The sequence below is a fragment of the Carcharhinus amblyrhynchos genome, chromosome 10, assembly GCF_965287045.1.
Source record: "Carcharhinus amblyrhynchos chromosome 10, sCarAmb.v2.hapA, whole genome shotgun sequence".
Classification (NCBI taxonomy): domain Eukaryota; kingdom Metazoa; phylum Chordata; class Chondrichthyes; order Carcharhiniformes; family Carcharhinidae; genus Carcharhinus; species Carcharhinus amblyrhynchos.
The window spans coordinates 102,846,695-102,918,783 of record NC_137333.1 but is presented as its reverse complement, the minus strand read 5'-3'; the positions used below and the strand labels follow the sequence as shown (position 1 = coordinate 102,918,783).

The window sequence follows — 72,089 nt, the reverse complement described above, 5'->3', positions numbered from 1 at the left end:
AGAGTAGACGATCAGTGATTGGTGGAGCTGCTGGAGTAGATGATCAGTGATTGGTGGAACTGCTGGAGTAGCAGATCAGTGATTGGTGGGACGGCTGGAGTAGCAGATCAGTGATTGGTGGAACTGCTGGAGTAGACGATCAGTGATTGGTGGGAGTTGGGAGAGATTGCAACAAAGATGTGGCAAAACTGAAGAACAAGTGACAGATGGCCCAGTGGGAGAGGGGGTTTCTACATTGAAACAAAAAATGTTCAAGATATCAAAAGAAAGGCGATAAGAGGGAGGCAAAAGGTCACAGTGCAAAGTTGTAGAACTCAATGTTGACTCCTCATTTCACACTTCACTGCTAAAGGAACGGATTAAGATCTTAACGCCTGCATTTAAAAAGCAGATGGGGAATGTCATCGGAAAACATCTCGGAATTTTGGCAGCACTGATCTCTGGAATTTCTGGAAGACTGACTGTTGTTTTAATGAACACTATCTCATCGCAGTCAGATCCCACATCAATGGTGTCCTTGTCTGATTGATTGGTGTCGAATGAGGGAAGAACATCTTCAAATAATGTCTTTAACTTCCACCCGAATCTTTTAGATCTCAGTTTAACATCTCAGCAACATCCACAGCTGATAGGATTTCCTAGAATGGAAAAATATCAACAGAAAATGCTGACAGCGCTCAACAAAATGGCAAAAAAATTGGCAGCTGGGGTATAATGTGGGAAAATTTGAGCCTGTTCACTTTGTTTAGAAGAATAGCAAATTAGAAAATTATTTGAACGCTGAGAGATTACACGGCGCAGAGGGATCTGGATGTCCTTGTACGTGAATCACAGAGGACAGCAACAGAAAATGAACAGGAAGGCAAGTGAAATGTTACACTCCACTTACCTTGGAGTGTAAAAGTAAGGAGGTCTCTTTCTGGAGCAAATCACCCTCCTATCCGTTGACTCTGTCTAGACTTCCCACTGCCTCAGAAAAGCAGCCAGCATAATCAAGGATCCCACGCACCCCGGACATTCTCTCTTCCACCTTTGGAGAAAAGAATACAGAAGTCTGAGGTTCATGGTGGGAGATATAGGAGGGATGTCCGAGGTAGATTCTTTACTCCGAGAGTGGTTGGGGTGTGGAATGCACTGCCTGCTGTGATAGTGGAGTCGGACATTTTAGGAAGTTTTAAGCGGTTATTGGATGGGCAGATGGAGCACACCAGAATGATAGGGAGTGGGATACCTTGAGCTTGGGTTCGGACATAGCTCGGCACAACATCGAGGGCCGAAGGGCCTGTACTATTCTATGTTCTATGTCACGTACCAATGACTCAAGAACAGCTTCTTCCCTGCTGCTGTCAGACTTTTGAATGGACCTACCTCGCACTAAGTTGATCTTTCTCTACAGCCTAGCTATGATTGTAACACTACATTCTGCACCCTCTCCTTTCCTTCTCTATGAACGGTATGCTTTGTCTGAATAGCATGCAAGAAACAATGCTTTTCATTGTATACTAATACATCTGACAGTAATAAATCAAATCAAATCAAATCAATTCCTTAATCAGTAATCCTGTGTATGTTCCCATTTGATCATGCCTTAATCTTTATATTCAAAGGATTACAAGCCTTGTCTACACAACCTGTCCTCAGCCCCAGTACCATTCTGCTGATTCTGCACTGTGCCCCTTCCAAGACAAATATTCTCCTTCTGAGGTGCAGTACCCATGACTAAAGATCCTTACTCCAGATGTGGTCTAATCAGAACGTTATGGAATATCATCATCTTTTTTAATTCTGTTTTTAGTATTTTTTTAATCCATTCATGGGACATGGGCATCGCTGGCTGGCCAGCATTTATTGCCCATCCCTAGTTGCCCTTGAGAAGGTGGTGGTGAGCTGCCTTCTTGAATCGCTGCAATCCATGAGCTGTGGGTTGACCCACAGTTAAGGAGGGAATTCCAGGATGTTGGCCCAACGACTGTGAAGCTGGGGGCCAAGTGTAGTATGTCAAAGTTCACGGATGACCCCAGTATGGAAGGACTGAGCTATGAGGAGAGATTGGGCAAATTGGGGCTGTTCTCTTTAGAAAGACGGAGATGGGGGAAGATCTAATAGAGGTGTATAAGATTATGAAGGGTATAGATAGAGTGAACAGTGGGAAGCTTATTCCCAGTTTGGATACGAAAATTACGAGGGGCCACGGGCTTAGGGTGAGAGGGGCGAGGTATAATTCGGATTTTAGAGGGAGGTTTTTCACACAGAGGGTTGTGGGGGCCTGGAATGCACTGCCAAGTAGGGTGGTGGAGGCAGGCACGCTGGAGTTGTTTAAGGCTTACTTAGATAGGCACATGAGCGGAATAGAGATGGCAGGATACAAAAGATTGTTCTAAATAAGGATCAAGAGCCTTAGGACATTGCTGGGAATCAATTGATTCCTATGGACCGTCCAACATATTTTATGGCTCACTTGTCTGACGTTTGAGCTTCTGGGGATTCCGCGAAGGTCTGTTTAAGTTGAGCATGTTGATTTATGTCTTTTTTTCCTTACATCCACAGGTGATTCGGTTCGCCTTGTTGTCCAACAAGGGGCATACACGTGGTGGGTTGTGCGAGGGCTGCTCTTGGATGTTGCTTTGAGAGTTGTCTAGTGCTTCATGTCGTTAGTGTACGCTTAAATTGGACCATCTGACAGGCAACACGACAGCTCAGTGACTATCACTGTTTGCTGTGCAGACACATGGATTTGGGTCGGTGCCTGTGGGAGTTTGCACATTCTCCCCGTGCTTGCGTGGGTTTTCTCCGGGTGCTCCGGTTTCCTCCCACACCCCAAAAACATGTTTTAGGCTGATTGGCGTTAACAAATTGTCCCTAAATTAGTCTTCCCTCAATCTGGTTATAATTCCTTTATTGTAGAGTCCAATAGGTGGAGACAAAGGTCATGGGTAGAAGAGGGCACTGACAATGTTAAAATGGCGGCACGGGCTCGTTGGGCCGAAGGGCCTGTTTCCCGTGCTGTGTTGTTCTTTGTTCTTTGAGTGGCAGAGCAAAGTGTCCAGAGAATAGTGAAAGTCTGCAAAGGGATATAGATAGTCTAAGTGAGTGGATGAGGGTCTGGCAGATGGCGTACAGATTGGTAAATGTGAGGTCATCCATTTTGGCAGGAATAACAGCAAAATGGACAATTATTTAAATAGTAAAAAATTGCAGCATGCTGCTGTGCAGAGGGACCTGGGTGTCCTTGTGCAGGAATCACAAACAGTTGATTTGCAGGTTCAGCAGGTAATCAGGGAGGCAAATGGAATTTTGTCTTTCATTGCTACAGGGATGAAGTTTACAAATAGGGAGGTTATGTTGCAACCGTATAAAGTGCTGGTGAGGCCGCACCTGGAGTACTGTGTACAGTTTTGGTCTCCTTACTTAAGAAAGGATATACTGGCACTGGAGGGGGTGCAGAGGAGATTCACTAGGTTGATTCGGGAGTTGAGAGGGTTGGCTTATGAGGAGAGTCTAAGTAGACTGGGGCTATACTCATTGGCATTCAGAAGAATGAGGAGAGATCTTTTAGAAACATATAAGATTATAAAGGGAGTAGATAAGATAGAAGCAGGGAAGATGTTTCCACTGGCAGGTGAAACTGGAACTAGGGGCATGGCCTCAAAATAAGAGGGAGCAGATTTAGGACTGAGCTAAGGAGGAACATAGAATATAGAACATTACAGCACAGTACAGGCCCTTCGGCCCTCGATGTTGCGCCAACCAGTGGAACCAATCTAATGACCCTCTAACCTAAACTAATCCAATGTTATCCATATGCCTATCCACTGACCATTTGAATGCCCTTAAAGTTGGCGAGTCCACAACTGCTGCAGGCAGGGCATTCCACACCCTTACTACCCTCTGAGTAAAGAACCTACCTCTGACATCCGTCCTATAATTATCACCCCTCAATTTAAAGCTATGTCCCCTTGTGTTAGCCATCACCATCCAAGGAAAAAGGCTCTCACTGTCCACCCTATCTAACCCCCTGATCATCTTGTATGCCTCAATGAGGTCACCTCTTAACTTCTTCTCTCTAACGAAAACAACCTCAAGTCCCTCAGCCTTTCCTGATAAGACCTTCCCACCATACCAGGCAACATCCTGGTAAACCTCCTCTGCACCCTTTCCAATGCCTCCACATCTTTCTTATAATGCGGCAACCAGAACTGTACACAATACTCCAAGTGCGACCGCACCAGAGTTTTGTACTTCTTCACCTAAAGAGTTGTGAATCTGTGGAATTCCCTGCCCGGTAAAGCTGTTGAGACCAACTCACTGAACGTTTTTAAGGCAAGGTTAGATCAATTTTTGAACAGTAGAGGAATTAAGGGTCACGGTGAGCGGGTGGGTAAGCGGAGCTGAGTCCATGAAAAGATCAGCCGTGATCTTATTGAACGGCGGAGCAGGCTCGAGGGGCCAGTTGGCCGACTCCTGCTCCAAGTTCTTATGTACGCTATCTTTTACTGATTTACTGATTCTTTGCTCTCACTGAGGTCCCAGAGTGAGTTCCAAAGTTACAGCTTTCTGACTCAAGAAACAAGAATGTGGCTAAGTGAGCCAACCCCACTCCAGCAGTGGTTTTAAAAACCCCCGGCACTCATTACACGCATCTAAACATGGGACAGTTTCTTCCTAAAGACAGATCTTGTTGGGCCCCTTGTGTGTTGTGCGTGTGTGAACTGGCAAAGCCTGAAAGTATTTAGCCTGTCATTAAAGTATTATTATTTCACTAAGGGCTCCACATCCACACTATCAGAAACAATAAAACTATCATCAGTTCTTTGAAATGAGACGGGAACGAGAGGGCGAGACGCTATTCAGCACCTTGTCCAGCACAGCTTCCTATTTCTCTGCTGAAGGAACCTCATACGTGGGAAAGCCATTTGCTGAAAAACACACTTTCATCTCGGCAAGCTGTGAAGGATTGCTTTTAATAACATGGAAACTCGAAACCGGTGCTAAGGGGATAATTAATAAAATAAATTGGCCGGCTTAGTGCGGGCTCTGGGAAAGAGCAGTGTGTAGTGTGCGTGCCAGCATCACCAAGTGGGGCCTTGACGTTAGGAAGCGACCCTTTCAGAGGAAGGTGACAGATCCGTGGCAGGCAGGGTGGGGGTCCTGGTCAGGGCATGGGGAAGGGGAGGGGGTGGGGTAGACGTGACCGTCAGAAAATTTGAGAAACCCAGATGGAATGAGATAAAAATATAACACAACTGGCCTCGTGCATTTTCATAGCAAATCACTGGATGATGCACATGAGATGTGGCCATTGCTGGAACCTAAGGACAAAGAAAAGTACAGCGCAGGAACAGGGTGGCACAGTGATACAGCGGTTAGCACTGCTGCCTCACAGCCCCAGGAGCCTGGGTTCGATTCCTGGCCTTGGCTCTCTGTCTGTGCGGAGTCTGCACATTCTCCCCGTGTCTGTGTGGGTTTCCTCCAGCTGCTCTGGTTTTCTCCCACTCTCCAAAAAGATGTGCGAGTTAGGTTGATTGGCCATGCTAAATTGCCCCTTAATGTCTGAGGGCCTAGTTAGGGTAAGTGCATGGGGGTGGGGAACTAGGTGGGATTGTGGTCAGTGCAGACTTAGTGGGCCGAATGGCCTCCAGTACTGCAGGACTGGATGATTCTAGGAACAGGCCCTCCAAGCTCATGCCAATCATGATGCCCAAACTAAACTGAAAAAAAGCCTTCTGCCTTTACTCAGTCCGTATCCCTCCATTCCCTCCCTATTCATGCACCCATCCAGATGCCCCTTAAATATTGCTAATGTGTCTGCTTCCACCACCTCCTCTGTCAGGGTGCTCCAGGCACCCCTCGCTCTCTGCGTGAAAAACCTTCCCCACACATCTTCCACAAGGCCAGCGTCTGTTGCCCATCCTTGATAAGCTTTGAACCAAGTGGTTTGCTAGGCCATTTCAGAGTCAATCACATTGCTATGGGTCTGGAATCATCAAGGCAAGAGGGAAGTATTCCATCACACTCCTGACTTCTGCCTTGTAGGTAGCGGACAAGCTTTGGGGTGTCAGGAGGAGAGTCAGCAGGACTCCCAGCCTCTGACCTGCTCTGGTAGCCACAGCATTTATATGGCTGGTCCAGTTCAGTTTCAGGTCAATGGCAGCCCCTGGGATGTTGATAGTTTGGGATTTGGTGATGGAAATGCCATTGAATGTCAATGGTTAGATTCCCTCTTGTTGGAGACTGTCATTCCCTGGCACTTGTGCGATATGAATGTCCATTGTCAGCCCAAGCCCGGATGTTGTCCTGATCTTGTTGAATTCAGATATGGACTGTTCAGTATCTGAGGAATCGCGAATGGTGCTGAACATTGTGTAATCATCGGTGAACACCCCCATTTCCGACCTTATGATGGAGGGAAGGTCATTGATGAAGGAGGTGAAGACGGTAGGGTTTAGGACACTACCCTGAGGAAGTCCTGCAGTGATGTGCCGGAGCTGAGATAACCGACCTCCAAACACCACAACCCTCACCTTCCTTTGTGCCAGATCGGACTCCAACCAGCAGAGAGTTTTCTCCCCCCCATTTCACATTGATTCTAGTTTTTGCTCGGATTCCTAGGTGCTATACTCGGTCAAATGCTGCCCTGATGAGACGGACAGTGTGAAGTGACATCACGTGCATTATTAGGTGCCATTTCAGTAGAAGTTGTAGTTGTTTTTGCCACTGCTGCTCTTTGTGGGCGCTTGCTGTGCACATATTAACATTTCCAAGATTACAACAGTGGCACTGGCCCTGGAAAACTTTGGGCTGCCCTAAGGTTATTGAGGTAATTCGGGAATGAAAACATTTTTGCACAAACCCGGCTGCTGCACTTGCCTGCATGACATGGCGCACACTTCAAAGAACAAGTGATTCATTGGCTACGCAATGCTCTGGAATGTTCTGAGAACATTAAAGACTGTACTAGATGAAAGCATGTCTTTTTTTTTCCACGGTGAGTGTCCGGTCTCACTTCACCTTCCGACGTAAGCACTTTATTCCAGGATTCAATTACCTCCAGCTTTCTGCACCTTATTTTTAATCAGTGATTAATGGCTCCCATTTGCTTGTAATCTCTCCTGGTAAACTCCTCCCAACAATCACCTGGGACCTGAGAGAGCCCAGTGGTCAACAAGAATCAACTTGCCGAATGATACACTCAAAATAGGAAGAGAGATGTGCATTTATAAAGATTCTTTCATAGAATCCCTACAGTGCAGAAGGAGGCCACTCGGCCCATCGAGTCTGCACCGACCACAATCCCACCCAGGCCCTATTCCCACAACCCCATGCATTTACCCTAGCTGGTTCCCCTGACACTAAGGGGGCAATTTAGCATGGCCAATCCACCTAACCCACACACCTTTGGACTGTGTGAGAAAACCAGAGCACCCAGAGTAAACCCATGCAGACATGGGGAGAACATGCATAAGAACATAAGAAATAGGAGCAGGAGTAGGCCATCTAGCCCTTCGAGCCTGCCCCGCCATTCAATAAGATCATGGCTGATCTGAAGTGGATCAGTTCCACTTTCCCGCTTTCTCCCCATAACCCTTAATCCCCTCGCCTACCAAAAACCTATCTACCCATGACCTAAATATATTTAGTGAGGCAGCCTCCACCACTTCAACGGGCAGAGAATTCCAGAGATTCACCACCCTTTGAGTGAAGAAGTTCTTCCTGAACTCTGATCTAAACTGCGCCCCCCCCTTATCTTGAGGCTGTGCCCTCTAGTCCTGCTGTCCTTTCTGAGCGGGAAGAATCTCTCTACCTCTACCCTATCTATCCCCTTCATTATCTTATACGTCTCTTTAAGATCCCCCCTCAGCCTTCTAAACTCCAACGAGTACAAACCCAGTCTATTCAGCCTCTCTTCCTTGAGGAGGAACTTCTTCACTCAAAGGGTGGTGAATCTCTGGAATTCTCTGCCCGTTGAAGTGGTGGAGGCTGCCTCGCTAAATATATTTAAGTCACGGGTAGATAGATTTCTGATAGACAAGGGAATTAAGGGTTATGGGGAGAAAGCGGGAAAGTGGAACTGATCCACTTCAGATCAGCCATGATCTTATTGAATGGCGGGGCAGGCTCGAAGGGCTAGATGGCCGACTCCTGCTCCTATTTCTTATGTTCCTTATGTTCTTATGTGAGGCACCTTCATCAGGTGCCTGATGAAGGAGCAGGGCTCCAAAATCTCGTGATTCCAAATAAACCTGTTGGACTTTAACCTGGTGTTGTGAGACTTCTTACTGTGTTTACCCAAGTCCAACACCAGCATCTCCACATCATGGCTGTGAGGCAGCAGCGCTAACCACTGTACCATAGTGCTGCCAAAGGCGGTCAGAACACTGGAGAGAACTCCTCTGATATTATGAGATTTTTTACAGCGAGGGGGGCACATGTGGCCTTGCCTTCTCGTCTGCATTTCGCACCTCCTGCAGGGGCAACACTTCTGCATCAGCGTTGAGTTTCCACGCTCAGATCTGTGGAGTGGGATTTGAAGCCACAACCCTGCTGTCTCGGAGGTGAGAGTGTTACCCACTGAACCACAGCTGACAAACACAGATGTTGCTTGGCAGTCTGCAGTCTGACCGCAATGAAAGCTCTTCAAAGCTGTAATAGGACCTGGCCACCTGCTCCTCCGTATCGAGGAGCGCTGAGGTGCAAGAAAGTGGCTGTGTTTCTGGTTTGACATATTTAACTGGCCTCTGATGTGTGTAGGTGGTGACAGGTAGTGTCATAGCTGTGTAAAGTGTCAGCTTACTTGGATATGTAAATACTTAAGATCCCCTGGCATCTGGAGTAGGTGGCTGGGGGTTTTTTTTTCGCAAGAAGAGTCAGCCACGGTTTGGCATTCTCACCTCCAAGCTGAAAAGTCGTTAGTTCAAGCCCCACTTCGGAGAATTGGCCATGGATTCCACGCTAACACTCCCAGTGCTGGCTCTGAGAGCACGTGGGGCTGACACAGATGCGATGGTTCAGATGAGACATTACTTCTTGTCTTGCCCTCTCAAAGATGAAGAAGAAGAACAAAGAAAATTACAGCACAGGAACAGGCCGTTCGGCCCACCACGCTGCCCGTCTGAACTACAAGGTACTACAAAAGGTCATGAACGCAGCCCAATCCATCATGCACAACAGCCTCCCATCCAGCGACTCTGTCTACACTTCCTGCTGCCTCGTCAAAGCAGCCAGCATAATTAAGGAACCCATGCACCCCTGGACATTCTCTCTTCCACCTTCTTCTGTCAGGAAAAAAGATACAAAAGTCTGACGTTACGTACCAACCGACTCAAGAACAGCTTCTTCCCTGCTGCCATCAGACTTTTGAATGGACCTACCTCGCATTAAGTTGATCTTTCTCTACGCCGTAGCTATGACTGTAACACTACATTCTGCACTCTCTCCTTTCCTTCTCTATGAACATTGTGTTTTGTCTGTATAGCACACAAGAAATAATATTTTTCACTGTATGTTAATACATGTGACAATAATAAATCATACAAAATCAAACTAAAACCCTCTACTCTTCTGGGTATCATATCCCTCTATTCCCATCTTGTTCATGTATTTGTCAAGACTTCCCTTAAAACTCACTGTAGTGTCTGCTTCCACTACCTCCCCTGGCAGCGAGTTCCAGGCACCCACCACCCTCTGTGTAAATAATGTTCCTCCTACATCTCCTTTAAACCTTGCCCCCTGCACCTTAAACCCAGTAATTGACTCGTCTATCCTGGGAAAAAGCTTCTGACTATCTACTCTGTCCATGCCCCTCATAATCTTGTAGACTTCAATCAGATAAGGACATGTAATAGATCCCACAGAGTTCTTCCTGTTCACTCTGTTCTGTCCTCCACATGCCCATGACCCGAGTGGCTTGCTTGTTAGATAGGCAACGATACCTTCTCCATTATTATCCTCAACACCGGTGCCCCAGAAGGCTGTGTCCTCAGCCCCCTGCCATACTCCTTATACACGTTTGACTGTGCGACCAAATTCCCTTCCAACTCCATTTTCAAATTTACTGATGATATCACCGCACTGTTTCATATCTCCAGCAATGAGGAGACAGAGTACAGGAATGAGATCGAGAATCCGGTGAACTGGTGCAACAACAATAATCCCTCCCTCGATGTCAACAAAATGAAGGTGATTGTCATCGACTTCAGGCAGTGGAGGACATGTCCCTGTCTTCATCAATAGGGGCAAAGTAGAAATGGTCGAGAACGTCAGATCTTTACGTGTCCAGATCACCAACAACCTGTCCTGGTTCTCCCCATGCCGACACTATAGTTCAGAAAACCCACCAATGCCTCTACTTTCTCAGGAGGCCAAGGAAATTTGGCATGTCCACTATGACTCTCACCAATTTTTACAGATGCACCATAGAAAGCATTCTTTCTGGATGTATCACAGCTTGGTATGGGCTCCTGCTCTGCCCAAGACTGCAAGAAACTACAAAGGGTCGTGAACGTAGCCTGGTCCATCACACGAACTAACCTCCCATCCAGTGACTTCATCTATACTTCCTGCTGCCTTGGCAAAGCAGCCAGCATAATCAAGAACCCCATGCATGCCGGACATACTGTCTTCCACCTTCTTCTGTCGGGAAAAAGATACAAAAGTTTGAGGTCACGTACCAACCGACTCAAGAACAGCTTCTTCCCTGCTGCCATCAGACCTTTGAATGGACTTACCTCGCATTAAGTCAATCTTTCTCTACACCCTAGCTATGACTGTAAAACTACATTCTGCACTCTCTCGTTTCCTTCTCTATGAACAGTATGTTTTGTCTGTATGGCACCCAAGAAACAATATTTTTCTCTGTATGTTAATACATGTGACAGTAATAAATCAAATCAAATCAAATCAAAAAGAGCAGAATTTTCCATCTGCGTTACATTGCGACGGGGCTGGAAAACGCAGTGGGCCATTTAAAGGTCTGTGTACTTCAGCAGGACCAGAACAAAAAGTTTATTTATTAGTATCACAAGTAGGCTTACATTAACACTGGAATAAAGTTACTGTGAAAAACTCATAGTTGCCACACTCTGGCGCCTGTTCGGGTACACTGAGGGAGAATTTAGCACGGCCAATGCACCCTAACCAGCACGTCTTTCAGACTGTGGGAGGAAACCCACGCAGACACGGGGAGAACGTGCAGGCTCCACACAGACAGTGACCCAAATCGGGAGCCGAACTCGGGGCCCTGGCACTGTGAGGCAGCAATGCTAACCACTGCGCCGCCCTGGAAGATCCTGCCAGAGGGAGGGACCGGAAAATTCCGGCCGATATTTCAGTGAGGAAGGAGTAATTTGCGAGACGTTGGAAGCTGATGGCATTCGTTCAGCCGAATATGAATTCCTTTCAGGAATGGATATTTTGGGATGCAGCATTTAAGTAATTTCAGACACAATGGGGCCCGATTTTACCAACAATCTGCGCCCATTTTCGGGTGTGAAATCGCGGTAAAGTCGGGTGCGGGGCCTTTACCGCGATCTGCGTCGGAGTGCGTGTGGATCGCCACTTTACCGAGACCCGCGAATGGCGGGAATCCGCTCCCTGCCCCAAATCGGGCGCAATGGCGATTTAAATGTATTTGCACGCCTTTAAATTGGATTAATGAACTGCCCACCCGACCCGATCAGCATCTCCCCCTTTACCACCACGTTTACCAATCCGGAACCGCGCCGCTACGGACCTGCTGAATAATAGTCCGAGTCGGGGGGCACCCCAGCCTCTGAAGAGCGCGTCCTGTGTTTCCAACGGTAGGGTAGTCCGCTGCCACTCTGTGGGGCGATTGGTGGGGGAGAAGGGGGGCAGGGGTGGGGATCGGCCTGGGTAGTGGAGGGGGTGGATAAGGGGGCAGTGACGTGTGTGTGTGTGTGTGTGTGTGTGTGTGTGTGTGTCCCTTATCCACCTCCCCCGCCCCCACCGCCCACACACATCACTGCCCCCCTTATCCACCCTCCCATTACCAGACCGATCGCCACCCCTCCCCTCCCACCGATCACCCTCAGAGTAGCAGCCGACCCCCCCCCCCCACTTTCTCCCCTCCCACCCCACCCCACCCCACCAGAGATCCATCTGCTTCCCCCCACTCCCCCGACCTCCCCACCCCCCGACCCCCCCTCGCTCCCGGGCCGCTTTCTCCGGCTGGGGAGCGATCTGACTCGGGGGCGCTTTTTCCAATATTTTTCTAACTGCGCACGCTCAGTTCAGAGCTCCGATCGTTCCGGCAGCGCTAAGCCCCGCCCACAGCGCAAATCGGACTGGAGATGGCCGGGAGCGTGTGGGGACGCCTGAAAGCTCATTTCTAAGTTGGATCTGTACTGCGCCCAGAATCAGCGCTTAGAATGAGAACGGTAAAATTGGGCCCAGTGTGCGGTGAGTGGAACGTACTGGGATGGAGCAGGGGACTTTGGATCTGTGGTTTGCAAAGAGCTTTCTCCCAGCGAGACTCATTGACAACGAGTGATCTCCCTGCTTAGAATAAAGAGCTTGTCATATGAGGAACAGTTCATAGAATCATAGATCACTACAGTGCAGAAAGAGGCCCTTCGGCCCATCGTGTCTGCACCGAACACAATCCCACCCAGGCCCTACCCCCATATCCCTACATATTATACCCACTAATCCCTCTAACCTACACATCCCTGGACACTAAGGGGCAATTTTCTTAGCATGGCCAATCAACCTAACCTGCACATCTTTGAACTGTGGGAGGAAACCAGAGCACCCGGAGGAAACCCACACAGACACGGGGAGAATGTGCAAACTCCACACGGACAGTGACCCGAGCTGGGAATCGAACCCAGGACCCTGGAGCTGTGAAGCAGCAGCGCTAACCATGCCGCCCAAAGGTTGAGGACTCTGGGTCTGTACTTGTTGGAGTTGAGAAGGATGAGGGGGGTGATCTTATTGAAACTTACAGGATACTGCGAGGCCTGGATAGAGTGGCCGTGGGGAGGATGTTTCCATTAGTAGGAAAAACTAGAACCAGAGAGGGCACAACCTCAGGCTAAAGGGACGATCCTTTAAAACAGGAATGAGGAGGAATTTCTTTAGCCAGAGAGTGGGGAATCCGAGGAACTCTTTGCGGCTGTGGAGGCCAGGTCATTGAGTGTCTTTAAGACAGAGATAGATACGTTTTTGATTAGTAAGGGGATCAGGGGCTATGGGGAAAAGGCAGGAGAAAGGGGATGAGAAAAATATCAGCCAGGATTGAATGGCAGAGTAGACTCGATGGGCCGAGTGGCCTAATTCTGCTGCTACGTCTTACGGTCTTATGGTCACTCAGCAACTTCATTATGATTGTATTGTGTGAACGTCAGGGAGGGAATTTAGATAGACCTTGGGTCCTTGCCTGCCTGACACTTCCCAATTGCTAAGATTAACAGTGGCAGGTGGTGGATCATGCCATGACTTGGCACTCCCCTGTTTATTAGGAAGGTAATACAGCGTGTAAGACACTTTACCTCGTGCTCCTACCTCTTCAACCTTTCGACCGCCCTGACGCCCTAGTTTGTGTTTATGGTTACTGCTGGAAACCAGCCGGCACCGACTCACTCATACCCTTCAGCAGCGGGCAGGGCGATGACTCCGACCTGCTCCTGGTGTAGTGTGGGTCTGAGACACAGCTTGAGCACGTTTCCCACATCCTCCCTGTATCGTCTTCCTCTCCCACAGCGCAAAATCTCCCGGAATGATGCACGCTTCCTTCCCCGCTGCCCAATGGCAGTTGCCATCAGCTGGGAGGTCAAAGGTTAACCCCCCCCCCCCCCCCCCCCCGCCACCCCTCGTCCGCCCCCCTGCCCAGAATCCAAATATTAAGCGCTGTGAATGTCTGTGGGTGGAGGAAGCAGCTTTTGAACTTGCCGTCTGATGGATGCCTCTTACTCGATACATGTCATTAAGTTCCAAGCCTAGAACAGTTCTGCTCAGCATGGAGTGCCCGTTGAATGATTTAACTTCTTTGCTACTGTAACAAGATAGAAAGTTGCATCCTTAAAAGGGACGGGGGGGGCGGGGGTGGGGGTGGGGGGCGTCGCACAGTCACGCACTTTTCTACTTTGTATGGAATAGATTCAGAGGCAGCCAATGCATCAATGGCAACAAATCTGTGCATTTGTGTAACGCCAAGGAGCTTGACTTGAGCTTTACCAAAAGCATTTGACACGAAGCTACGAGCTGCAAATAGTGTTGCCAGCGGTGGGATGGTTAAAATAGGGGGTGTGCAAAAGTCCAGGACTGGAGAAGGCCAAAGCATTGCAGGTCTGGAGGGGAGGGAGGGAGTATAGAGAAAGGCAGGGAGCAAGGCCGTGGAAAGGTTTGCAAACAAACGTAAGAATGTTAATGTTAAGGTATTGTCAGTCTGGGAGCTAATGTAGGACAGCGAAAGGGAGAGATGATGGATGAACAGGACTTGTTGTGAGTTAGGATACAAATAACAACTATCTAGAGTGACATATAGTGTGAATAAAGGTCCAACTGCATTCCAATTAAAATGTCTATATGCCATAAACCGGAGGTTGATGGTTAATGAACTATCATGGCATGCCTTATGAGGATAGGTTGAGGGAGTTCGGTCTTTTCTCCCTGGAGAGACGAAGGTTGAGAGGTGACCTGGTAGAGGTTTATAAGATGTTGAGAGGTGTAGATAGGGTGGATTCTCAGAGGCTATTTCCCAGGGCTGAAATGGTCGCTACGAGAGGACACAGGTTTAAGGTGCTGGGGAGTAGGTACAGAGGAGATGTCAGGGGTAAGTTTTTCACTCAGAGGGTGGTGAGTGAGTGGAATCAGCTGCCGTCAGTGGTGGTAGAGGTGAACTCGCTGGGGTCTTTTAAGAGATTTCTGGATGAGTACATGGGATTTAATGGGATTGCGGATTGTAGGTAAGCCTGGTAGGTATGGATATGATCAGCGCAACTTGTGGGCCGAAGGGCCTGTTTGTGCTGTAGTTTTCTATGTTCTATGTGGTTCAATCCAACACAGATAAAAGGCCATTTGGCCCATTGCGCCTGTGTTAGCTCTTTGAAAGATCTATCCAATTAGTCCTCTTCCACTGTGACTTCCCTCTAGTCCCCTTTGAAAGTTATTATTGAATCTGCTTCCTTTCTGGGTAGGTATTCCAGATCAGCACAACTTGCAGAATCGCAGGATATACAGTGCAGAAGAGGCCCTTCGACCCATTGAGTCTGCACCGATGCATGAAAGACCCACACCTGCCCACTCCGCATAAAAATTATCTTCTCATCTGCACCTTTGGTTCTTTTGCAGATGACCCTAAATCTGTGTTCCTTGACTGCGAACCCCTCTGCCATTGGAAGCAGTTTCTTTTGACCTGTTTTATCAATAACACCACCCCCCCCCCACCCATCAATTCAATCATCCCTTGCTTAATTTTTATTTTATTTAAAGAACACATTCTTGGGAACCGGGTATCACTGTCAGGGTCTATGTAAATTCTCAGGCTAAGACAGACAGATCCTTGATAAGCGAAGGGTGAAAGGTTATCAGGGTAGGCAGGAATGTGGGGTTGAAGCCATGATAATATAGACTGACAGAGCAGGCTCGAGGGGCCGAGTGGCTTACTCCTACTCCTAATTCGTATATATATGCTGACTACCCTTGAGAAAGTGGTGGTGAGCCAGTAACATTTCTTTTTTCAAAAAATCTGAAAAATCAGCAATTTATTAAAAGAATGAAGCCACAATCTTCATGATTTAAAACAAAATTACTGCATAAAAATCACGATAAACTCCCTTTATCTCTTTTTTCATACTCGGTCCTACCTTCTTGTTACCATTAGGGGGTCTGTGCACCACTCCCATAAGTGAGTCCTTGCCTTTATAGTTTCCCACCTTAACTCAAACTGCTTCTACGCCCTGGTTTCCTGATCTTCACTCATCTCTCTCTAATGCAGTACACTATCATTAACTAACAGAGCCATCCCTCCACCTTTCCTTAACTTCCCGTCCTTCCAAAATGTCAAAAACCCTTCAATATTCAGGTCACAATCTCTGTCACCCAGTAGCTGTCACATCATATTTAGTGATTTCTATTTACACCATCAGTTCTGTGTTTTTTTTATTCAATTTTTAATTGCCTTTAGATATGGAGATTTTAATGTTACTATTTTTGTGGCATCTAGCCTTACCTGCTGATTTATTCTGAGATTTGTATTCTCTGTCCCTTCCTGTCACAGTCTGTTCATCATTACCCAAATTAATACCTTTCTCTTTCGCCTTGTCCCTACTCTTTAGTAGGTCACATCTTAACATAGAACATAGAACACTACAGCACAAACAGGCCCTTTGGCCCACAAGTTGCGCCAATCATATCCATACCTACCAGGCCACAGAGCTATCTGTAACTCCCAATGCCATTAGATCCCATGTACTCATCCAGAAGTCTTTTAAAAGTCCCCAGCGAGTTTGCCTCTACCACCACTGATGGCAGCTGATTCCACTCACTCACCACCCTCTGGATGAAAAACTTACCCCTAACATCTCCTCTGTACCTACTCCCCAGCACCTTAAACCTATGTCCTCTCATAGTGACCATTTCAGCCCTGGGAAATAGTCTCCGAGAATCCACCCTATCTATTCCTCTCAACATTTTATAAACCTCCATCGGGTCGCCTCTCAACCTTCGTCTCTCCAGGGAGAAGAGTCCCAGCTCCCTCAACCTATCTTCATAAGGCATGCCTCCCAATCCAGGCAACATCCTTGTAAATCTCCTCTGCACCCCCTCAATAGCTTCCACATCCTTCCTGTAGTGAGGCGACCAGAACCGCGCACAGTACTCCAAGTGGGGTCTGACAAGGGTCTTATAAAGTTGCAGCATTACCTCCCAACTCCTAAACTCAATCCCTCGATTAATGAAGGCGATTTTATCCCATGCCCCCACTATTTAGTATAAAGCTCTCTCTGCTCCCCTGAGTTATGCAGGTTGCCAGAATGTGAGGCCCAGCAGGGTTCAGATGTAGATCGTCCCAATGGTACAGATCCCACTTTTCCCAGTGCCGATGTCCTCTCTGGTATGACAGAAGCAGAGCAGATGCGGAAACTGGAAGCCCACTTGTCATTTCAAAAATGACCAGTTAACAATCTATTTAGCTTGTTAAAGAGTGGTAATGGCCTAGTGGTATTATTGCTGTACTATCAACCCAGAAACTCAACTAAGTTCCGGGGATCTGGGTTCAAATCCCGCCATGATACTTTGTGGAATTTGAATTCAATAAAACAAATCTGGAATTACGAATCTACTGGTGACCATGAAACTATTGTCAATTGTTGGAAAACCCCATCTGATTCACTAATGTCGTTTAGGGAAGGAAATCTGCCATCCTTACCCAGGCCATTCACTTTCCATTCTGTCTCCTTTACCCATCGAACACCAAGGCACCCTGCCCAGAGTGTCTGATCATTAACTACTGCTGTTTGCGTGTGGGGAGCAGGGCGCAGGCTTGCTGCATGCAAATTGATTTCTGCGTCTCCTACAACAGACTCCCCTTCATGTGCAATCCATTTGTTGTGAACCAGTTTGGAAAATTCCAAGGAGCTGATTCCAAGAAGCTGGGGAGGCACGGTGGCACAGTGGTTAGCACTGCTGCCTCAGAGCGCCAGGGATCCGGGTTACATAAGAACATAAGAAATAGGAGCAGGAGTAGGCCATCTAGCCCCTCAAGCCTGCCCCGTCATTCAATAAGATCATGGCTGATCTGAAAGTGGTTCAGTTCCATTTACCCGCCTGCTCCCTGTAACCCTTAATTCCCTTATTGATCAGAAATCTATCTACCTGTGACTTAAATATGCTTAACGAGGTAGCCTCCACCACTTCAATGGGCAGAGAATTCAAGAGATTCACTACCCTCTGAGAGAAGAAGTTCCTCCTCAACTCTGTTCTAAACTGACTGCCCCATATCTTGAGGCTGTGCCCTCTAGTTCTTGTTTTCCTTCTAAGCAGGAAGAATCTCTCTACCTCTACCCTATCTAGGCCCTTCATTATCTTAATGGCAGGAATAATGGTAGGAAGGACTATTACTTACGTGGCGAAAAACTGCAGCATGCGACGGTGCAGAGGGACCTCGGGGTCCTTGTGCATGAGTCGCAAAAACCCAGCTTGCAGGTGCAGCAGGTGGTCAGGAAGGCGTATGGGATGCTGGCCTTCATAGCGAGGGGGATTGAATATAAAAGTAGGGAGGTCGTGCTGCAACTGTATAGGGCACTGGTGAGGCCGCAGCTGGAGTACTGTGTGCAGTTTTGGGCGCCGCACTTACGCAAGGATATTTTGGCCTTGGAGGGAGTGCAGAGGAGGTTTACTAGGCTGATTCCGGAGTTGAGGGGGTTGAACTATGAGGAGAGGCTGAATAAACTAGGCTTGTACTCGTTAGAGTTTAGAAGAATGAGGGGAGATCTCATTGAGACGTATAAGATGATGAATGGGATGGATAGGATAGAGGTGGAGAGACTCTTCCTGCTCAGAAAGGACAGTAGGACTAGAGGGCACAGCCTCAGGATAAAGGGGGGGCGGTTTAGAACGGAGTTGAGGAGGAACTTCTTCACTCAAAGGGTGGTGAATCTCTGGAATTCTCTGCCCGTTGAAGTGGTGGAGGCTGCCTCGCTAAATATATTTAAGACGCGGGTTGATGGGTTTTTGATAGGCGAGGGGATTAAGGGTTATGGGGATAGGGCGGGAATGTGGAACTGAGCCACGACAGATCAGCCATGATCTTATTGAATGGCGGGGCAGGCTCGAGGGGCTAGATGGCCTACTCCTGCTCCTATTTCTTATGTTCTTAATATGTTCTTATTATATGTTTCTATAAGATCACCCCTCAGCCTTCTAAACTCCAACGAGTACAGGCCCAATCTACTCAATCTCTCCTCATAGGCTAACCCCCTCATCTCCGGTATCAGCCTGGTGAACCTTCTCTGTACTCCCTCCAAGGCCAATATATCCTTTTGCAAATAAGGGGACCAAAACTGCACATAGTACTCCAGTTGCAGCCTCACCAGTGCCTTGTACAGTTGCAGCAAGACCTCCCTGCTTTTATATTCTATCCCCCTCACTATAAAGGCCAACATCCCATTCGCCTTCTTGATCACCTGCTGCACCTGCAGACTGGGTTTTTGCAATTCGTGCACAAGGACCCCCAGGACCCTCTGCACAGTAGCATGCTGCAACTTTTCACCATTTAAATAATATCCCATCCTACTATTATTTCTTCCAAAGTGGATAACCTCACATTTGCCAACTTTATATTCTATCTGCCAGATACTCGCCAGCTCACTCAGCCTATCCAGATCTCTCTGCAGGCTTTCCGCGTCCTCCACGCAATTCGCTTTCCCACTCATCTTTGTGTCACCAGCAAACTTTGTTACCCTATACTCGGTCCCCTCCTCCAGATCGTCTATGTATATGGTAAACAGTTGAGGCCCCAGCACCGATCCCTGCGGCACGCCACTAGTCACCAACTGCCAACCGGAAAAGCGCCCATTGATTCCAACTCTCTGCTTCCTGTTAGATAGCCAATCCTCAATCCACGCTAACACTTTACCCCCAACTCCGTGCACCATAATCTTCCGCAGCAACCTTTTGTGAGGCACCTTATCAAACGCCTTCTGGAAATCTAAAAACACCACATCCACCGGTTCCCCTCTGCTAACCGCACTTGTTACATCTTCATAAAAATCCAGTAAATTTGTTGAACACGACTTCCCCTTCATGAATCCATGCTGCGTCTGCTTGGTCAAACTGTTCTTTTCCAGGTGTCCTGCTATTTCTTCTTTAATGATGGATTCCAGCATTTCCCCAATTATAGACGTTAAGCTAACCGGCCTGTAGTTACCCACCTTTTGCCTACTTCCTTTTTTAAACAACGGCGTCACATTAGCTGCTTTCCAAATCAGCCAGCGCTTCCCCAGAGTCCAGCGAATTTTGATAAATTACTACTAACGCGTCTGCTATTACTTCTGCCATTTCTTTCAGTGCCCTGTTCTTGGCTTGGGTCACTATCTGTGTGGAACCTGCACATTCTCCCCATGTCTGCATGGGTTTCCTCTGGGTGCTCCAGTTTCCTCCCACAGTCCGAAAGACGTGCTGGTTAGGTGCATTGGCCGTGCTAAATTCTCCCTCAGTGTACTCAAACAGGCGGCGGAGAGTGGCAACTAGGGGACTTTCACAGTAACTTCATTGCAGTGTGAATGTAAGCCTAATTGTGACTGATAAATGAACTTTAACCTTACTTGAAAAGGCCCTGTGTAAACTGGTGGCTAAGATAAAGGATCAGATCAAACCCAAGATGGATGCAATTCCTTATCTTGTCAGCTTGGATCTTGTTTGTCTCTCTTGTGGGAACCATAGATTGAATGCAATTAGATAGATTTGATTTGATTTATTATTGTCACATGTATTAGTATACAGTAAAAAGTATTGTTTCTTGTGCACTACACAGACAAAGCATACCGTTCATAGAGAAGGAAAGGAGAGCGTGCAGAACGTAGTGTTACAGTCATAGTTAGGGTGTAGAGAAAGATCAACTTAATGCGAGATAGTTGCATTGAAATTTGAATTTGGTTTTTGGAGCTAGCAAGGAGATGAATTCGAGTTTGTCCGGTCCACTCTCAGCATTGGCTTTGTAACTTTAGGGATGGAGTAAAAATTTTAAAAAGGATAAGTCCCTGTATAAACTGCGTACGTACGAAGGCTGAAGTTCGCTCAGTGACTTGTCAGAGTTTCACATCAAGAGTAACGTCTGGATGGTGGCACCTGAGTCACAGATTTTTTATATAATCATATCGATGAATAAATAAAATGGACACCAATCTGGAGACACGTTAAAAGCGATTTCCTGAAGCACATCTAAGCAACATCTGAAAATTCACTGCCAAATCACTTTTGAAATGTTTTTGGACCAAGTTTCCACCCTCTAGTGCCAACCACAAGTATTACAGGTATTTTCATCCCTACTCTACTAATATCTCGCAATTGTTGCAAACTTGAACAGGCCATTTGACCCATCGTCCATGCTGCTGTTCGTGTGCCAGACGAGTTTCCTTCCACCCATCTTCACCTCACCCTAGCAACCTATCCTTCTATTCCTTTCTCCCTTATGTGTTTATCTGGATTCCCCATCCTGATTAGGTGCATTGGCCGTGCTAAATTCTCCCAGCGTGTACCTGAACAGGCACTGCAGTGTGGCACCTAGGGGATTTTCAGACTAATTTCACTGCAGTGTTAATGTAAGCCTACTTGTGACACTAATAAATAGACTCTAAATTTAAATGCATCTGCACTATTCACCTGAACCCTGTGGTGATGGGACTACCAGTCCCAAATTCGAAGATACAGGTTCACAATCCCACCACAGCAGTTGAGGATATTAAATTCAGTTAATGTATAAATCGGCACGGTGGCACAGTAGTTAGCACTGCTGCCTCACAGCACCAGAGACCCAGGTTCGATTCCCAGAACGTAGCCCACTTCCAACATAGTAAATAAACTTAAAACTTAAGTCTAGAATTGAGAAATTATTACCACCAATGGTGACGATGCAATGGTCGGATTGCAGTAAGCTACGCGCCAGATTCACCAATGTTCATCAGGGAAGGAAATTTGCCATCCTTACCTGCTGTGGCCCACACCTGACAGTGGGTGGTGGGGACCAGGAATGCACTGCCAGGTGAGGTGGGTGGGTCAGACACTTTAGTGACATTGAAGATTTATCTGGATGGACACATGAACAGACGGGGAATAGGGAGGTACAGGTGATTGGTCTAGATAGGACAATGTGATGGGTGCAGACTTGGAGGTCCGAAGGGCCTGTTCCTGTGCAGTACTGTTCTTTGTAAAGGCGCTATATGAATATAACTGTTGTTGTCTTTTGTGACCTTGGGATATCTGAATGCTTCAAGCAGCCAATGAAATCTTTTGGAAATGTGATCACCATTATAATGGAGGAAGCAGGTGAATTTGATCCATTAAACTGACCGGGCCCCTGGTGCACTGGACAGCTCAACAACCTCCTCCCAATCCTTTGTCAATAACAGGCTGTAGGAAATAACAGGTAGTACACTGGACAAGGGTGGTGCAATACTTCCTCATTGAAAACCATTGATCTCTCAATACCTCTCAGTAATTTGCTGCGTAGCAAAATAATCTACTCTTGTCTTTGCAAATAATTAGTTTACCCAAGAATCAATCTGGGTCAGCAAGTGGTGATGGATGAACGGATAGATCTTCAAGTTTTTAGGTGTCCAGATCGCCAACAACCTGTCCTGGTTCTCCCCATGCTGACACCATGCCCACCAACGCCTCTACTTTCTCAGAAGATTAAGGAAATTTGACATATGATCCTCACCAACTTTTACAGACGCACCATAGAAAGCATTCTTTCTGGTTGTATCACAGCTTGGTACGATTCCTGCTCTGTCCAAGACCACAAGAGACTACAAAAGGTCGTGAACGAAGCCCAGTCCATCACTCAGACCAACTGCCCATCCATTGACTCTGTCTACACTTCCCGCTGCCTTGGAAAAGCAGCCGGCATAATTAAGGACCCCACGCATCCCGGACGTGCTCTTTTCCACCTTCTTCTATCGGGAAAAAGATACAAAAGTCTGAGGACACGTACCAACCGACTCAAGAGCAGCTTCTTCTCTGCTACCATCAGACTTTTGAATGGACCTGTCTCGTATTAAGTTGATTTTTCTCTACATGCTAGCTATGACTATAACACTACATTCTATGCCCTCCTGTTTCCTTCTCTATGAAGAATATGCTTTGTACAGTGCACAAGAAATAATACTTTTCACTGTATGTTAATATATGTGACAACAATAAATCAAATCAAATGTACAAATTTTTCTTGATCACGCTCCTGTGAAGTTGCTTGGGGTCTTTCAGTGTTAATGGTGCTACACAAGTGCAAGTGGTTATTATTCAACCTGTCTCATACAAAATAACAATTCTTCTGGGACAGCAACAGCATTATTCCTCTATAGACAATGAAACAAAGAAAGAAGAGAATCTCTTTCCTCCTTCCGTGGCTTGCTGGATACGGGCACTGTGCTGCACCATATGAAACCTGACCACAATAAGGACAGATCCAGTTCCAACTCTGCTGAGTTCATTGCTCTCCTGTGTGGATTCAGCTGCTATGCCCTCATACATCACACATAATGGGCATCTCGCTGGTCAGAGGAGAGCTCCTCACAGTTGTGAAACTACCGGGTCAAGAGTCAATGGCTGAATGATATAATCTTGGGGGAGAAGAGACGTTTCTTTAAAAAAAAATGATTACTTTCCTGAAGCTACAAAGTTAATGCGCAGAGTGGACAGGGGAAGCCCCGGATCCAAGTCCTTGCTTGCTCCAAAAAAAAATTCAGATTGAATCCAATTCACGGTCCCCACAAAAGAGACAAACAGGATCCGAGCTGTCAAGATACGGCATTGCACCTTATCTTGGGCTTGATCTGACACTTGATCTTAACCAAAAGGGGGAGAAAATGTGTTTTACAAACTATTCAAACAAAAAAACAACCCGCTCATATGTAAATCATTCCTCTGTTGTTGTTTCTTCCAATTTCTCCCCAGGTGACTGATGCTTATAACTTCGTAGTTTCAGGACAGGAATAATTTTTTTTGAAGAAATATTTTTTCTCCCCCAAGATATTACTCAGCCATTGACGTTTGATCTGGTAGTTTCACAACTGTGAGGAGCTCTCCTCTGACCAGCGAGATGCCCATTATGTGTGAGGTACGAGGGCGTAGCGGTAGTAAATTTTTAGCAGCCTCTGTAACACCAATGAGCACAGCTGAAAGGATGTCGTTCACTTATAAACAACTTACATTTCTTTCACCTCCAGATAGATACATACAAAATAGATGCAGGAATAGGCCATTTGGCCCTCCAAGCCTGTACCACCATTCAATATGATGATGGCTGATCATGCGCTTTCAGTATCTCACTCCCACTTTTTCTCCATTCCCCTTGATCCCTTTAGCCACAAGGGTCACGTCCAGCTCTCTCTTGAACATATCTAACGAACTGACCCCGACAGCTTTCTGTGGTAGAGAATTCCACAGGTTCACAACTCTCTGAGTGAAGACGTTCTTCCTCATCTCAACCCTGAATGGCTTACCCTTTATTCTTAGACTGTGACCCCCTTGTCCTGGACTTCCCCAACATCAAGAACATTCTTCACACATCTAGCCTGCCCTTTCCCATCAGGATGTTTCTCCGATATCCTCTCTCATTCTTCTAAATTCCAGGATACCTCAAAGCCAATGAAGTGCCTCATCCTCTTTTGCGTTAACATAGAAGTTAGGAGCAGAAGGAGACCATTCAGCCCTTCAAGCCTGCTCTGCCATTCATCACAATCATGGCTGATCATCCAACTCAATAGCCTAATCCTGCTTAGGTTAAGTTGAAGCCCACCCTGTCTGCCCGCTTGAATAGACATGAAAAGGTCCCATGACACTATCTTGAAGAGCATCAAAGTTCATCCTGGTGTCCTGTCCAATATTTATCCCTCAATCAACATCAGTTAAAAAAGAATCTATGCTGGAACTTTATTGCTTCACCCGTCACAGAATCAGAGCAGGTGAGGGACGGATAACGGAAATGTCCATTGACCTCAGGTGGGAATTTCCGACCTCACTCGAGGGAGGCTGTAAAGTCCCTCCCTTAGTCACGGTCATTTTGCTGTTTGTGAGAACTTGCTTTGCGCAAATGGGCTGAAGCATTTCCTACAATCCATTCCAAAAGGTTAATGTGCTGTAAACCATAAGACCATAAGAAATAGGAATAGGAGCAAGCTGTTTGGTCCCTTGAGCCTGTTCAGCCATTCAGTGGGATCGTGGTTGATCCAACATTCCTCATTTCCACTGTCCTGACCTTTCCCCATAACCCTTGATTCCCTTACTGATCAAAAGTCTATCCATCTCAGCCTTAAATTTACACAAAGACTCTGCCCCCACCAGCTCTCTGTGGCAAGGAGTTCCAAAGACTCACAACCCTCAGACAGAACAAATTCCTCCACATCTCAGTCTTAAATTATTGCCCCTTTATTCTGAGATTATGCCCTCTGGTCCTAGACTCTCCCATGAGGGGAAACATCCCATCAACATCCACCCTGTGCTATAAAGCACCTTGAGATGTCCTGAAAGGCGTGTTATAAAAGTAGGCCTTTATTTCTTCAATGTAGGAAATAGAGCAGCTATGTTGTAGAGTTACATCTGATAGACAGCAAAGAGATGATGACAAGACTGCCTGTTTTAGTGGTTGAGGGATAAATATTGGTCAAGATACCAGGGAGAACTTTATTGCTGCTTGAAGCTGTTAGGTGCTCCTTATGTTGTCCTGAGAGAGCAGATGGGGCCTGGATTTAACATCTCCTTTGCAAAGGTAGTCCCCAGGAGGGTTGAACATCTCTTCAGTGCCGCACTGGAAGTGTCAGAATAGAAATGTGCACTCAAGTCTTTGGACTTGAACCCACAACATCTGACTACCTCCTGGACCATGGTTGACACTGAGGATTTTCTGTCCTTCCCGCTGGTGAGATCTACAAGTACAGCCAAAGGCCAACCCCCTCCCGGCTGGATGGCTGAGCCACGCAAAACACCGTAGACATCGGCGGGACTGGAAAATCCCATTGATGGGCAATGGTGACCTGCCTCCACCTCCAGAAAACACGCATTCTGCGGGAGTGGGGAAATACCACACATGGTTTTGTATTGTTTTCTAACAGCTTCTGGTATCTTCCAATAATCTATTCCAAATTGATATTAGAAAATCTTTAACTGTTGACAACATGATTTTTTTCTAGAATAATCAGTCAATGATTTTGTTTTATTGACAAATGTAGGTGAACAGAATTACCAAGATTGAAGAACAGATATTAGTTCATAGAATCCCTGCAGTGCAGGAGGTGGCCATTAGGCCCATTGAGTTGCACCAACAATAATCCCACTCAGGTCCTATTGCCATCACCCCACATATTTACCCCACTAATCCCTCTATCCTACACATTCCAGGATGCTAAGGGACAATTTAGCATGGCCAATCAACCTATCTTTGGAGTGTGGAAGGAAACCGGAGCAGCTGGAGGAAACCCACGATGACAGCGGGGAGAACATGCAGACTCTGCACAGACAGTGATCCAAGCCAGGAAATGAACCCAGGTCCCTGGAGCTGTGAGGCAGCAGTGCCAACCGCTGTGCTGGCCAGTTGGGTAATGCTGGAAGCTTTTAAAATCCTGTAGACTGAGCTTTGAAGAGCTCTCATGAGGAAAAGTAGAGATTGGAACAGAAAGCGCATCTGAGGGGTGCTACACTATCAGGGATGCTAGCTTTCAGATGAGATGTCAGGATAGACCCTACCTCCCAGGGCAGGTGGATATGAAATTTTCCACCATGACACTATTCAAAGAAGAACAGAGCAAAACTTCCCTTATCCTGTCCAAACTCTGGACAAACAGCATTAAAACAATTTAACTTTAGCACTGTTTGTGGGATCTAGCTGTGCACAAATCAACTAAGAAGTCTCACAATACCAGGTTAAAGTCCAACAGGTTTATTTAATAAATAAATTATTTAAATAATTAAATAAACCTGTTGGACTTTAACCTGGTGTTGTGAGACTTCTTATTGTGTTTACCCCAGTCCAACACCAGCATCTCCACATTACAAACCAACTGCCATTGTACTCAATATGATAATATGAGGGGAGGCGATGGCCTATTAATCCAGAAACTCAGCTAATGCTCTGGGGACCCAGGTTCAAATCCCACCGTGGCAGATGATGGAATCTGAACTCATTAAAAAAAATCTGGAATTAAGAATCTACAGATGACCACGTAACCATTGCCAATTTTTGGAAAAAGCACCTGGTTCACTAATGTCCTTTAGGGAAGGAAGTCTGGCGTCCTTACCTGGTGTGGCCTCCAGAGCCACAGTAACGTGATTGACTCTTAACTGCTCTCTGAACAAGGACAATTAGGGATAGGCAATAAATGCTGGCCAGCCAGCGATACCCATGTCCCATGAACGAATTTAAAAAAAAAAATTCAGAAATAATTCATTGGCCCAAGAACACCTCGGGGTGTCCTGAAGTTGTGAAATGCAAGTCCTTTCTTTGCCATTCTACAATTTAATGCTTTTGACAAAAATAAAAGTTAAAATAGAGAAGGAAGAGGGGCAGTAAAGGAAGGCTTTGGGCATTCCCGACAAAGCAAATAGCCTTTATAGCGTAGATGGAACTCTACACGTATCAGCCTAGTTTTTTAGCCATTTGAAGGCCACTCAGAATTTATTCCAGCAATGCGCTTACTGAAAGTCTGTTTGAGTATGAATGTCTGCTCTTCCACGAATGAATTCTTTCCATTTACCTGTCAAATTTTGATGTCATGCCTGCCTTTGATCTGCTCCGCACAAAGCTTTGCAGGAGCGAGATGGTCCTGTAAACTTCAATCGAACAGACTGCTGAGTAGATTGTTAACCACACAGCTGTTTACATTGACCTTTAGACCTAGTTGTATACGGTAGTCTTAGGCTGTTAATCCATGTGTAGTGCTGTGTGGCTCTACCTTGTGAATGAGCACGAGAGCGCAGCTGGATGCTGAAGGCACATTTAAGCATGAGGAATTCCACCATGAGGACACTGCCTGTTGTCTGTGCTAAGCTGCAGAGAGTAGATAGTCTTGGTCAAAGCTGTCTACTTCTCATGGTAAGAAGTCTCACAACACCAGGTTGAAGTCCAACAGGTTTATTTGATAGTAAACACCACTAGGTTTTGGAACGCTGTTCCTTCTTACTGGGTTTACCCCAGTCTAACGCCGGCATCTCCACATCATGACCGCTCATGGTGCAGTGATTAAGTGCACTGGAAGGCATTAGGCCCTCCCAGCTACTTTCCCCAAGCAAAAATCCTATATGTGGGCCTGGCACGAAAAGCAAGCATTTGCTATGATGATGTCCGCAAGAGAATAGTGCAGAAAACAGGCCATTCAGCCTAACTTTTTTTTAATTATTCATTTGAGGTACATGGGCATCGCTAGCTGGCCAGCATTTATTGCCCATCCCTAGTTGCCCTTGAACTGAGTAGCTTGCTAGGCCATTTCAGAGGAACCTTTGACAAAGGGTCATCTGGCCTCGAAACGTCAGCTCTTTTCTCTCATTACAGATGCTGCCAGAGCTGCTAAGATTTTCCAGCCTTTTCTCTTTTGATTTTAGAGGGTAGTTGAGAGTCAACCACATTGCTGTGGCTCTGGAGTCACATGTAGGCCAGACCAGGTAAGGATGGCAGATTTCCTTCCCTAAAGGACATTAGTCAACCAGGTGGGTGTTTTAAAAAAAAAATCAACAATGGTTTCATAGAAACCCTACAGTGCAGAAGGAGGCCATTTGGCCCATTGAGTCTGCACCAACCACAACCCCACCCAGGTCCTATTCCTGTAACCCCACATATCTGCTCTGTTAATCCCCCTGATACTAAGCATCAACTTAGCATGGCCAATCAACCTAACCTGCACATCTTTGGACTGTGGGAGGAAACCCACGCAAACATGGGGAGAACATGCACACTCCACACAGATAGTGACCCAAGCTAGGAATTGAACTCGGGTGTCTGGCGCTGTGAGGCAGCAATGCTAATCCATGGTCATCAGTAGATTCTTAATACCAGATTGTTGAATTCAAATTCCACCATCTGCCGTGGCGGGATTCAAACCCGGGTCCCCACAACATTAACTGAATTTCTGGATTAATAGTCTAGCGATAATAGCACTCAGCCATTACCTCCCCTGGGCTATTTAGTCTCCACATCAGCTTTTTCATCTAACCCAGTGGTTCTCAAATTAGGGTGTTGGATTACTGGAGCTTGGTATTGGCATTCTGAGGGCAGTGAGAATGGAGATAGGCCCTTTGGCCCAACTTGTCCATACCATCTTTTTTTTTAAAATCCCCTAAGCTAATCCCAGTTGCCTGCAAAGGCATTCTCCTGTCTTTTCTCCATAACCCCTAATCTACTTATTAATCAAGAACCTATTTATCTCTGTATTAAAGACACTCAATGACCTGGCCTCCACAGCCTTCGTGGCAGAGTTCCACAGATTCACTGCTCCCTGGCTGAAGAAATTCCTCCTCATCTCTGTTTTAAAGGATCGTCCCTTTGGCCTGAGATTGTGCCCTCTGGTTCTAGTCTTTCCTACTAGTGGAAACATCCTCTCCATGTCCACTCTATCCAGGCCTCCCTGTAACCTGTAAGTTTCAATAAGATCCCCCCTCATTCTTCTAACCTCCAACGAGTACGGGCCTAGAGTCCTCAATCGTTCCTCATATGATGGTTAGTACGCATGGAGGAGCACTGCGAGAGGTATGAAAGAGATATTTTCAAGCTACCTGTAAAGAAATTTCTACACATGAAATAGGAGTAGGCCATTCAGCCCCTTTAGTCTGCTCCGCAACTCAAGGTCATGGCTGATCTGTTTGTGTTTCGAATACCACATTCCCTTCTACCCCCACTAACCATCGATTCCCTTGCCTAACAAGAATCTATCTCAAAAACTGTCAATGATCCCAACTTCACTGCTTCTGAGGCAGAGCTCCAAAGTTGTACAACCCTCAAAGAAACAAAAAATCTCCGTCTTTTGTCCTATAAAGGTGACCTCTAATTTGAGAATAGTTCTGAACTCACTAACAAGAGGAAACATCCTTTCCACGTCCACCTTGTCAAGACTGTTCAGGATATTAAGACTTCCATTAAATCACCCTCACTCTTCTAAACGCCAATGGAAACAAGCCCAGCTTGTCCAAACTATCCTCGTAAGACAACACATTCTAGATGTCAGTGTAACAAACCTCCTCTGAATTGCCTAATGCATTTACATCCTTCCTTAAGTAAGGAAATCAAAACTGCACACAGAATTCAAATTGTAGCCTCACCAATACCCTGTGCAACTGAAGCATAACATCCTTACTTTTACGTTCAATTACTTTTGTAATAAAGGATAGCATTCCATTAGCCTTCTTGATCATGTTATGCCTGCAAATTTACTTTGTGATTCATGCACTAGGATACATCAATCCTTCTGCACCTCAGAATTCTGCAGTCACTTTAAGTAAGGGGTGGCACGATGACACAGTGATCAGCATTGCTGCCTCAAAGTGCCAGGGACATGGGTTCAATTCCCAGCTTGGGTCACTGTGTGGAGTTTGCGTGTTCTCCCTGTGACTGCATGGGTTTTCTCCAGGTGCTCCAATTTCCTCCCACATTCTGAAAAATGTGCTGGTTAGGTGCATTGACCCAGACTGTGACGACTAGGTGATTTTCACAGTAACTTCATTGCAGTGTTAACATAAGCCTTACTGTGACACTAATAAATAAACTTTAGAACGCCGCTTTTTTATTCCTCCTGCCAAAGTGAGCAACTTCAGGTTTTCCCACATTATAATCCATCTGCCAGATTTTTGCCCACTCACAACCTAACTATATCTTCACCACCCCTGGTGGCACAATTGTTAGTAGTGCTGCCTCACAGCGCCAGGACCCCGGTTCAATTCTGGCCTCGGCTGACTGTGTGGAGTTTGCACGTTCTCCCCGTTCTGCATGGGTTTCCTCCGGGTCCTCCACTTGCCTCCCACAGTCCAAAGATGAGCCGGTTAGGTTGATTGGTCATGTTAAATTGCCCCTTAGCGTCAGGGGGACTGGCAGGGTAAATATGTGGGGGTGGGGAGATCGAGTCTGGGTGGCTCCTTCTGCACTGTAGGGATTCTATGATTCTAACATACCTTCCTACCTATCTTTCTGTCATCTGCAAACTTAGCTCCATGCCTTCCCTCTCCTTATCCAAGTCATTGATATTAAATTGTAAAAAACTGAGACCCCAACATAGATCTCTGCCAGAATCCACTTGCCACATCCTGCCTCTCAGACAAAGAACTCACCTGATGAAGAGGCAGCACTCTGAAAGCTAGTGGCTTGTGCTACCAAATAAACCTGTTGGACTTTAGCCTGGCATTGTGAGACTTCTTACTGTCTCAGACAAAGACACATTTATGCATACTGTTTACTACCACTATCCATGCTAATGTTACCCCCTAATGTATATGCATTTATTTATATCTATTATGTATGAGCTTTTATTTTCCAAATAAGCTTTGATGTGGCACCTTATCAAATGCCTTCTGGAAATCCAAGTATAGTAATTGTACAGGCTTCCCTTTATCTATGGCATGTTATTCCTTCAAAGAACTCTTGTAAACATGATTTCTCCTTCACAAGACCATGCTGACTCTTCCAAATTACCTTCAGTTTTTCCAAATGCTCAGCGATAGTCTCTTTAATGAGCAATTCTATGCCTTCCCATGACTGACATCAAGTTAGCTGGCCCACAATTTCCTATTTTCTGCTCCCCTCCCTTCTTGAATGGGTTATATTTGCTTCTTTCCAGTCTGATGGAACTTAATCCCTAAATACTAACTCATAAAGGACCTTTCAGCCTAACGGTTTTGAGAATCATTGATCTAACTCCACTGGCAGATCTTTCTATTCCCTTCACTCTCGTGGGCTTATCTAGCTTTGTTTGAAATGTGATGGAATCGTCAGCCAACACTTTAACATCTAGACCCAGCATATTAAGAATGACTTCATTTTTCTTCCATTATGAAGATAAATGCCGCCCACCCCCACTCCAATGAGACAGCTTGCCAACACTACGCTGTAGGTGTGGCTGTATCACTCAAGCCACTCAGTTCTTGCCTCTGGCTGCCCATGTTATTTTGTCACAGACATGGGCATGCACACGCACACACACGCCAACTTAGACAACAACATGCCAGTGTTTCACCTCTGTCTCCCAATCCTGCTACAGTTGGTTGCCACCTTTTATGCTTATTTTGGGATTAAGAAAGGAAAGATACAAAAATTGCACAAGTCAATAAAGATATTGAATCATAGAACCCTATAGCGCAGAGAGAGGCCCTTCTGCCCATCAACTCTGCACCGAACACAATCCCACCCAGGCCCTACCTCCACATTCCTACATTTTATATCCACTAATCCCTCTACCCTACGCATCCCAGGACACGAAGGGGCAATTACTTAGCATGGCCAATCAACCTAACCCGCACATCTTTGGACTGTGGGAGGAAGCCGGAGTACCCGACACGAGGAGAACGTGCAAACTCCACACAGACAGTGACCAGAGCCAGGAATCGAACCCAGGTCCCTGGAGCTGTGAAGCAGCAGTGCTAACCACTGTGCTACCGTGCCACCCTATGGAGGTCTCGAGGAGACAATTCTGTGACAAAGTACGGTCACTGTGGTGTCTTGCCATCCGCTGGGCTAGCCAACATGATTTTGCAGGGTGAAAAGATCAAAGGCAGTGGAGCCAACTGGATAGCCCTCTCAAAAAGCTAGCACTAGCATAGTTTTGACATATGCATTGCTGGGTGGCTGACAAGCATTTACTGCCCGTCTTCAGTTGCCCCTAAAAAAGGAGCTACCTTCTTGAAACACTGCAGTCCACAATGCTGTTAGGGAGGGAATTCTAGGATTTTGACCAGCAACTGCGAAGGAACGGCGATATATGTCCAAGTCAGGGTGGTGAGTACCTTGGAAGGGACCTTACAAGTGATGTTGTCCCCTATGTATCTGCTGACCTCGTCCTTCTAGATGGAAGTGGCTGTGGGTTTGGAAGATGGTAAGGATGTATTGCTGCAGTGCATCTTGTGGATGGTACACACTGATCAGTGGAGGGATTGAACGTTTGTAGATGTGGTGCCAATCAAGCTGGCTGATTTGTCCTGGATGGTATCAAGCTCCTTGAATGTTGTTGGAGCTGCACCTATCCAGGCAAGTGGGGATTATTCGCACAGGAAAGTGAGCATACTGGACTCAATGATCTGCTTCTGTGACAAGTTTGAAATTTGTGCTGACACAATCATCAAGAATTATTGGGGCATGACCCTCAAAAGTCAACAGGACCAGAGATTAAACCTGCCATCCATCACTTGAGATGTTTCAATCCTCTGTCTAAACGCACTCTTGACTTTATTGCAGTTGACATCTTAATATCTGCAATAACCAATGGGGAATATGGATAGATATGCCTAATTTTGAATACTAGATTACATTTTGTGGAATTCATTCTGAAGCATTCTGACAAGCTCCTCCTCACATTGGTTAATGTGCCAATCTCAATTTGACAAGCAACAGTAAGATCGTCAGTTGCGTCCGAGGAATGCAAAGCAAATCAATAGTTAATACAATGCCTCCAAAAAATCTTGCATTTGCTTCTTACCATCTTATCTCCTTACTGAAGGCATTTACAGTTCTGTAGATACCAAAGAAATTCCCAGGTTTAATTGCTGGCCTGGGCAGGTGACTCATCACCGTCAAGGAAACAAGTGTACAGCAACAATTTGCATTTAGTGCTACCTTTAACATTGTAAAGCATCCCAAGACACTTCACAGAAGCTGATCAGATAAAACAGCCACATAGATAAAAGTTTAAGGAACGATTCAGAAGGACAAAGTTACAAGTTGAGAAATTTAGAGAGGAGATTCCAGCAGTAAGGACACAAGATTGCAACTGAAGGTGAGCATGGCTGTCAGAAGGTTGCAAGGCTGGAGGTTAGCAATGAAGAGAGGCAAAGCTATGATGGGATTTGAAAACAGAAGATGGGATATTTTAAAATCCAGGCACTACTGGGCCCAAGAGCCATATCTGGGATTATGGACAAGGACCTGACGGAAGTGTTAAAGACAAGCTCAAACTTGGTGGGTAACAGATAGAAAAACTGTACAAAAAGCATTAACTCCAGACTCAACCCATTCCAAAGATGTCAATGAGGATTTCAGCAGCAGAAGGGTTGACACTGGGTCAGAGATCAATGGTGTTAGAGGTGTTAATGTGGATCTGGAAGCTCAATTAAGGATCAGATTGCCAAGGTTGCAAACTATCTGATTATGCCTCAGTGACCAGCAGTCAAGAGGGTTGAAGGTGATGGCTAGGATATGGAGTTTGTGGTGGGGATCAAAGAAGGGCTTCAGTCTTTCCAAATCTAACAAGTCAAAGGCAGTGGAGGAATCAGAGAGGTCGTGTAGTGTAGTGTTATTATTAGCTTCGGCACGCCTGGGCAAAACAAGTCAGTCATCCTGCCTCTGGGGCCCTGCGATCTCTTGCCAGTACCCTGCCTCACATACAAATAAAGGCCTTTTACAAGGTAATAAAAATGATGGAACTCTACCCAAAGTCATTAGGACACAGGAGAAAAGATGGTGGAAGAGGTCAGAAGGATTTCTGAAAAGAAAACAGGAGTCATTCATCCAAGATTTCAATTTATTGTAAAATACAGATACACACAAAATGTATGCAACGTCTAGGCTGCAGAAACAAGCCAAATTAGAAGTTTTTGCAACACTTGAATGTAAAACAAGAACACAGAAACGTGACTTATTCCATTGCATTCACATACTACAAAAGGTAACAATTCTGACAAGGTTCTTTCATAATTAATGAAAAAAGTTACAATATTAAACAAGTGCAGGGCTTTTTGTCTGAATGTTTTATAGGGCCTGGTGGTGGGTTGAAATACAAGCCTTGTAGGCACAGCACGTACAAGATAGTCTGAATGATGGACTTGCTGGTTATTCAAAAACTAAACCACCAGCAACAACACCAATCTTCACCTTCGTTCAAACCAGGACCTGTTAACATGCACTACTTCTTGTAGTGGTCTCTCTTTCAAAAACCCACAAACCACAGAGCATCAAACATTGTCAAAAGGTTTTGCAAGTTGAATATACAGGCTGTTCATTCTACTTCTAGTTGGGGTGGGAGTTAGGGGGTAACAAGTGGGAAAGAGACACAAACATTTTCTGAAGTGGCACTGTATCCATGGGGTGAGAGAATGCAGAATCACAATTCAGTGACACCAGCATAAAACTTAATTATAAGCTAAATACGAATAGCTGCTTTCAGTATAGACCAGTGACAGCTGGAGAAAGAAGTCCTTTTTGTGTGCACTGGACCTGAATGGTAAAATATGATCAACAAGTTTTAATGTGTTCTTCCCCCCTCCTCCCCCTTTCAGGATTTCTTTTCTTTTGTTTTTCTATTGAGACTAAAACTCATAACAACCTTACCACTTATTGCAATGAGCATCAACCTTGTTGCAGCTAATCACTGAACTGAAACATTAATTTAGTAAAGATCAGCATGAGTTTATTCTAAAGAACCCCCACCCCAACACTATTTACATCCTTGTCCAAAAACTGACAATTTAAACATTCATTCCAGTAACGGCCTCCATTTTGCACGTAAGCCATGACAAATGTGTTGAGAGAACTATCTGAAATCACAACAACAGCTGCCTTCGATGCTGTCCTCACCCTGTGCCCAGCAAGCTGGAGACCAAATGCAATCAGGTGCCTCGACCAAACCTTTTCCATCACACAAGCTGGGGGAACGTTGCAGTGACTGTAGTGTACTTTTACCTTAGTTGAGTTCAGCAAACTCAGCTGGGACTGAAAATCATATGTGACCTAATCAGAGATGGTGCCTTAAACTCCAAGCCATGGTGATTGGGGGGGGGGGGGTGGTGTATGTGTGTTGGGAAAGAGATGGTGATTGCAAAGGGGCTATGCTATTTTATCTGAAACATCTTTGACAAGTACACAATATACAGGGCATTACAAAAATAGCTTTCCACACTAACAATCAGCTTAAAGGGGTGAGTTCTTTTTAAAATAAATTAAAAGGTAGTATCAATAGCAAGCCTTTTAACTGTAAAGACCCAACATTAATTTCAAAGTGTTTCACAAAAATGAATTTCTAACACAATTATCAACTAATAGGAAAGCAAATATCTGTGAAAATTAAATTGCATTATAAAACAATTACCAATGCTTAACAATGGTCAATTAATCTATACAGACATGCCTTTAAACATTAAAATACTGCTCCTTCTGCGTCAGTGTGTTATACACACTGCACTAATGCAATGATAGGATTTTTATACAAATAGAAACAGGTCAACTACTCAATCAAGGAAATCTAATGAAGGCTGGAAGAATCCACTCAACCCTTCTAAAACGAGATTCAAAGAGGTGGCGTACCGTGGCATGGTGGCACAGTGGTTAGCACTGCTGCCTCAGCGCTAGGCATCCAGGTTCAATTTTGGCCTTGGGTGACTGTCTGTGTGGAGTCTGCACATTCTCCCTGTGTCTGCGTGGGTATCCTCCAGGTGCTCCTGTTCTTCTCTCCCCCCACTAGCCCCCCCACAACGGTCCAAAGATGTGCAAGCTGGATGGATTGGCCAAATTAAATGTGCGGGGTTATGGGGGATAGGGTGGGGAGCGGGCATAGGTAGAAATATTCTTCGGAGTCAGTGCAGAACAATGGTCTCCTTCTGCACTATAGGGATTCTATGATTATCATTCAATTCTCTAGGCAATTTATATGTGCATGGCAAGAGCTCCTCCCAATGGCCTTGTATAGAATTGCACCAACCAATCCCAGCTTTAAGGTCCGTTGTGTTGAGCTTATTGATTTTCAGCTGGGCAACAACCAAAGTCTGGGTGGGGAAGGGAATTAATCCGGGTTTCTACAATTAACCACCATCCAAGCTAGACACGCACTGGATGTCAACTGAGGGCAAGATCAGGTTCAACTACGACAGTTGCATGGGCTGCTGGCCCTTGCTCCCGAGGTTCACGTGAAAAATACAAGGGACTTCTGGAAACGTACTTGGGAATTGAATCAGTACACACACATACACGTCTTCCACTGCTCTCCCATTGCTTTGCGCAATTCTTTTATCAAGCTCTGAGGAACAGCCACAGCCCAAAGCATCAAATTTACAAATTGTCCCATTGTCTTTGCAGTTTTTAATCTGAAGACAGTATTTATGTTACCCGCACCCAACTCCTTCTCAAGGAATTGCTTCATGATACAACAGGAGAATGCTCCCCAAATTCTCTAGTTTGCTGGTCTCTCACAGGGTTTGTCTGCATTCATGGATAATTGCAGCTGCATCGTACACCACTGCACAACCCTAAACGGGAGATGCGATTTAGCATCTCACTTTACCCTAACAAACATTACTTTTCCTCTCCCAAGGTGCTGGCACCATGCTAGGGTTCAGTTCCTCAGGCGGTAGCAACACCAGCCCTCACCACAGTGGTCATCTTTGACTTGACTGTAGCTAGTGACTGAGCATAGGCAGGCGACAAGACTGGAGAGGGAAGATCCAAAACGAGCCCTTATGCTATGTTGACACACGTTCAGCAGCTACTGGATAGCAAACGTGAACTGTTTTCTCCCCCCTTATTGTCCAGTCACTGAAGCCAACTGTAGTCTTAACTTGGCACAGAGTAGGATAAGACATGGGGCCATAGTGTGGGGCTCAGTTGCACATTGCCTTTGCCGCCTGAGACATTAGGAAAGAAATTTAACGTTTCAATTCAAAGCACTATCCAAACAATAAAAATTATCAGTTGTGAAATTTGCTCCTGGATATAAAAATAAGAAAAACAGAACAAAATTTTAAAAAGGACATCATTTTCTGGTAAACAAGTGCATTCAATTCCACTCCAACCTTCTATCAGCAACACAAGTATGCTGGATACACACACAATGCTGCTGCTTTACACTCGGGGGGGAGGGGGTGGGGGTTTTAGACCTACAACATTCTTGAAACATAAATTTACTGAGATGTACTTAACCCACATATAAAGGAGCACTTCTCCCACAGGTTACTTTAATCAATCTTTCTGCACGTGGCATTTTCTATTTTCTTTCATAAGAACATAAGAACATAAGAAATAGGAGCAGGAGTAGGCCATCTAGCCCTTCGAGCCTTTCAGTGTATGGGTTCAAGAAAAAAGACAAAAACTCCAGCGTAAGGAATGGATCCTTTCCCTGAATGAGGCAACCACCACACTTTGTTGAACAACCAGCACATATTAAACCCCAACTATGAAGCAATCCTTACAGTTTCTCTGCAACACAGGACCATGGCTGCTTGCAAGACAACTGTGCCCTCTTAAATGTCCCAAGACGCAAATTGGGACAGTTTTAATGTGAGATATTACTGTTTCATTCCTTCAAATCGACTAGAGTCAACATCTTACTTGGGTTGCCATCATGCATCTTGTTATTGGGGAGTTCTGTTACCAAGACACTCATTGTAACGCTGATGCTGAGTAACATCAGCTAAATTAACTTTGAAAATAATTAGGTGCCATGATGGATTAGGATTAGTCTTAATTTAGACAAGTGGTCTTTTCTCATATTGATCTTTTGGCGGAATGTCAACCGTGTTTTTGAAACTGTTATTCTGTGAGTATGAAAATAAGATGTGTAATGAAACTGGAGCTTTACAGCAGTTATTTAAACATGTTCTCTTGTCTCCAAGGCACAGATTTTAATTTGTCTCAGAACACAGTAATGAAGAAATGTTTATTTTTCTGTCTTCCCTCCTCTTTTACAACCAGTGATTAGTCAAGGGGTACAGGGCCACAGCCATGAGCAGTACAAACGCTTTGAACCTGCTGGCCTCTTATTAAAAACCTGGTGAACATTACACTCACGTCCCCAAGTCTCAGGAAGCAGCACTTGTTTGACAGCAGTCAAATTTAGTCTGTGAGCACAACCACGTAACCTCTAACCGCTGGTCTTTGTCTAGTGGCTGCAAGCGTCTGATATATAATGATTATCTGCTGGTTCAATCCAGTTCCTGATAATGGCTACTGCACAAACATGACCACAATATGGCAGAAATTGGTCATCTTAGTTGGTGTGACAAGTGGAAAAATTTAAGACAATACTAAAATGTTCTGATTAAGGCAGGCTGCTGCAGAAGCATTGAGGAAACTTTATTCTGAATCTATCAAAAGCTATCGTGGCTTTAGGAGTCCAGGATGTTCAAGAAAGAACAAAGAAAATTACAGCAAAGGAATAGGTCCTTTGGTCCTCCAAGCTTGTACCGACCATACTGCCTGACAGAACTAAAACCCCCAACTTTCAAAAGTTGGAAAACGTTTTGCATCTAGTACAGACACTGCTCACCTTTAACCTTTAATTCTCCTAGCCCCAAAATGAAATGTCAAGTATATTTCTGAAACATTCCTCATCTTCAACAGGCCAGTGGCTAAGCTGACTTTTCAGTATACATAGATTAGGGCGGACTGAAGAAAATTAAAACAAGTGTTTTGGAGACAAAAGAACATGCCAGAACAATTACCGTACACCCAGTTTCTTTACCGAGCTGGTGTGCGTTTGTAGGATAGTTCGCCAATGTTCCCACGCCCAACTGCTGTCCAGCACTCCCTGCTAAGGGTGAGGGCACGTGGAGTAGATGATGATGATGATGATGTCAGGGTCAGCTGGAGGAATGTTACTTGACCAGGCAGTGTACTCACACACCAGGAGTCAATACCTTCTGGGCCAGAATGTTGAGAGTAATAGAAGATAATTTCTGAAACTATTCATGAACCTTCAACAGCTTGCCATTTCCAATTATCAAACAGCAAGTAGCATCTGATCCCCATTTTCCTGGCAATGGGAAGAACAGGCCTGATAGTCTCAGTCACAACTATAACCATTATATCTGATGAAGGGACAGGATTCAGTATGAGGAGGCTGACTAGGCCATGGCTGCCAAGGAGAAACGACTGTTAAACTAATTACTATATTTTAAAACAACTCAGTTGGGCCAAAGATATATGAAAATATTTAGTTAAAACCTTCCATTAAACAAACTCGACAGGCCAATTACTGTTGCAACACAGAGCCACGCAGATCAGGAAGTAAAAAAGAACAATCCCTGATCTCAATCTCCCCATACTAGTTTGGGATGGGTAGAGGGGAAAGGAGAAGAGAGCACCAAAATAAATAGCTAGCGTTTGCATGCCTGTCCAGCACCTAATACATCTACATAGGTGCTGGATAATTCACTATATGATCTTATACAGAAGTTCCCTAGGAATGTCACACAACCATATTCCAGCTTGTCAGTGGTTTAAGGATAAGAAAGTTCAACCTCCAGTTATACCTAGGCAAGGATGTCGTATGCTTAAAACACTGTTGCTTATGTGTAATGTTCCATCGTGTATGTATCTACCCATATATCACTTTTTTCTAAACTTAATCTCTGTAATTTGGACAGAGGCTAAAGTTACATTTAAGAAAAAAAAATCACAGCGCTCTGTTAAATAAGGATGGGCAGGCAGGTTTCACACGTGGACGTGTCTTTGGCAAGTTTATCTTCCTGGGCCAAAACAAAAAGCAAAGAATGCTTAATTAACTCAGAGGTAATCAGAGATGGGCAGGAAGACATCATGGTAGAGGGGAGGGATAATAAAACAATGAATGAAAATACTTCAAAAATTGTCATTTATTTCACCCTTAATGAACAACTTGGAACCCTCCCGCCCCCAACCCAAGCCATGCAGGAGTCTTCAGATTTAAACATGCCCAACTTGACTTGGTCACAGATTTAGCTGTAGACTGCTACAAATATAACTGAAGTAGCATAATGAATCATTTTATTGTACGGCTACTTCAGAACTATTTACATTACTTACATTAGAAAGGTTCGTTTCAGAATTGCTTTCTTCTGAACTTTTTATTTCCACAGTCTTTATTTCATCAGCGTTCACATCCTGATTGCACGCACTTACATTGTCTACTGCCACCGTGCCTGTTTCTGGAGGATTCTGCAGCTCCATTGCTTCTGGACGGTTCTCCAATTCCACCACGTTTGACTCAGGACACTGTTCCACCTCAACAGCACACGATTCCACAGCACTGACACCTGAATGGTGTTCTATCTCCACTGTGTGCATTTCTGGATGGCTCTCTATTGCAGTATGACACTCCAGATGGCGCTGAGAGTCCACCGTGTGAGCTTCTGGGTGATGCTGCAAGTTCACGGTGCTAGTCTGCGGCTGCTGCTGTACCTCTGTAGTGGCAGGCTCTGTGTGGTGCTGGATTTCCACGCTTCTAAGCTCTGAAGGGTGTTGCATTACTGGAGCAACAGGTGCCAGATGGGGCTGAATCGCTACTTCACCAGGCTGTGGATGGTGTTGTACCTCTGTAGCTGCAGACTGCTGATGGTGCTGTATCTCTGTCTCAGCGGACTCCAAGTGGTGCTGGTGTTGCAATTCTACAGCATCAGGTTGCGGATGTTGCTGTAACTCAGTGGCACTAGGCTCTGTATGATGTGCTGCTTCCATGGTGCTCTCCGCTATATGCTGACTCAACTCCACTGTGCTGCCCTGCGGATGGTGCAATTCCACAGTGCTGCTCTGTGCATGGTGCTGTAATTCCACGGTATTTCCCTCCAGCTGATGTTGTAGAGCCACTGCGCTCTCTTGTACCTGGTGCTGCACCTCCACAGTGCTGGTCTCCAACTCTGGCTGGAGTGCCACAGCTCGCACCTCAATAACCTCTCCTGTTGGATGGTGCTGCAATTCCATGCCGTTCACCGTCGAGTGATGTTGCAATTCCACACCGTTCACCTCTGGATGGTGAATCACCTCCACCATCCTTCCCTCTATGTGGTGCTGCAGCTGCACATTGCCCTCCACTGGCTGTTGGCTAACCTCCGCCCCCTCCGGATGGTGCTGCAGCTCCACGCCAGGCTCGGCTGAATGCTGAGTCACGATCATGGTGCCGCTTACAGGAAACTGCTGCAGTTCCACAGTGGTCCCGTCTGCATGCTGGGTCACTTCTATGACAGTCTTATCCGAGTTCTGACACACCTCCATTAGACACCCTGCTGACTGGTGATGCAGCACAACCCCACTCTCCACTGTGTGACTCGCCACCTCCATACACTCGCCATCCACTTCATACACCGTTCGCGTACTTGCATCCAAGTTATTTATTTCCATACCGGCTGCATCATGATTGTTTACGTCCACGTTATCAGAATCAGTAACGTGGGGCAGCTGCATTTTCTCTGGGTACAGCTTAGCATAGGTATCAACCATCATGTCATAGTCATGCTTTGCATCATAATTGATATGAATCAGTGCCAGGCTACTCGTTCTCTCCTCGACTGGAGTGACTTTCAAATACGCTTTGAGTCGTTTCCGTCCAATTTCACACTTATCAGTTTCAAGCTTAATAATCGGCAGATTGGAGACAATTTTAAGCAGAGTGTACACATTTGGAAAGAACTTGATGTCAGGGTGGCGCAAAGTGTCAAAAATAGTACTAGGAAGTTCAACATCCCGGCTTCGATGTTTCCATTTTATCTTCCAACAGTGGAGTTCTGCTGAAAGTGTGTCTGGATTTGGGAGATCGTCTTTATATAAATCAGCCATGCTTTCCTCTCCAGTGTTATATTTCAGCTGGGCCATGACAGAAGGCACCAACGATAGGCACTTGAGCGCCTTTAACTGCTGCTCAGAGAACATCTCCTCAATTTCTAAAATAATGTGGTCCAGGAATGGAGCAGTGATTGCTTCTTTGTAATAGTTTTCAGGAGTCTCCTCGGACACCTCTTCACTTTGAGGTTGCCTGCGGCACCTCCATGGCAACTTTAGTTCAATCCCCATTTTGAGTGACAAATTGGTAGCTTCCTCCAACCAGAACTCATGATAGACATCAATATTGTCCCTCATTTCGTTTAACGAGTGCAAGACCGCCGTCAAAGTGCTTGAGGCAAAATAGGTGTCCGATGCTTGACCTTGGAGATTTTTGCCAAAGGCTCTTGTATAGGAGAGGACATTTTTCAGGACCATTAGAGAGACGACTATTTCAAAATCTCTCATGGTTGAGGACAACATGCTGGCCTGCGTTGCAATCTCAGCATTCCACCTACCACACGTATCGTAGCTTATTTCATCCAAACAGGTCACCAGCACTTCATATAGGTCTGCAAGTATCTCAAAAGTGTCATGCCTTTCGTACCAATTGATCTGAAAAAGTTTTTTTAGCTCCTTTGCTTTTTCTTCATTTGTTTGATAGATGCCATCAACGCCAACATCAAAAACCTTCTGGAGCTGAGGTGACAAACCAAAAAATGATATAATGTTCTCCATCAAGCTTAATACCATGCTAATACCAAAAATCAGGCTTGACTTGGCTATCCATATGTTTAGGGGGTAGGAGGAACAAGGAGTGCACAATGCCTTTGGGCACTGCTGTAAAATGCTAGCCACAATAACCCGTTTTTTGTAAGACATTGTGCCTGAGCCATTATACGCTTGTCCACGACAGTAATACATGTTCAGTCCCCACTTTTCCGTAAGTGTCTCATGGATCCGACTCGCCAAGAACTCTCCATCAAGCTCACAGGGTATGAAGCCGACAAATTCTTGCCTCAGGAAGTCAGACTCATCCACAAACCTAATTAACATGGACACGTAGTCGAGCCCTGCCACATTAATCACTTCATCTGTTATAATTGAAAAAAAGTTGCTGTCACGTACTTCTCTGAGTACCTCCTCTCGTATACACATCTCACAGATGTCCAACAGGTCTTTTTGCAAGTTCTTTGGACAGTACACTGCATTCACAGCAGTGGTCTCAAATCTCTTTCGAAGAATTTCATCGCCCGCATTCATTCTGAACTCCAGCAGTGCTTGAATGTTGTCAGGAGTACTGCATAAGTTGCTTAAGTTTTCAGCGGCAGATCCACCCAATGGAACATTTTGCCTTCCCAACAGCAATACAGTTTCAAATAAAACTTTGAGAAACTCTTTGTTCCCTTTCTCTTCAGGTGTCAAATTCAAAGATTCTTCCAAGAGAGCAGACTCCTCGAGGCTTTCTGTGGCTTCTTCCAAGTCTGTTTTGTCCAGTTCATTGAGTGCCTCTTGCTTACACTGCAGACCTCTCAAGACATCACAATCAGCTTAAAACATTGAGAAAAAAATTATCAGGCTGTTGTGAAAATTTAATGTCATACTCAAATATAGACCTACAATTGAAACAGTTAACTCTACAATTAACGTAAGTTCTAACACGAGGGCCAAATACTCAACCTATTGACATAATTAACTCTGATCAGAAAATAAATTTATAAATGAAATGTACACAGAATTATTCATATTTTTAGTCATTCACTGGATTTGGACATTACTGGCTAGGCCAACATTTATTGCACATCCCATTGTCCATTTAAGAGGGAACCATTGTTGTGGATCTGAAGCCACATGTAGGCCAGGCAACAGATTTCCTTCCCTCAAGGACCTTAGTGAATCACATGGATTTTTACAATTATAGAATCATAGAGGTTTACAGCATGGAAACACGTCCTTCGGCCTAACTTGTCCATTCTACCCATTTTTTAAACGCTTAAGATAATCCCAATTGCCCGCATTTGGTCCATATCCCTCTATACCCATCTTACCCATGTAATTATCTAAATGCTTTATATGACAATGGTTTCTTAGTCATTTTAGATTTTGTACTGAATTCAAATTTCACCACCTTTCACAGTGGGATTTGAACCCAGGTCCCCTGATATCATCCTTGATCTTTAGTTTACTAGTCTATTGACAATACCACAAGTCATTGCCTCCCCTGCTGGGAGCACAAAGCTGTGATTCAAAAATCTTAAATGGCAGTCAGTTAGCAACCCAATTAAATTACCCCCTTGCATTCATTTTGTCATCTTTAATTTCTAATCTCAAAAATGAAAACAATATTAATGATTATAATTGTGCTGAAATATAGATTATAATAATAGTGGCCACTCTATTTTCATCTCTGCATATCACACTATTCGAAAAAAAGTACGGGAGCTCTCAATAGAACAAAAAGGCAAGGGAATTTTAGATTTATGGTTATGCACCATATAATATCAGTTAAGAACTAATATATGTCTGAGATAAATAGGCTAAAAAAAAGTAAAAGTAAAGTTTATTTATTAGTCACAAGTAGCCTTACATTAACACTGCAATGAAGTTGCTGTGAAAATCCCCTAGTCGCCACACTCTGGCACCTGTTCAGGTACACCGAGGGACAATTTAGCATGGCCAATACACCTAACCAGCACGCATTTCGGACTAAGAGGGGAAACCGGAGTACCTTGCGGAAACTCAGGCAGACACAGGGAGAACTGGCAAACTCCACACAGTGACCCAAGCTGGGAATCAAACCTGGATCCCTAGCACTGAGAGGCAGCAGTGCTAACCACTGTGCCACCATGCCACCCACAAATGGTCTCTATCTTGTGTGAACTGCTACTTGCAAGCACAACAAACAGAATTCAGGGAAATTAGAAATACATTAAGGGGGAACTATGGATAGAGGTGCCTTGCCTCAAAACATTAATTATTATCGAAGACACCATGGATGTGTCTAGTACAGAGATAAGCTTGAAGGTATCTATTTATTAAAAATAATTCCCCATAATTTCCTATTATTAAACAGCCAAATACGGAGTATTGTAAATTTCTCAAGCCTTTTTCTCTTCCCTTGGCATCTATACCAAGCAACTGACAACCAGTGATTTCCCTTTCCCCTTCTCTTTAAACACCAACTTTCAAGGACAGCAGGTACATGGGAATACTACCACCAGGCCCTGACTTGGAACTATATTGTCATTCCTTACCTTTCACTGGCTCAAAATCCTGGAACTCCCTTCCTAATAGCACTGTGCATTGCAGCTACACTGTATGGACTTCAGCAGTTCAAGAAGGCAGCACACCACCACTTTCTTAATGCTAATCAGGGATGGGCAATCAATGCTGGCCTCATCAGTGACACACCCAAATAAAAACTCCTCATTCTTATTGGACAGAGGTCCTCAAAGACCTCAGTTTTGGCCCTGTCCTCGTCACATGGTAATTTTAACTGTTCACTCATCCCTGTTTTCAGTGCTCTTTTCCCAGCAAACCTGTCTCCCCTTCCAGTACAGTACTCATCTTCAATCAGTGGACAGATTTCAAACTTGAAGGCATGCAAAATTATTCTAGTTATTCATCAGTAGATCCAGCTTAGCCTTTTGAGTATTGCTCCCAACTAAATCAAGGCCATTTATGCACCATGCTTTCAAAGTTTGTTCCTCTTGATCCAGGGCTAAAATCCTACCCTTCAGTGTCCTTCTTTTACTTCAACAGTAAGCCCCTATCCTCTCCAAGCTCTTCACTTCCATAAAACTTCCTCCCAGTTGCCTTGATTCTCTTGCTCTCACCCAACAAACACCACTTGCTGGCCTAAGCTGGCAGATATCATCATGCTTTTCTTCAGACAATATCTTCTTCCTTTCAAAACAGCCATTATCCCTCTCCCCTCAAAAACAAATTACTTGCTCTTTCATCTGTGTCGGTTAACTCACATCTCAACCTCCCTTCCTCCTCAATTATTGCTTTGGGATTCTTTGAAGTTGTGAAAGAAGCTACATAAATGCAAAATTTGACTCCTTCCTTTCTTAGACACTCAGCTTTTCTGCATTCCAATGTAGAACATACATCTACAAAAAAAGACATTAAATAAATACCAGTTGTTATGGCTTGGTCTCTTGTCATTATATGATACCCTTTTGAAAATGTATTTCAGAAAATCAACTGTATATCTGGTAATTTAGCTTACCACAAAAACACAAGTCCCAGAACAATGTTTGAAAATATATGATCTGTACACACAATTTGTTGGAGCTACTTACTTCTTGGTGCTTTCACCCTCAATAAATCTTCCTCAGTCTATAACGAGAAGGGAAGAAAAGACAATTAACAAATCCAAATGCTTCACAAATGTTATTTCACACAAGTCCTGATCATCTTTGTGAATTGTACAGAGGCAATATCTTACCAGCTCTTTTATCCTCTTGTGTTTTCTGTGTTTGCCTTCAGGTTTATTGAGATGACTTGTTAAGTCAAACAAGGTGGGCACTGCATTATCCTTAAGGACTGTTCTGTAAGGACTCTGGAAACAAGTTTATGATTTTAAATAACATTAGATGCTTTTCCCATCTGCAGTTTCTCCATTGCTGTCATATGCTCTCGCAGCTCTCTAATGCTTCCTCACATCATGTCCCCATATTGGAACCAGTTAACAGGCACTAGAAACTATTCAACAGTTACAGACATCACAGTCCAATAATGAATAAAATCATTAGGATATTGGGACGTATTGAAAAGCTAACATTCAGCCAAGACAATAAACTAATCCTACTTTTTCATAAAATGTTGATGCAATCTCACTTCCAATACACTATACAATTCTAGATATTTTAGTAAGAATAGTGCACCTCTCCAGATATACAGAGAACAACCAGATTGATAAAGGGTTGAGGAATCAGATTGTGAAGTCATTAGGCAAACTGGCCATGTTCTCACTGGATAAAGGAAGCCTAAGAGGTATTATGATTGCTGTTAATATTTTATGGGAAATACATAATGGAGTCCAGGCCAGGTTGCTTTATTTTATTCAGGATAGTAAAAGCAGAAGGCAGAGCATGGAAATTTAAGACACATCTATAGACACACTGTTTCAATAAGTGGACTGGCTTGTTTGGGGATTGGGGGAGCAAAAAAATGTTGATTCATTCAAATACAAACTGGATTGACAGCTTTCAGAATATTTTGAGATACCGCACGAGTAACGAGACACATTATATTCTCAGGCTTAGGAGGAATAGGTGACTTTGCTCCTACACTTCTCAAAGCTCTCCATCACAGGATATCTTTCCCATCTCATCCTGTTAAAAACTAAGTAAGAGAAAGTTATTGCCCCACGATTGAATCATTAAGTCTGTTGCCATCATCACATGACTATCAGGGTGATGGAAGACAAATATGACTGACCATGATCTTTTATCATCCATCATTCCCTTTGTTCCTATTTCAAATGTCTGATGAGAGCTTTCTAGCAGGACTCTCAGAACTTTAAGCACAGGCAAGAATGATAAACCCTCCAACCCCAACCTGAAAAGGCTTCAGTGTTCCACTTTACCTAAGTTGGCACAAGCTAAGACTGAACAAGAATTTGGTCATATGGTTTGGTTCCACACTCAGCAGTGAATTTGTTCATTAAGCCGTAAGGGGAGTATTTCAGTTTTCATAATTACAACTCATCCTTACAATCTGTGATACTTTATAAAGCCATGCACTGTAAGAAGGAAACAGAGCTGACCTAAAAACAAGTTTCAAAAATATCTGTATTACACACAGAAGAAGAGGCCATAATTTAAATCATAGTCACCACCCCCCCATCTCATTCTCCCTTCAGTATCTCTCAGCTTCAATTTTCTTTCTCCAACCTCGCCAGTGCTATTTTTCTGTTGCATTATTTCATTTCTTTTCCATTCTTTGTTTATCCTGCTTGCCTCTGCAACTGTGGGAAAAAGTAGCAGCAGCATCTGCACTGGAATGAGCACACAAGTTATAAAAAAAAGCATCGTGATCACTGTGTCACAGACACATTGGGAGGGGGGTGTTAGGTTTTATTAGGTAAGTGCACCAAAGAATGTAGAACAGCAGGCAGCTGAGGTACTTATCAGCATGGTATTACTGAACAGTGTACTGGCACAAGGGCCTCAATCTCCTACCTTGTTCCTACAACACATCATTGATCGGTGTACTGGTTTGGAGGGCAGAATGGCCTACCACGTTCCAAGAAGAACAGGACAGACCAGAGCATGAAACAGATGCCAATCAAGGACATGCCTGCAGGCTGCCTCTTTTTTTATTAACCTCACGTGAGTCTCTTCTGCTGGACGATTAGAAGGTGAAGCTGCACAGACTTGATCATAGAGTAGATACTGGGACTTGGGACATCCAGATTAATTCCACACAATTACTCCAATTTGTCTTTATTACCTCTAACAACTTATCAGAGTATAAACTAGGAGAACCATAACTCACATTTGTGCATATCAAGGATTGTTCGAAGTGTCTTGCACACAATCTGTATTGCTTGTGAAGCTGCTCAGCTGACCGGTTTTCTAGGTCTGCTCTGCGACAGTTCTCCACCCACTTCTGGCACCTGCATTAACACAAAAAAAAACTAATGATGTTTATGACCCAAAATTTGATAAAAGAATTTTACATTTCAACTTTCTTTATTAACAGAAGATAAATGTGTAAAGGCAAAATACTTTGGATGCTGGAATCTGAAAGAAAACAGAAAATGCTGGAAAATCTCAGCAGGTCTGATAGCATCTGTGGAGAGAGAATAGAGCCAATATTGAGTCTGGATGGGTACACTCAGTGTACATTATTTGTGGGAAAGAGACATATAAACTCAATGGGCTGAATAGTCTCTTTTTGTGGCATAAATTATAACTGTAATTTCTTCAAAGGAGCATCCCTGTCTGTTCCAAAGAAAACCACAGAGCACATGGCTTCAGCACTGTGTAAAGTTAATCAAGGACTAAAGATTGGAAAGTTTGCTGCTGGTTGTATTGTAGCACACTCTCTCTCTCCCTTCCCACTGTGGACACAGCAACCTTTCCCATAATAAGTACACGATTAAGGTACTTTCAAGACATTACAATCCAAAAACTACATATTTTTGCTACATTAAAAGTGCTAGATCAATTTAAGTTTTGGTCGGTTGCCTCCACCAGAACTGGGAATATCAAGCAACCACAGTTCTTCTCCATGAAGAAACTTGATACTCTTTCCCATTCTCTCCACTCCCCTTCCTCCAGCATGGGTGACCTTTGAAGAGTTGACAATAGAGAACAGAGGGGAAAGTGTGATTCTCAAGAGAGCAATCAAAGCACAACCACTGCCAACAGGATAATAATTCCACTGGCCTTTTTTTAATTCATTTGTGGGGAATGGGCATCGCTGGCTGGCCCACATTTATTGCCTATCCCTAGCTGCCCTTGACCTGAATGGCTTGCTAATCCATTTCAGAGGTCAATTGATAATCAACCACATTGCTGTGGCTCTGGAATCACATGAAGGCCAGACCAGGTAAGGAGGGCAGATTTCCTTTCCTAAAGGACACTAGTTTTTACACTGATTGGAGTCAATAAGTTGTCCCTGAATCGGATCTCACTTAATCTGGCGTATATATAACTCCCTAAATTTGCACTCCCTTTATTGTGGAGTTCCACTAGAGGTAGACAAAAGACTTGAATAAGGCACTCAGTGTTAAAATGGGCAGTGCGGGCTTGTAGGGCCGAAGGGCCTGTTTCCTGTGCTGTGATGTTCTTTGTTCTTAGTGAACCAGGCAGGTTTTTCCAACAATCAATAATGGTTTCATGGCCATCAGTAGATTTTTAATTCCAGATTTTTTTCATTGAATTCAAATTCCACCATCTGCTGTGGAAGATTTGAACCTGGGTCCCCAGAACATTGGCTGGGTTTCTGGATTAACAGTCTAGTAATAATACCATTAGGCCATCACCTCCCCCTAAACCTAGGCTATCCTGTTCCGATCTCTCAACAATAGTATAAACGTTTAGTCTTCAGCGATTGGCAGGGAGGGAGAAGATGATGGCGTATTGGTAATTCCACTGGACTAGTAATCCAGAGACCCACGCTAACGCTCTAGGGGTCAAATTCCACCATGGCAGCTAGTGGAATTTAAATTCCACTAGTGAAAAAATCTGTAACTCCAGGCATCAGTGATGGCGACTATGACGACCACCATCAATTGTTGCAGAAACCCATTTGGTTCCCTCATATCCTCTCGGGAGAAAAATCTACCAACTTTATCGAATTTAGCCTGCATGTGACCCCAGATCCACAATAATGTCTAGTAAACCATTTAGTTCAAGGCAAATAGAGATGGGTAATAAATGCTGGCCTGGTCAGCAATGCCCACAAAAAAATAAATAAAGCTGCTTTTATGTAATAGAGTAAATAGGGGAAGACCTTGTATCCTCGCCTGTCTGCACTTGAGTGTAAACAATCCTTATCTTAAAAGTGTATTCATAGATTCACATTTTCTAATTGAAATTGCTGGAACAATTTTAGTAAACAGAGAATCTTTCATTCAGCCAATTACAAGGATGAGTAATTTGCTCACTGGACAAGTTTGATGCTGAAATAGGGCACATCAAAGCCATTCTACAGAATAACCTGGTTAACTCATTGCTCGCTGTACGCCGCAGGAACTCATGAACGTATCTAAGACCGTCACTTTAGGCCCCGAAAAGTGCCCAATCTACCTCAGATTACCCTAGAAATGTAAAACATCTCCAAAGTTTGAGCAACAGGAGAAGCTAGCCATTATTACTATGCAATGGCAACACCAGTGAAATTCTCCACTAACAGGAAGCTGCCATCAAGCTAAGATATTCTACCTATCACACAAATGAGCAAGTATATAAACTTTAATCAGGAAGGCAAATGGGATGCTGGCCTTCATAGCGAGGGGGATTGAATATAAAAGTAGGGAGGTCTTGCTGCGGCTGTATAGGGCATTGGTGAGGCCGCAGCTGGAGTACTGTGTGCAGTTTTGGTTGCCGTACTTACGCAAGGATATTTTGGCCTTGGAGGGAGTGCAGAGGTGTTTACTAGGCTGATACCGGAGTTGAGGAGGTTGAGCTATGAGGAGAGGCTGAATAAACTGGGCTTGTACTCGTTAGAGTTTAGAAGAATGAGGGGAGATCTCATTGAGACATATAAGATGATGAATGGGATGGATAGGATAGAGGTGGAGAGACTCTTCCTGCTCAGAAAGGATAGTAGGACTAGGGGGCACAGCCTCAAGATAAAGGGGGGGCGGTTTAGAACGGAGTTGAGGAGGAACTTCTTCACTCAAAGGGTGGTGAATCTCTGGAATTCTCTGCCCGTTGAAGTGGTGGAGGCTACCTCGCTAAATATTTTTAAGACGCGGGTTGATGGGTTTTTGATAAGAGAGGGGATTAAGGGTTAAGGGGAGAGGGCGGGAATGTGGAACTGAGCCACGACAGATCAGCCATGATCTTATTGAATGGTGGGGCAGGCTCGAAGGGCTAGATGGCCTACTCCTGCTCCTATTTCTTATGTTCTTAATGCCAGTGTGATACCAGGAATCACACATTCCAATGGGTGATCATATCAGACAGCACATCTCTTCAGCTTTTCGCAACAGACCAATTTCCCCTCCAACTCAATTTTCAAGTTTGCTGATGACACCACTATAGTGGGTCAGATCTCAAACAATGACAAGACAGAGTACAGGAATGAGACAGAGAACTGGCGCAATGATAATAGTCTCTCCCCCAATGTCAACAAAACGAAGGAAATTGTCATCTACTTCAGGAAGCATTTTTATGACATGCCACCCACCCCCCCCCCCCCCAACCCATACTGACACTGTAGTTAAGAAAGCTCACTAATGCCTCTACTTTCTCAGAAAACTAAGGAAATTTGGCATGTGAGCTAAGACTCTCACCAACTTTTACAGATTCACCATAGAAAGCATTCTTTCTGATTGTATCACAACTTGGAAGGCTCCTGCTCTGCCCAAGGCCACAAGAAATGACAAACTAGCCTCCCACCCACCGACTCTGTCTACATTTCCTGCTGCCTCAGAAAAGTAGCCAGCATAACCAAGGACCCCACACACCCAGACATACTCTCTTCCACCTTCTTCCGGGAAAAAGAATCAGAAGTCTTGGGTCACGTACCAACTGGCTCAAGAACAGCTTCTTCCCTACTGCCATCAGAGTTTTGAATGGACATACCTGACCTTTCTCCACACTCTATCAATGGCTATAACACTACATTCTGCGCTCCTTTCATTTTTCTATGAATAGTATGCTTTGCCTGTAATAGCATGCAAGAAACAATATTTTTCATTGTATACTGAAACGTGACAATAACAAATCAAATCAAACAGGCAAAGCACTGACATTACTCAACCAGTCCATATTTGCAAAACATAGAATAATGTCTGACATTAGATGTGATTCTACAATTGTGCAACACTTGCTGGGCAATCCTGATTGTGCTAAGAATTACACTGAAAAGCAATTTAAGATCATGCAGGCTTGCAGTGCGGCTCACTTATGCATGTTAGTAGCCACACAAATCCATACATAGGGTCCTGTCCATGCATACAAAAAGAACATTTCCATACATTATGCCTTTTCTAAATAACCAAAAGTTTGGAGGACAGCCATTCTCTGGTTCATTCCCCAGGGCAATACCTTGGCGAGAGTCAACCTACTTGGTTTGAATATGAAACAAATGCTTGACAGTTAACTGTTCTCTGCTGAATTCTCCATGGCAACACCTATACAAATCAGAGTCAACCTGCCAACCAATCAGCACTCTAGTCTCACGCACTATAAATTATTCCCTTTACTATTGGTTTGTCTTGCGTAGCTGCCCTGATGAAGACACTAGTTATGTTTTTTTTAAGCAATAAAATTCTGTGCAAAAAAGCATGGTCTATAAAGAAACAGCAGGGAAGTGGACAAAATGGGACAGTTCTGCACTACGAGAAAGTAGTTAGAAAGTGTATGAAGTAATTGACGCATATAGTATTTAAGAGGAATGGAACAGAAAATACTCAACGGGCTTGGCAGGACCTACGGGGAGAGAAATTTGAAATACATCTCTTTCATTCATCAAAACAGGAAAGCATTAGAGATATAACAGTTTTTAAACAAGTGCAGAGACAAAGAAAGAGTGGGAAAGAAACCAAAAGGAAAGGTATGTGATAGGGTGAAAGGAGAGATTAAATTACAAAGGAGACAACGGTGTTGTCAAGGCAAAAAAGGATGATAAAGGAGCAAGTAAACAAAAAGATCTCTCTCCTCAAGGAGATATAAATGGGAAAAGCAGAATCACTGCAGCTGATAACAGCCATTATCAAAAGACAAAAACAGGGAGGCAAAGGTTTGGGTCTGAAATTGAATTAAATGTTGAGTTCAGAAATGAGTTGCTGTTCCGGGCGGCACGGTAGCACAGTGGTTAGCTCTGCTGCTTCACAGCTCCAGGGTCCTGGGTTCGATTCCCGGCTCGGGTCACTGTCTGTATGGAGTTTGCACATTCTCCTCGTGAGTGCGTGGGTTTCCTCTGGGTACTCTGGTTTCCTCCCACAGTCCAAAGATGTGTGGGTTAGGTTGATTGGCCATGCTAAGAAATTGCCCCTTAGTATCCAGGGATGCCTAGGTTAGAGGGATTAGTGAGTATAACATGTAGGGATATGGGGGTAGGGCTTGGGTGGGATTGTGTTTGGTGCAGACTCAATGGGCCGAAGGGCCTCTTTCTGTACTGTAGGGTTCTATGATTTCCTCAAGCTTACATTGAGCTTCACTGAAACAGAGGCTGGAGAAAAAAGGAAGACAGAGTGGGAGTAGAAAATAAAAACAAGGAGCAACTGGAAGCTTCAGACCACACGAAAAGGCTGATTGAAAGTATTCTTCAAAGTGGTTGTGCAATCTGAGTGTCTGGAGGTAACTGCATTGTGATGAGTGAATACAGTAAACCAAATCGAAAGAGTACAAGTAAAATAAGGGGCCTTGTGCAATGAGAAGGGAGAATGTTAAAAAGGCAAGATCGGAGTGGGAAGGTGCTTCAGGAAGGGAAGGGAGCGTTAGGGATAATTAATGTATGAACCAGACTATGATGGGGGAACGGTCCAGTTAGAATGTTGAAAAGGGGAGGACAAGATATGTTTAGTGATGGAAAAACGATACATTCAATGTGGGAGCTTGTGCAGGGGAAGGAGAAGACAATGGAAAACTATTATGGCTCTGTAGCAAGGTGCTGGCCCTTGAGTTTATGTTGAGATTCACTGGAACTATGTACAAGTGTCAGCAGGTGTGGGAGATGGGACAAAAACAATCAAGGATTCACCAACCATGGTGGGACACAACATCCATGGCGGAGCAGAAAAGTCACAGCAGTTTAAAGTGTATTTATTAGTGTCACAAGTAAGTTTATATTAACACTGCAATGAAGTTACTGTGAAAATCCCCTAGTTGCCACACTCTGGCACCTGTTCAGGTACACTGACGGAGAATTTAGCATGGCCAAAGCATCTAACCAGCACGTCTTTTAGACTGTGGAAGGAAACCGGAGCACAGGGAGAACATACAGACTCTGCACAACCAAGCTGGGAATCTAACTCGGGGTCCCTGGCACTGTGAGGAAGCAACAGAACCACAGGTACGGAAAGTTGTATTTTTGGTGACTTTTTGCAAGCTGTATATTCTCCATTTCTATCTTGTACTCTCATTTTATACCCTAGCTATGACTGTAACATTACGTTCTGCACCCTCTCTTTTCTTTTCTATGTACGGTATGCTTTGTCTATATGGCGTACAGGAAAACAATACTTTTCACTGTATCCCAATACATGTGATGACAATTAATCAAATTAAATTTTCAGAACAGATGCAACACAGATGGAGAAACAAGGAGAATGGAAGTTAGTCCTAATGAAAGCAGGTTGCAGGAAGATGTGGGAGCTGCGTGGACAATTACTGTGCAGGCACTGGTCTGAAATTGGGTGTGGGGTGCAGGGGGGAGAACAGGAGGGTATGTCGATAGTGCAAGATAAAGAGAAGTGCGAGGAGCTCGGTCTAGAGGATAAAGTAAGAAGTCTCACAACACCAGGTTAAAATCCAACATGTTTGATTTATTATTGTCACATGTATTAGCACATACTGAAAAGTATTGTTTCTTGTGCCCTTTACAAAGCATACTGTTCATAGAGGAAACAAGACAGTGCAGAATATAACGCTACAGTCATAGCTACGGTGTACAGAAAGATCAACTTAATGCAATGTAGGTCAGCAGGGAAGAAACTGTTCTTGTGTCAGTTGGTACTTGACCTCTAAACTTTTGTATCTTTTTACCCAATGGAAGAAGGTGGAAGACAAAATGTGTAGGGTGTGTGGGATCCTTAATTAATTGGAATTACAAGCATTCAGAGCACTGCTCCTTCATCAGGGTGTCACCTGTTGGGACTTTAACCTGGTGCTATGAGACTTCTTACGGTGCCCACCCCAGTCCAAGGCCGGCACCGCCACATCATGATGGAGGGTAAAGAGGATGGAGCAGTGGGCGATGTTTGTTGTACAGACATGCTGTGGAGGGGAATGGCGGGTTGTGCGCATGCGCCCCTCCTCCCGCCCACCCTGGATGACGAGGCCTAGCGACAGGAGGTGGGAACACAAGCCCGAGGATAGATTTTGGAGCAACATCACCGCCCGCTCGACTGAACACCCAGACCAGGCGGCACGGCAATTCTCCACATTCCCAAATTATCGGCTGTGCGGTGTTTTTTTCCCCCCTCTCGATAGGAAGATGGTTTTATTTTTAAAAAATAACATTGATAAATGTCGGGTCCTCACCTCTCAGGGTCTCTGGGAAACCTGAAGAAAGGTAGGTCCGGGTAGTTGGTACTCCCCCGGCTACAGTTCGGAGCCGCGCAAAAATTCGGCATTTTTCTTTTCGGGTTTTATTTATTTATTATTCCTTTCTTTTTTTTGAGAAGGTGGGATTTTATCTCTCGACTGTGAAGCAGCGACGCCGCTTCCCTTCGCACAGGGTTGCTCTGCTACACAAGCGGCTTGGGAGGTCAAACTGCTCCTCCGCTATACCACAATGCGTCGCGCCAACGCGCCAAAATGTATACACATCATTGCCATTCATCAGCTACAAGCTGTCAGTGCTCCCAGACCACTCCTGCAGGCAGTGGTTATGTTGCTAACCTTGCATCACTCAATTGGATTAAAAAGGTGTCCTAGTTTGCTGTGACCAAGAGATTTTCAATTGGACTCTTAAAAATAAGATGAGGGGTCACACGTTGCCAGGTTATAGTCCAACAGGTCTTAATAAACTAATAAATACAGCTTGTGATTTCAAATAAACCTGTTGGACCATAACCTGGTGTCATGTGACTCACCTTGTCCACTCCAGTCCAGCACCAGCATCTCCACATCTTAAAAATAATAGTTTAATTATTAAATTTCTTAAAGTTGCAAAAAGCTACCAGACATGATATCTTTCTCTTGCAAACACTTCTAAAAGACTTTAGGATGTTCTTAGGTTGTGAAAATCACGACATTTTACAAAAGAATTATATAAAATACATTATCACTACATAATATACATAAAAGTTCTATACATTATGGGCAGCAGGGTAGCACATAGTTAGCACTGCTTCCTCAGCAGTAGGGGTCTGAATTTGATTCCTGGCTTGGGTCACTCTGTAGAGTCTGCACATTCTTCCCATGCCTGCATGGCTTTCCTCCCACTACTACAGACGTGTTGGTTAGGTACATTGGTCATGCTAAATTCTCCTTCAGTGTTCCCGAACAGGTACCAGAGTGTGGCGACTAGGGGATTTTTGCAGTCAATTCTTGCACTGTTAATGTAAGCCTACCTGTGACATTAATAAATAAACTTTAAAAGATCTATATAAATCCACATTTCTTTATAGACATAATATTTAAGAACACAAGAAATCCGGGCCGGACGAGACAAGGTGGCCCACCAAGATTTCTTTGTCATTCAGTACAATCATGGCTGATTTACTGTCCGATCACCATAATCCACAATTCCAAAAGGTCAAAAATCTGTCTATCCCAGTTTTAAGTGTATAACTGATGCAGCATTCACAGCTCTGAGGCAGAGAATTTTAACCTTTAAGTGAGATATTTCTTCCTCATCTTAATTCTAAATGATCAACTCCTTTTCCTGAGATTGCACCTGTGTTTTAGATCCCAGATAGCTTTACATAGAGCAAACCTAAATATTTATCAATTGGTTCATGAACATTCTTCAAAGATTATCCTATGCATGACTTTAATGCAACACTAAAAGTATTTTTGAAATACTTCTGAAATGACTTGAAGTAGCATATTCTTCGCAATCATAATAGCAGGTCTTGTACTGGTTTGCCCAAAGGGATTGTACTTTTTAAAAATCAAATCTCATTCAAATAATGGTGCAATAGTACAGCCATTGGAAGGTTGTTTTGAGTAAGGTGATTTGAGAAGTTACAAGAAAAATGAGAAATGCTATGATGGTGCAATTGAAGTGTCCCTATCTAACTATTAAACTAAAAAACAATCCAAGTAAATTGTTCAATATGGTTAAAGGTTAGAAGCATTAAAGGATAATCAGGAAGAGCTTCTTCCAAAGGGTAAATGGATTGTAAAACTGGCTAGTAAGAGCAACTATGTAAACAATATAAATGGGTTCATAAGAAAACTGTTCCCACTTGTGGACAGATGAGAATTGAAGGGATATAGTGAGAAGGCTTGATCTAATGAAACAAAATTTGTGTTTAAAAATAAAATTTGCATTTAAATAGACTTTTTCAAAACAGTAGACATCACAATGTGCTTTATAGCCATTGAAGTACCTTTGAAGTGTAGTCATTGTTGTAATGTTGAGAAATGGGTACAGGCTTGCATGCATATAAACAGCAATATGATACAAAGCATGGAATTTTCTTCAGTAATTGGCAACTGATGTTAAATACATGCAGAGAAAAGGATATGGAATTAGGCACAGACCTGTCATAATCTCATCCAATAATGGAACTGAATTCAAGGGACAAACTGGCCTAATCCTGCTCTTACAAAGCGGACAGACGATTTTTTAAAAATCATCATGAATGAATGAGATCAGTGAGTTCAGATGATAGCTTTGTTCCTTATAGATTTTCATTAAATCTTTCCAAAATACAGATAAAACGGAATCAAGCGCAGAGTCAAGTTTTGAAAGACACTGGATTCTTGATCAAACCTGGGTAGAGTTGTTCCCTAGATGTCAAGGACCTGGTAGAACTTAGTATCTGTGTAGCTCTTGAAGCGAAAATCAAGGCATCAGGTTCAAGAGTTGGGGTGCTAGCAAATTCCATTTTTTAAACAGGAAAACTTTGGAACTTGAATTGGCACTGTAATCTCATTAGGTGAATCAAAACCTAAAAATGTAGTCCAAACTAGTATCTCTGAATTTCCACTATACTCCATGATGGCGAAGTGGAGTTCTGTTGTAGATTTTAAGAGAAGACTTTGGCATATCTTCCATGCATTCCACAAAAGCTCAGGGCACAGCTAGACTCACTACAACTTTAACAAATTTTCCCTGCTTATTGGATTCTATGTATTCTAATCTTTGCATTTAAACAGATGATGTCGAAAGCTCATCATCCTTCCTGAGTGTAATCAGCTTGGTTACAGCAAACAGAGAAAAAAAAATCAGAAAAATTGTATTAGGAGGTTTATCCAAACCAAGTCATACGTGGCTTAAAACATACTGGAATAGTATTGGTCAGAAAAATGAAAGCTACCTGCCTGAAATTTTACTCAAAGACGCTAATCATTGATACTTTGCACCCCCACACCCCCTTGCAAATAGAAAAAAAATGCTTTCAGGACGTATTTGCAGAGGATGGAAACTAAACACCCAATTTACGATCTACGAGACAAAGGGAATTGCTTCTGTATTTACTCCTCAAACTTCAACAGTTAGACCTCGATTTAAGGTTAGGTAGAGCAAGCATAGCAGATTTTCACAAGGTAAAAAGAGATAGAAAAGACATAAAAGAATGAATACAAGCACGGATGAGGTAAGCTTTTTAATAATAGCATAAGTATGTCCCCCCCCACCCCCCAGAGGGGTAACAGATTTTTTGGGAGAAGAATGCACATTTTGAATAAGCAGAGAATAACAGGTCAAAACAAACATCTTAAATGGGAGAAGAAAGAAAAATACTGAAAATTTTGTTAAACAGCAGTTTCAATTCATTTTAGTATGTCTCTTTCTCTTACCAAAAGTGGTATCATGTTTCTCAACAGTTGAACAAGGGAGGGATGCAAATGAACTCGTGCAACATCCAGATTAGTAAAATGGCGTTCAAAATAAAACTTAATAAATGGTCCTTGGAATGATTCAGTGGGTAATTTCAGAACATGTGCTTCAGCCTCATAGACCAGGTCTGAGCCAGATTAACTGACCTCAGCTATGGTCAGTAAGAAGTCTCACAGTACAGGTTAAAGTCCAACAGGTTTATTTGGTGCTACCAAATAAACCTGTTGGACTTTAACTTAATAAGAACATAAGAAATAGGAGCAGGAGTAGGCCATCTAGCCCCTCGAGCCTGCCCTGCCATTCAATAAGATCATGGCTGATCTGTCGTGTCTCAGTTCCACATTCCCGCCCTCTCCCCATAACCCTTAATCCCCTTGCCTATCAAAAACCTATCAACCCGCGTCTTAAATATATTTAGCGAGGCAGCCTCCACCACTTCAACGGGCAGAGAATTCCAGAGATTCACCACCCTTTGAGTGAAGAAGTTCCTCCTCAACTCTGTTCTAAACCGTCCCCCCTTTATCTTGAGGCTGTGCCCTCTAGTCCTACTGTCCTTTCTCAGCATGAAGAGCCTTTCCACCTCTATCCTATCTATCCCATTCATCATCTTATATGTCTCAATGAGATCTCACCTCATTCTTCTAAACTCTAACGAGCACAAGCCTCATTTATTCAGCCTCTCCTCATAGTTCAACCCCCTGAACTCCGGTACCAGCCTAGTAAACCTCCTCTGCACTTCCTCCAAGGCCAAAATATCCTTGCGTAAGTGCGGTGACCAAAACTGCACACAGTACTCCAGCTGCGGCCAGACCTCCCTACTTTTATATTCAATCCCCCTCGCTATGAAGGCCAGCATCCCATTTGCCTTCCTGACCACCTGCTGCACCTGCAGGCTGGGTTTTTGCGACTCATGCACAAGGACCCCGAGGTCCCTCTGCACCATCGCATGCTGCAGTTTTTCGCCATGTAAGTAATAGTCCTTCCTACCAAAGTGGACAACTTCACATTTGCCAACATTAAATTCCATTTGCCAGTTCCTGGCCCATTCGCCCAGCCTATCTAGATCCTTCTGCAGACTCTCCACACCCTCCGCTCAATTTGCCATTCCACCAATCTTGGTGTCATCAGCAAATTTTGACACCATACACTCGGTTCCCTCCTCCAGATCATCTATATAAATGGTAAATAGCTGAAGCCCCAGCACCGACCCCTGGGGCACTCCACTAGTCACCAACCGCCAATCCGAATAGCACTCATTGACCCCCACTCTCTGCCTCCTATTTGACAGCCAATCCCCTATCCACGCTAACACCCTACCCCAACTCCATGCCCCCTGACCTTCTGTAATAACCGCTTGTGAGGCACTTTATCAAACGCCTTCTGAAAATCAAGAAACACCACATCCACCGGCTCTCCTCTATCCACTGCCCTAGACACATCCTCAGAACTCCACTAAATTCGTCAGACACGACTTCCCCTTAACGAAACCGTGCTGCGTCTGCTCTATCAAATAATTCTCCTCAAGATGCCTCGCTATTTTCTCCTTGATCACAGATTCTAACATTTTACCTACAACAGACCTTAAACTAACCAGCCTATAATTCCCTGCCTTTTGCCTGCCACCCTTCTTAAACAACGGCGTAACATTAGCCGTTTTCCAATCTTCCGGCACTTCCCCGGAATCCAGCGACGTTTGGAAAATAATCACCAACTTGTATTGTGAGACTTCTTAATGCATTTATCCCAGTCCCAGGCATCTCCACCTCTCAGCTACAGTGCCAGTGGAACATACACTTAGCAAAATACAGTGTTCCCACTATTGCCTGTTGTTCAGTAATTCTGGCTGCAAAGTTTCTGTACATGTTAGACAAGACAGTGTTGGTTTGCTCTAATCCCTTCCTTCAAAAATACCTAGTCTCTAATAATTTGCTCTCTGGACTAAAAAATAAAGACTGGCAAAGCACAAATCTGCATCCAAAAATTTTTTGCCAATTGTTCTTCTCTTGTTGGGATGTAGCTACATTGGCACTGGGTACACTCCGTCATCTCACCTGAATGAAACAGCCTGAGCACCTGTCAGCTACTGGCCATGAAACTACTGCTGCCAAGTCTAATCCAATTTTCACCAGGTAGACACATGCACTTTCCAACAATAACTATCAAGAAAAGAAATCATGGACCAATTCCCTTCCCTAGACCAGTAGTGTTGAAGTCAATTGTAGTGTTACTCCCAAGCCAGCTACATTCAGTTAACTCAACGGACTGGTCAAATCTCAAAAATGTTACTTGAGAACTTTACAGATCAGACTGTCTTTATCAAATGAGTAAGAAGTCTCACAACAATGAGAAACCAGGCACTGATAGTTGCTGTATCTTAAAGACAGAAACTCAATTTACAAGATAAATGGTTGGAATGCGAGTCTTTACAGGTTATCAAGTCTTAAAGATACAGACAATGTGAGTGGAGAGAGGATTAAGCACAGGTTAAAAAGATGTGTACTGTCATTCATCCGTTGTCACAGTGATGACATGTCTCCTAATGTACAATACCTCAAGACATGATACACTGGGGAGACCATGTAGAAGCTACAACAGATGAATGAACACCACTTGACAATCACCAGGCAAGAGTGTTCTCTTCCTGTTGGGGAATACTTCAGTGGTCACGGGCATTCTCTGGTCTTCAGGTAAGCATTCTCCAAGGCAGTCTTCATGACACATGACAGCATAGAGTGGCTGAGCAAAGACTGATTGCCAAGTTCCGCACACACGAGGACACCTCAACCAGGATCTTGGGTTCACGTCACACTATCTGTAACCCCCACGACTTGCCTGGGCTTGCAAAATTTCACTAACTGTCCTGGCTGGAGACAATACACATCTCTTTAACCTGTGCTTAACCCTCTCTCCACTCACAATGTCTGTACCTTTAAGACTTGATTACCTGTACATAAGAATATAAGAAATAGGAGCAGGAGTAGGCCATCCAGCCCTTCGAGCCTGCCCCGCCATTCAATAAGATCATGGCTGATCTGTCGCTGCTCAGTTCCACTTTCCCGCCCTCTCCCTATAACCCTTAATCCCCTCTCCTATCAAAAACCCATCAACCCGCGTCTTAAAAATATTTAGCGAGGCAGCCTCCACCACTTCAACGGGCAGAGAATTCCAGAGATTCACCACCCTTTCAGTGAAGAAGTTCCTCCTCAACTCCGTTCTAAACCGCCCCCCTTTTATCTTAAGGCTGTGCCCCCTAGTCCTACTGTCTTTTTTGAGCGGGAAGAGTCTCTCCACCTCTATCCTATCCATCCCATTCATCATCTTATACGTCTCAATGAGATCTCCCCTCATTCTTCTAAATTCTAACGAGTACAAGCCCAGTTTATTCAGCCTCTCCTCATAGCTCAACCCCCTCAACTCCGGTATCAGCCTAGTAAACCTCCTCTGCACTCCCTCCAAGGCCAAAATATCTTTGCGCAGGTGCGGCGCCCAAAACTGCACACAGTACTCCAGCTGCGGCCTCACCAATGCCCTATACAGCTGCAGCAAGACCTCCCTACTTTTATATTCAATCCCCCTCGCTATGAAGGCCAGCATCCCATTCGCCTTCCTGACCACCTGCTGCACCTGCAAGCTGGGTTTTTGCGACTCATGCACAAGGACCCCGAGGTCCCTCTGCACCGTCGCCTGCTGCAGTTTTTCGCCCCGTAAGTAATAGTCCTTCCTACCATTCTTCCTACCAAAGTGGACCACCTCACACTTGCCAACATTAAATTCCATTTGCCATTTCCTGGCCCATTCGCCCAGCCTATCTAGATCCTTCTGCAGACTCTCCACACCCTCCGCACAATTTGCCGTTCCCCCAATCTTGGTGTCATCAGCAAATTTCGACACCCTACACTCGGTTCCCTCCTCCAGATCATCTATATAAATGGTAAAAAGCTGAGGCCCCAGCACCGACCCCTGGGGCACTCCACTAGTCACCATCCGCCAATCCGAATAGCACCCGTTGACCCCCACTCTCTGCCTCCTATTTGACAACCAATCCTCTATCCACGCTAACACCCTACCCCCAACTCCATGTCCCTCGACCTTCTGCAATAACCTCTTGTGAGGTACTTTGTCAAACGCCTTCTGAAAATCAAGAAAGACCACATCCACCGGCTCTCCTCTATCCACCGCCCTAGACACATCCTCATAGAACTCCAGTAAATTTGTCAGACACGACTTCCCTTTAATGAAACCGTGCTGCGTCTGCTCTATCAAGCAATTCCCTTCAAGATGCCTCGCAATTTCCTCCTTAATGACAGATTCTAACATTTTACCTACAACAGACGATAAACTAACCGGCCTATAATTCCCTGCATTTTGCCTGGCACCCTTCTTAAACAACGGCGTAACATTAGCCACTTTCCAATCTTCCGGCAGTTCCCCGGAATCCAGCGACGTCTGGAAAATAACCACCAAGGCATCCACTATCACCTCTGCCATTTCTTTCAAAACCCTCGGATGCATTCCATCCGGTCCTGGGGACTTGTCCACAATCAGCCCCTCCAGTCTGTCGAGCACTGCCTCTCTAGTAACAGTAATGTCATTGAGACCCTCCAGTCCTACCACCTTTCCATCGCTAACACCCGGCAAATTATTCACGTCCTCCTCCGTGAAGACCAAAACAAAAAAGTTATTCAAGACCTCAGCCATTTCCCCATCCCCTACCACTAAGTCCCCCTTCTCATCCTCTAAGGGTCCAACGTTCACCCTAGCCAGCCTCTTCCTTTTTATATATTTATAAAAACTCTTGCTATCCTTTTTTATATTAAGCGCTAGCCCAGCTTCATAGTTTCTCCTACCCTTCTTTATCAACTTCTTTGTCAATCTTTGTTGACATTTAAACCTCTCCCAATCCTCTTCTCGCCCACTACTCTTAGCTACTCTAAATTCCTCCGCTTTTAGTTTAACACTTTCCTTCACCTCCTTCGTTATCCACGGCTTATTACCTCTCCTCCTACTATCCTTTTTGACCATCGGAATAAATTTCCGCTGAGCACCAAGAAAGATCTCCTTAAAGATCCTTTCCAACCATTATCTTGTAAATTGAGTTTGTCTCTTTACATGCCCAGTTTGTGAACACAACTCCCACTCATCTGATGATGGGGCAGTGCTTCGAAAGCTAGTGCCTTGTGCTACCAAATAAACCTGTTGAACTTTAACCTAGTATTGTCAGACTTCTTACTGAGTTTATCCCGGTCCAACACCAGCATCTCCACATCATTAATAATATCGTCCTTGGTGTACAGTGGGAATACTTCAAAATTTGAAGATGATACAAAGCCCACCAATAACACACCTCAGAATAAGAAGGTTATCAGATCTGGCCCCACTCCAGAGACTTTAGCACCAGTCAATTATAACTGCCACAAAAACAGGAAATGGTGGAAAATCTCAGCAGATCAAACAACATAGAAACATGGAAAATAGAAGCAGGAGGAGGCCACTTGGATCTTCACACATGTTCCACCATTCATTCTGATCATGGCTGATCAAATTCAATATCCTGACCCTTCGTCAGAGCCAGACTCAAAACATTAGTTCTATTTTCTCTCCACAGATGCTATCAGACCTGCTGAGACTTTCCAGTATTTTTTGATTTTGTTTCAGATTCCAGCATCCAAAGTAATTTGCTTGTATTTAAATATAACTAGTACTTCAGGACACAGGCACCATCATCAGAGATGTATGTCATCTTTCAGACAAGACGTTAACCTGAGGTCCACCTTGTAGATAGATGCAACAGATCCCACAGATCCCCTCATCACTATTACAAAAAGCAAAGCAGTTATCGCCCAATGACCACCACTGAAACAGACAATCAAATTGTCATCCCATTGCCATTTGTTGAACTTTGAACCATTCAAAACAGCAAACACGCTTCAAATCTTTCCATGCTAAATCCCTTGGGGATCTTGTTGCACGCACAGTTGGTGGCTGCAATTCCCTACAACAGTACAGCAGCCAGGCTACAAATCATGCCCTGTGAAACCATAATGGGACAAAGGGGGACTAGTAAAAGTATATTTATTATTATCACAAGTAGGCTTACATTAACACTGCAATTAAGTTACTGTAAAAATCCCCTAGTCGCCATACTCCAGTGCCTGTTTGGATACACCGAGGGAGAATTTAGCATGGCCAATGCATCTAACCAGCATGTCTTTCGGACTGCGGGAGAAAACCAGAGCACCCCAAGGAAACCCATGCAGACTCCACACAGACAGCAACAAGCCAGGAACCAAACTCAAATTGTTAGCGCTGTGAGGCCATAATCCAGAGGTTCAGGCTAATGGTCTGGGGATATGGGTTCAAATTCCACCCTGGCAACTCGTGGAATTTAAAATTAATTGATAAATCTGGATTATAAAACTAATCTTAGTAATGGTGACTGTGACAATTATTATTCATTGTCACAGAAACTCATCTTGGTTCATTAATTTCCTTCAGGGAAGGAAATCTGCCATCGTTAGCCAGTCTTGTCCGGAATCATACAATTTTACAGATTAGAAAGCGGCCGTTGACCCATCATGCCTGGACTGGCCATCAAGCACCAACTCTATCCTAATCCCTGTAGCTTTGTACACAATGGTGTTTCAAGTGCTCATCTAAATGCTTCTTAAAATGGTGTGAGAGTTCCCACCTCTACCACCCTTTCATGCAGTGAGTTCCAGGATCCCACCACCCTCTGGTTGAAAATATTTCCCTTCAAATCCCCTCTAAATCTTCTGCCCCTTAACTTAAATCTATAGCTCCTGGTTACTGACCCCTCTACTAAGGACAGTTTCTTCCTGTCTATCCCCCTCATAATATTGTACACTTCAATCAGGTTTTCCCTCTCTGTTTTCTCTGCTCTAAGGAGAACAACCCCAACCTAACCAGCTTTTCTCCACAGCTGAAACACTCCGGACCAGACAACATCCTCAAGAATCTCCTCCATACTCTCTCTAGTGCGACCACACCCTTCCTGTAGTGTGGTGACCAGAACTGTACACAGTATTCTAACTGTGGCTTAACAAGCATTTTATAAAGGTCCATCACAACATCTTTGTTCATATATTCTATATCTCAATTAAAGGCAAGGATCTCATACGTCTTTTTAACCACCTTTTCAGGGATCCTGTAGATGTGATCTATCTGAACTTCCAATAGTCATTTGATAAGGGGTCACACAAGGGACTGATCCAGTAGGTTAGATGCCATAGGGTTGGGGTAAAATAGTGGCTTGGATTGAGGATTGGCTGACTGATAGGAAGCAGAGGGTTGGGATAACTGGGTGCTTCTCCAGTTGGAGATCTGTAACTGGTGGGGTCTCGCAGGGTTCAGTTCTTGGACAACAACTATTTACAATCCGAATGACACAACGGTCTACAAGCGGGGACAGAGTATAATGTAGCAAAATTTGCTGATGACACAAAAGTAGATGGGAAACATGACTGTTTTTGTAAGGAAGTTTACAAATAGACATTGACAGGCTAGAGGAATGAGCCAGAATCTGGCAGGTGGAGTTTAATGTGGATAAATGCGAGGTTATCCATTTTGGCCGGAAAAATAAAAGGGCAAATTATTATTTAAATGGGAAACAGATTCAAAAGGCATCTGTGCAGAGGGATCTGGATGTTCTTGAGCATGAGTCTCAGAAAGTGGGTACGCAGGTGTAGAATGTTATAAGGAAGGCAAATAATCTTGGCATTTATTGCAAAGGATCTAGGGGATACAGGTAGAGAAGTGTTGTTGCAATTATATAAGGCATTGGTGAGATCACACAGAGTGTTCAGTTTTGGTCACCTTCTTTGAGGAAGCCATGATGTAAAGTTGCTGGCATTGGACTGGGGTAGGCATAGTAAGTAGTCTCACAACACCAGGTTAAAGTCCAACAGGTTTATTTGGTAGCACGAGCTTTGGAGCACTGCTCCTTCATCAGGTGAGTCCTTTGAGGAAGGATATGGTAGTACTGGAAATTGTTCAGAAGAAATTCACTACATTGATTCCAGGATTGAAGGGGCTATCGTTTGAGGAGCGATTGAGTAGCTTGGGATTGTACTCGCTGGAGTACAGAAGAATGAGGGGGGGATTTGACTGAGGTATATATAATACCCAATGGGATTGACAAAGAAATGTTCCCCCTTCCCGAACATTCTAGGACAAGAGGTCAAAGTTGTAGAATAAGAGCAGGAGATTCAAGACCGAGATGAGAAGAAGCTACTTCTCACAGAAGGTTGTGAATCTATGGAACTCACTGCCCTAGAATGAAGTAGATGCAGAATAAATGGATTCAAGAAAGAGAGAGATAAATATTTGATCAAAAGCAGGATAAAGGGCTTTGGGGAAAGGCAGGGAGTTAGGATGAGACGGAGATCAGCCATGATCATTTAGAATGGCGGAATGAGCTTGAAGGGCTGAATTGCCAACTCTCACTCCTAATTCCTATGTTCCTACCTGTCCTGTTGCCTTCAGGAATCTATGGCCATGGACCCCATCCTACTGTTCATCACGGATTCTCTTGCCTTATTAGTACTTCCAAAAGCATCAACTCTCATTTGTCATGGTTAAATTCCATTTGCCATTGTTGTGCGCATCTATATTACACTATAATCTAAGGCTTTCATCCTCACTATTTACAACACCACTAATTTTTATGTCATCTGCAAATTTACAGATCATAATCCCCAAATTCCCACCTAGATCATTAGTGTTCTCTACTAATAGCAAGGCACATAGCACTAATTCCTGCAGTACACCACTGAACACAAGCTTCCAGTCACAAAAATAATATTCAACCAACATCCTCTGCCTGCTGCAAGTAATCCAATTTCCAATCCAATTTGCCCTGGATCCCATGGGCCCTTACCATCTTACTTATATGTGACTCCAGACCCACAGCAATTGGTTGAAATGCCCAAGTAAGCCACTCAGTTCAAGGGATGTGTTGGGAGTTGCCAGCCACATTCACACTATGGTGGTACAAAAGTTAGCACTGTGCCAGGGACTATGGTTCAATTCCATCCTCAAGCAAATGTCTGTGTTGAATTTGCACATTCTCCCCATGTCTGCATGGATTTCTTCCAGGTTCCTCCCACTGTCCAAAGCTGTGAGGGATAGGCGGATTGGCCACGTTAAATTGTCCCTTAGTGTTGGGGGGAATTAGCTAGGGTAAATGCATGCAGTTATGGAATAGGGCCTGGGTGGGATTGTTGTCAATGTAGGTTCAATGGGCTGAATGGCCTCCTTCTGCACTGTAGGGATTTTGAGATTCTACAAGTACCTTATACTGTGGTCTCATCCACAGTCTGAAAGAAGTAGGTGCATTGGCCGTGCTAAATTCTCCCTCAGTGTATCCGTACAGACAGCGGAGTGTGGCGACTAGGGGAAGATGCCACCCCGGCCAGTGGGAGGGGGGATTTTGATCTGATTTATTATTGTCACATGTATTAGTAAAAAGGTATTGTTTCTTGAGCGCTAAACAGACAAAGCATACCATTCATAGAGAAAGGAGAGAGTGCAGAACGTAGTGTTACAGTCATAGCTAGGAAGGGAATGTGGGAGGAGAAAGAAAAGACAGATATGGGGGGGGGAGGAGAAAGAAAAGACAGATATGGGGGGGGGAGGAGAAAGAAAAGACAGATATGGGGGGGGGAGGAGAAAGAAAAGACAGATATGGGGGGGAGGAGAAAGAAAAGACAGATATGGGGGGGGAGGAGAAAGAAAAGACAGATATGGGGGGGGAGGAGAAAGAAAAGACAGATATGGGGGGGGAGGAGAAAGAAAAGACAGATATGGGGGGGGAGGAGAAAGAAAAGACAGATATGGGGGGGGAGGAGAAAGAAAAGACAGATATGGGGGGGGAGGAGAAAGAAAAGACAGATATGGGGGGGGGAGGAGAAAGAAAAGACAGATATGGGGGGGGAGGAGAAAGAAAAGACAGATATGGGGGGGGAGGAGAAAGAAAAGACAGATATGGGGGGGGAGGAGAAAGAAAAGACAGATATGGGGGGGGAGGAGAAAAAAGACAGATATGGGGGGGGAGGAGAAAGAAAAGACAGATATGGGGGGGGGAGGAGAAAGAAAAGACAGATATGGGGGGGGAGGAGAAAGAAAAGACAGATATGGGGGGGGAGGAGAAAGAAAAGACAGATATGGGGGGGGGAGGAGAAAGAAAAGACAGATATGGGGGGGGGAGGAGAAAGAAAAGACAGATATGGGGGGGGAGGAGAAAGAAAAGACAGATATGGGGGGGGAGGAGAAAGAAAAGACAGATATGGGGGGGGAGGAGAAAGAAAAGACAGATATGGGGGGGGAGGAGAAAGAAAAGACAGATATGGGGGGGGAGGAGAAAGAAAAGACAGATATGGGGGGGGAGGAGAAAGAAAAGACAGATATGGGGGGGGGGGAGGAGAAAGAAAAGACAGATATGGGGGGGGGGAGGAGAAAGAAAAGACAGATATGGGGGGGGGAGGAGAAAGAAAAGACAGATATGGGGGGGGGAGGAGAAAGAAAAGACAGATATGGGGGGGGGAGGAGAAAGAAAAGACAGATATGGGGGGGGGAGAGAAAGAAAAGACAGATATGGGGGGGGAGGAGAAAGAAAAGACAGATATGGGGGGGGGAGGAGAAAGAAAAGACAGATATGGGGGGGGAGGAGAAAGAAAAGACAGATATGGGGGGGAGGAGAAAGAAAAGACAGATATGGGGAGGAAGAGAACTGGAAAGTGTGTGTGTCCCTTTAAGATAAATACAGGGACAGACAGAAAAGCGCGCATGCGCACTTCGTTCCACCCGACATATTAGTTATTGGGGGGGGGGTAAAGACAGGACGGGGGAGATAGATTTGATATTAAATACACGGCGAGGAGAGGTTTTATCCCGCTTCCCCCACCATGTCTGATAGGCGGCAGAGCATTGCATTAACAGGCGCGAGGCCGCCTCACCTCTCGGGGTCTTTGGGGAACCTGAAGAAGGGGATGTCGGGGCAGTTGGTGCTCTTCCTGCTGCAGTTGGGCGCCGCGCAGAAGTTGGGCATGGTGTCCGGATCGCCGTGCCGCTCGCTGCTTGTATCCCTGCCCCTCCTCTTCCTCTTCCTTCTCCTCCTCCCGCACTCTCTCTCTCTCTCTCTCTTTCGGCGGGCCTCAGGCTGTGACAGGCGGGCCGCCGCCGAACGACTGAAAATGGCCCGAGCTCCGGGGCGCCGCCGTGACGCCGTGCGTGGGAGGAGCACGTCGGTCCTCCTGTATCCCACAGTGCCAAGCGGCTCACCTCCCTCCACCCCTCCTGCTGCAGTCCCCCTGCCCACCAACATCTCCACTGCTCCAGGTGGACATCATTATTGGACTGCAGTGGACATGATCAACAGGTTACAGTCCAACAGGGCCAAAATTGATTTCAAATAAATCTTTTGGACCATAACCAAAAGAGAAAATCTCAGCAGGTCTGGCAGCATCTGTAAGGAGAGAAGAAAGTTTAGAGTCCAGAAAATCTCAGCAGGTCTGGCCTCTTTTAAGGTCTTTCAGGTCAAACCAAGTAGACAAACTCAAGTTAGATCAGGACAAAGTAAGAGGGGCAGCTCCCCAAAAGGAGGGAGGACAGCCCGAACAAAGTGGAAGTACAAAGGAAACTTTTAAAAAAAAACATCAAATTGTAATGTGATTATTAGGGTCGACAATGCACCCTATTATCGGTGCCCTGTGGTGCCCAACGGGCACGGAAGGCGTCAATTGCGCCTGTGGAAACCGCATGCTCCTTCTCCAGGGACACCTGGCTGCGAACGTAGCCGCGATAGAGGGGTAGACAGTCAGGATGGACAGCCCCCTCGATCGATCGCCGCCTGGACCTGTAAATGGCGTACTTCACCAGGAGCAGGTTCTCAGCAGGTCTGGCAGCCTCTGTAAGAATCCGTCATCAAGGAGGAAATAGCGAGGCATCTTGAGAGGAATTGCTTGATAGAGCAGACGCAGCACAGTTTCGTTAAAGGGAAGTCGTGTCTGACAAATTTACTGGAGTTCTATGAGGATGTGTCTAGGGCGGTGGATAGAGGAGAGCCGGTGGATGTGGTCTTTCTGGATTTTCAGAAGGCGTTTGACAAGATACCTCACAGGAGGTTATTGCAGAAGGTCAGGGGACAGGGAGTTGGGGGTAGGGTGTTAGCGTGGATAGAGGATTGGTTGTCAAATAGGAGGCAGAGAGTGGGAGTCAATGGGTGCTATTCGGATTGGCGGATGGTGACTAGTGGAGTGCCTCAGGGGTCGGTGCAGGGGCCTCAGCTATTTACCATTTATATAGATGATCTGGAGGATGGAACCGAGTGTAGGGTGTCAAAATTTGCTGATGA

The 72,089-nt window shown here is 44.7% G+C and overlaps 1 protein-coding gene across 2 annotated transcripts; it reads right to left on the bottom strand.

The window, feature by feature from the left end:
* Nucleotides 1–35,816: 35,816 nt before the first annotated feature.
* Nucleotides 35,817–70,951, bottom strand: LOC145349228 (52 kDa repressor of the inhibitor of the protein kinase-like). Of its 2 annotated transcripts, none has more exons than XM_080197695.1 (6): nt 70,693–70,951; nt 48,860–48,980; nt 46,806–46,919; nt 46,660–46,696; nt 37,897–43,902; nt 35,817–37,833 (listed from the first exon to the last, which is right to left on the bottom strand). In XM_080197695.1, exons 1-5 carry the CDS (start codon nt 70,782–70,784, stop codon nt 40,586–40,588), a joined length of 3,681 nt encoding a protein of 1,226 aa, XP_080053821.1. In that variant the 5' UTR covers nt 70,785–70,951; the 3' UTR covers nt 35,817–37,833; nt 37,897–40,585. The 2 variants fall into 2 exon arrangements, with proteins under 2 accessions (XP_080053821.1, XP_080053820.1); XM_080197694.1 differs by lacking the exon at nt 70,693–70,951 and adding an exon at nt 56,248–56,445.
* Nucleotides 70,952–72,089: the final 1,138 nt, after the last annotated feature.

Excerpts from the sequence above, each read along its gene's own strand:
- LOC145349228 (XM_080197695.1), bottom strand. The coding sequence starts at position 70,784 with ATGCCCAACTTCTGCGCGGCGCCCAACTGCAGCAGGAAGAGCACCAAC. Across the intron at positions 48,981-70,692 it reads TTCCCCAAAGACCCCGAGAG|GTGCCAGAAGTGGGTGGAGA; the intron begins GTGAGGCGGCCT and ends GTGTTAATGCAG. Across the intron at positions 43,903-46,659 it reads GAGGGTGAAAGCACCAAGAA|CTGATTGTGATGTCTTGAGA; the intron begins GTAAGTAGCTCC and ends CAATGTTTTAAG.